We start from the raw sequence: 70,778 nt of genomic DNA on the forward strand, positions 1-70,778 counted from the left end.
TGAAAGTAAAACTTCACCAACACACTGGAGAAACCAAGTGGAAGATTGAGAATTTCCCAGACAAACTCCCTTTCTGGTTGGCAGCAGCACTCCAAGCCTGTCACATCCCTGCAATTTACATTCCCGCGACCTAAATTTTTATCCTGCAAACTCCAGTTCGGTGACATTTCCTCTGAATAACACCTGCATCCCTGCTTGTCTCTGGTTTGATCTGTCGGGTAAAGAATTACTTGGTTTTGTTCTGCTTGTGAGAAGGCATCAGCAGGGGTGCCGGTATGCTGATTACAACCTATGCAGCTTTTGGAAGGTCTGGATTCTCCTGGAAAAGGGAGGCACTAGGAACGGCCCTGGGCACGGGGCAGCCACGAGGTGGCACGCTGGGCTTTTCACTGCCGCGCCTCCCTCTTCCAGGAGCAAGTTATTCGGGAAAAGCAGGCAGGATCTTCAGTGGAGTTATGTAAAACACCATTCCTGTTAGCATCCATCCATCCTGCAAGAACAGGCTTTGATTTCCACATAAGTGGCTAGTCAGATTCAAAGTTATTGTCATATGACTGAAATAGATCTCTTATGTCAGTCAGTCAAAACAGAATGGAGGATGTGAGTCATGCTTTGCAAAAAGCAGGAAGTTTGGTTTTGTTGGCACAAATTTTTAATACTGAGAGAAAATTACAGAGCTGTATTGCCACGTTTGTCATAAGGATTCGAGAATAACGTTGTCCATCCCTTGGAGAAATGTTTCCAAAACAAGAGAAATAAGAGCTTTTACGTTCTGATTATTATTCATTATTCCTCAGTACCACGGAACCTAGGAGGAGTCTAGAAGATAACGTGTACCCTGGTGAAAACTGCCAGATCCTCCCCGAAATAAAAGGCTGCAATTGGAAGGCTGATAATCTGGGGCGGGGGGTGGGAAGGAACTCGAGAAAATGAGGTCATGCTCATGGGTGTGAGAGGGACACTTGCACGAGGTGGTTGTTTTGCCTTAAGGGTAATAAACCTTCACGAACCAGCACAAAGGTAAAAGCGCAAGACTAGTCGTGACACATCTCGATATTCTGGAACTTTCTGAGGTGTGTGGTTACTGTGTATCTGTCTCCGAGTCCCTCAAATAACTGGTGGGACAAGAGATAAGTTACTGTAAAAAGCGTGGTGAGGAATTAGCTTTTCTTCATAGTCTAGAAATATAACGGAGTTTTATAATTTAACTAAATTTTCCCTTCAACGTGACTGTTCAAAACATCACCATGCAAGAAAAATGAATTTTAATGGAGACAGGTGCAGGGGAGGGCAAGTTAGAGCAGACAGCCAAATATGTAAGGGAAGAATAAAAGCCTTTGGCTTGGTTTGCCTAGAGAAACAAGGAATTTGATTACTCTTTATAAACATATGAATGGGTAGACACTCAAGAGGGAGGAGTTATCTAAATAAAGAAAATAGTAGCACAAGACCATATGGGTACAGTAATAAAATGTCATTTAAGTTACTAAAAACGACATCCACCATTTGGCATGTGGCACAAGGTAAATTCTTTTGGACTTTGTTATAACGAAGGAAGTAAAAAAACCCAAACAAAGATCCCTGGATTGCAATTCAGTGGTTGGCTGGGGAGCAGTTCATGACCTGAGTTTGCATACATCTGTTGCTCTAAGAGAGCTGTATTTCCAACTCATCAGAAAATAAAGAGTGCAAGCAGGAAGAAAAAATATAGGTAGATGTCTAAAAATGACAATTATGAGCTCTTTTTAAAGAATTCATTGGGCGATCAAAGAGCAATAGCTTCAAAATCAAGAGAGAAAAAAACATTGACAACTCTTGTTTTATTAGTGGGCTGGAAAGTGTGAGTAAAATTTAAAAAGAAATAGCCAAAATGGATAAAGCAGGAAATAAGAAAGTGTTGGTATAAATGAGAAGCTGTGAGAAGCAGAGTAGTTATTGGAAGTGAAGCACATCAAAGGAAATCCATAGCTGGCAAGGCTAAATCCCAGAAAACCCTAGTAGTGAATGGTACAGGCCCATTACTAGATGGACATGATTAGAATGTCAATAACACTGCAGAAGTGTTCATTGAACATTTATGACCTATGTTTGTAAAGAAGCAGGAAGATATGTGGGGGGAAGGTCACTTAACAGTGATGTGATTAATTTCAGTGCATTAGTGACCGATGGAGCTCTTGTGTTCCAGGGGTGACTGTGGCCCAGGAGGTTGGAAACAGCTGACTGCAGAGACCCCTTGTGTGTTGGCATTCTTCTTCAGTGAACCTTGATAGACCAGGGCAATTCTAGGAGGCTAAAATAGTGCCAGGTTGGTGCCTGCCTTCAGGAAAGGCAGCTGCATGATATGTAGTAAGTGTAGATTTAATAACATTAGATCTATGGATAATGTTCTGGATAAATACCAAAAAAGGGCGTTATGTCACTCATTAAAGAATTAGTAACGCCAGTCAGAGGTCTAATAGAAATCTCATTTCATGCTTCTAAAAGACAACAAATAATTCAATTTCCTCCAAAAGGTGTAATAAACTTTTAAAAGCATTTTTACTTAGAACTGCACAATATTTTAATTAAACAGAATAATGAAGCCTTAGTGAAGAATACATTAAACACTGGTCACAGAGTTTATTTTTTTATAAGTGGTTATACATCACTGTTGAATAAGGCTACTTCTAACAGGACCCTTCAGGATCATGTGTGCTGCACTACACACATACGTAATCAATATTTTCATTAGTCATTTGGAAGTAAATATAAAATCAGCCCTAATCCAATTTGCAGATGACATCCTCCTCAGTTGGGTGGTACCATCAGGATGACAAGGACCGTTGCTCAAAATATGGTAAACCGGGTCTGGAAAAAACTGGCGAAAAACTAACCCTGAAGGGAGCAATGATATATCATATGTATCATTTATATAATATGTATCATTTATATCAAGTATACCATAAACAGAGACTCACAGAATGACTCGGGTTGGAAGGGACCTTAAAGACCATCTCGTTCCACCCGCTGCCTTGGGCAGGGACACCTTCCATTAGACCAGGTTGCTCAGGACCCCATCCAACCTGGCCTGGAACACTTCCAGGGACGGGACATTCACAATTGCCCTGGACAAATCCGCGAGTACATGGAGGGAATGAGTTTAATGTACCACAGATGGTTTCTGGGGCTGCCACGACACCTGGCCGAAGTGCTGGGGCTGCCGGTCATGGGGCTGTGTGTGCTGGGGTGGGTGGGCACAGGTGTGGGGTCACCTGGGGTGAGGTCCCTTGGGGTAAGCACCGGGCTGATTTTGGTATCAGGGGCTGGGTTACCTGTACCGCCTAAAACAGCCCGGGGGGCACCACCGAATGACAGAACCAATTCTGCTGGACAAGACCCCTGAGCTGAGTCCCCTCTCTGTCCGAACACCGCCAGGACACTCATCCCACGTCCACTCTTCCCTCACTGCCCCGGGCGCTCACTCCCTCACCGCCCGGTTCCCGCCCGACGAGCCCATTCCGCTCCGGGCTGGGGGGAGCCACTTCCCGCTCCCCTCCCCAGTGGTGCGCGCCCCTAGCCCCGCCCTGCCGGCGCCGAGGAACAGCCACGTCTCCAGCCTGGCCGAGGAAGGGGCGGGGCCGCACCACCCGCGCGCCAGCCGACAGCCAATCGGCGAGCGGCCCGGTGAATCATGCGCTCGGCGATTGGCCGGCGCGGCGGTAGAGGAGGGGGAGAGAGCGGCGTGGCTCCGATTGGCCCGGCGGGCTCTGTTGACAAACACCCGGCTCCTCCCCGCCCCTCGCCGCCGGGCGCGCCAATCAGAAGGAAGCGGCGGGCTGAGCGGCGTGGCGGCGAACCAATGGGATGCGTGTCCGCCTCGCAGGGGCGGGTGCGCGCGGGGTGCCGGTACGTGGCGGGCGGGCGTGGCGCGGCGGGCAGGGCTGCGCGCGCGGCGGGCGCCCATTCTGTGGCGGCGACAGCGGCGACAGCGACAGCGGCGTTCATGTCCTAACGGGTGGCGGCGGCGGGCGAGCCGGGCCCCTCCATGCGGGGGCCGCGGGGCCGCAGCGCTCTGGCCGCCTTCGCGTTTTTCGTGCTGCTGGGGGTGGTGGCGGGCGGCCCGGAGCCGCCGCCGAGCGATGCCGCGGCTGTGGAGGCCGCGTTCGGGCTGGGGGCGGCCGCCGCTCCCGCCGCTTTGCCCGCTGGTTCCGCGGACGTGACAGTGGAGGACGATGAGGGCGGTGTGGCCCCCGCGGCGCCCGGAGAGCAGGAGGCTGAGGGCAGCGGAGAGGCCCGGACCGGCAGCAGGTGAGCGGGGCAAGGCGGTGACTGGGGTGGGGATCAGTGCCTGGGTGAGAGGGGGGGGGGGTCGGTGTCTGGGGTGAGGGTCATGCCTGGGCTGGCTGGGGAGAGTGTCGGTGACTGGGATGGCTGTCGGGGACTGGCGCTCCTCAGGGGGGTCTGTGGCTGGGTGGGGGTCAGTGACTGATTGGGATGTCGGTGTGGGGCGGCTGAGGTGGGGTCAGCCCCTGGGGAGGCTGAGGGGTGTTGGGGATCAGCGTCTGGGTCTGGTTAGGGGGGAGTATCAGTGGTTGGGATGGGGGTCAGTGTCTGGGACTGTTGAAGGGTGTCCGTGACTGGGGTGGGGGTCAGTGGTCTGAGCGTGGAGATGCTGGGGAGGGGGCTGGAGTCCGGTGTGGGGGTGCTGGGCGAGGGTCAGTGCCTCAGGGGAGAAGGGTGCAGTGTCCAGGGTCGCTGTCTGGGGGTGCTGGGGGGGACACCACTGTGTCTAGGCTGGGAATCAGCAGCTGCGGGTGTTGGGGAGGGGGGCAGTGCGTGGGAAAAGGGCTGCAGGGTCCCGGGGGTCGTGTGTGGGGAAGGGACCGTGCGGGAGTGGGCTTGGACGGGAATAGCGCTGGGATGGGTCGGGAGTGTTGGAGTGGGAAGAGTGGAGAGGGGAGGAGGCAGAGTTGCGCTGTAGGGTTATCGTAGATAGACTGGTGCTTGGGAAAGGGGTGAAGTAAGGGTGTTGCAGGCTGGTGCTTGGGGCTGGACTGCGGGACACGCAGGGAAGTGTCCAGGACCGGAGCAGAGGTGCAGGGAGAAGGGGTGGAAGAGATGAGTCCCGTGATGGGGCTGGAGTAGCGCTACAGGGATGGACAGACTGGACCGAGGGGGAGGCAGTGACAATGAGGAAAGGGAACTTCGGGACCTCACCAGCGCTGAGGTGCTTGTTCTTTACGCGGTTGTTAGCAAGGAGAAAGGGCGTCTTAGTTCTTAGACAAACAAGCTGCCGGATGTCACGCTATGTGACATCTGGCCCGTCTGCTTACCCTGGTAATACCACGTCTCGATCCCTTCCCTGCCTTGGTCCCAGGTGGCAGTTCTGTGCCTGCGGGAAGGAGACCCTAAAGCACTGCATCTATAGTCTAAACTCTTCCCAACACCTGCAGTTCACAGTTGTTCAGAGCACTTTGTCCTTTCTGTCATCTTTTTGTTTTAAAGAAAATGCAGTTCCCCCGTGTACTTAACTGTCTGTTCAGCACAGACACTGGGGTGTGCCTGAGGGGAAGCCAAGCATGCAAGACAAATTGATGAACAAGTTTCAGAATATAACAAGGGGAAATAAAATACTTAATAACTGTGTGTGGCAAAAGGAAGACTTAGATGAATGACTCAAGTGCAGAAATGTTACTGAGCTGATTCCAGTCTGTTTCTGAATTGGCTGAGAATGATGAGGTGATAAACCACAGAGAGTTTAAAGGAAGAACAGCATGACTAAATGCCTGCTGTATTTGAAAACCTGAAAATGAATATCCCAAAGCTTGTTATTAGTATGCCCAAGCATTCACTTAAAACAAGAAACTGGCTGATAACTTGGCATCCTGTTTTCTTTGAAGGCAGTCTCACCAGTTAGCAACAGGATCATTCCTTTGTGTATCAGGTGATCAAAATACCACCTGGTTTATTGCAATTCTACTGTATTCAAATTTTAATAGGACCCTCATTTATTTAGCCTTCCAAATTTTTAAAAATACATTTTCTATTTGCATTCTAGAGCTAAGTAGAATACACTAAAGATGTTCAATGTAGTAAATTAAGCCTGAGATTAAATGTAGTTTCTCTGTAATTGATTAGTATGTAGGAACAGATTTGCTGTCATCAAATAAAAATAGAATGGCTGCCTGGCCATAGTGTTTGCCTGCATTTCTTTATTTTTTAATCTGTGTTTCTGAGAGCTCTACTCATTGCAGCTAATTGTTCTTCAGCAATACCCATGCAATATAGAGGTCAATATAATATGGAAAAAAAAGAACAAAACCAAAACCCCAACTGTCTTTGCTGTAGGCAAATGAATATAATCATCTTGGTTTGAAGTTTTTTTTTTGTTGTTTTCCTAGAAGAAAATAGGAGGGTTGGTGATTTACTGTGCTCTTTGCCTATAAACATGCAGGGTTTGCTGTTGGAATAGCTGCTTAGAGTTCAAGTTTAACAAACAGCTGTATTTGCAATATCCCAGGTGGCTTTTGAGGGTTGAAGGTATTAGTTTTGGTGGCTCTTTTAAACTAAAACAGGAATGGTGGTAAATGTTCAAAGATGATGATAAGTTCTGCTTTGTTTTTCTAACAAAAACAACATATTTAAATAAATGCAAAGTTTTGGTGCAGTGAAAGGGTGTAAAGACCTAAAGAAGTGTTCTTCCTCTGTCCTGTTTACAACTTCCCTTGCTGTCTTAGCCCTTTTGTTTGTAGGTAAATCATACCTTCACTTCTGTAAGGTGCAACAGAGCTATGCTCAGGCCTCTTGATCTCAGAAAGTGGGCTGTGTTCATTATGGGATACTAACAAAGGTTTTAAGGCCCAGGACTGGCCTTTTGTCAATGCATGTGGAAGTTTGCAGTAGATATTTTGCATAATTTCAAGGGGGAACATTATCACTGCCCTTGAATAACAAGTTCCTGTCTGTGAGCAAAAGAGGGTAGGAACTGGTAAGAAAACATTTTCATTCAGCCATAGAGACTGTTTGTAGGTGGTTGGGGTCAGGGAAGTGTGTCCAGATGTGTTTTTGTGGTGACAAAGTGCAAATAAAATCTGACTATACAACATTAGCTTGTTCTCTGCCAGCTGCTCTGATTACTGATGTCTGTGTATGCTCCATGAACTGGCCCCTTGCTTTAGTCCCGCTGTTGGCCACCTGTAAGGGCCCAGAAGGGATTTTCTTCTCCTCCATCCTTTGGTTCACAATATATTGTGGACCAGCAGCTCCAGGCAAGAAGTGCAGGTCTTTGTTTTACCAGTGTTCATTTCTCAGGTGCCTGGGTGATGGATCCTGGGATTTAAGTGACCGCCTAATTTTGAGTAATTTGTTTTTGTATCTTTTTTTTGTTCTGGTTCAGGCTAGTGGAGACTAACGAATTATGATTTTGTGGTGTTGATCGTTGAGGGTTTTTTTTTTCCTTCTTTAGTATCTCTGTGATGTGATTCACTCCCTAGTATAGTCTGTGGTTTACTGTCAACAGGTATTGACACAGCCTTTATGCTGTTTGTCTCTATCCTCCTCACTTCTTTGGTGTTATAGTTGTGACTTTTGACCTTGAGATGGGTAATATTTTGTGTTTTCCCTTCTCAGAGGGGAATCTGGTTTGGTAGTGTTCTCAGAAAACTTGTGTGTTCCTGGAGGCTGGCTTCTTCGGTTGACGTAGTCTTTCAGCTTTACCCCAATCAGGAAGGGATGTTGGTAAAACCAGTGAAAAGGTGTTGTTTTTCAGAGAATAAAAGAGTTTGTCAGGCCTAACCAAAACAGAAACTGAGTCAGGAATTCCGTTTTGTTTCGGTTCGTCAATCAGCTGGCCCAAAGATGCATCAAAAATATTGTTTTTTCAGTATAATGTGATGGAATCACAGGAATTGAAGCCCTGACATCTTGAGCCAGGAAAGGCTGGCAAACAGGTGGCAGAAAGGACTCTCTCTTTTCTAGAACCATGGCTGTATTCTCCTGGTGTTTCTAAGAATTTGATGTAAGAATGGCATAATACACTGCAGTAAACCCGCAGTGGCATTATGGGCTGACAAAAAGCAAGTCTCCTGTCTGTTTGTTTTTAAGCTCTGAAATATTTTCTTAAAGTAGTTGCCTAAATTGCCTTTATCCTAATGTGTTAATTTAGTGCTTGATTAGACTACCTGAGCAATGGAAAGATCTCTTGTCACCACTTCATGCTCTCAGTACACAAAGCTGCCAGCACTGGAATCTCACAGAGAAAGGGAGTGGAAAATCTGATGGTGGGAAAGTATAGCACTATTGAGGGTTTTGGGCACAAATTTCAGATCTTACACCAATTAGAGTTCAAGTGATGGGGTTTTAACTCACTGGAGTCCATCAGAGAAGAGGAGAACAGGTATTAAGATTTTAATTCACAGACAAACAGAGTAGGTAATGAAGGATTTTATCAGAAGAGTAAGGAATTTTAACTCTGTTTTTCTGGTGTGTGGTATTATTGCTGAAGAGCAAAATGAAGTTTGAACCATTAATGTGGCTATTTAGTTGAAAATTAATCACTTATTAAAAAAGCAGAGAGAAATGGATGTTTTTTGTACACCTGGTTCCAGTTCTAAAGGTAGCCACATGTAAGATTTAGATATAGCTGGGCTGGTCCTGTTCCTCTGTCTCATGGAAGTGTTTGCTCAGTGAGTGAAACAAAGTCCATTCTACAGCTGTGGATGAACCAAGGGGACAAACCCAGAGTGCCACTGCACCCAGGAAAAGCTAGGATTTTTACAGTGTGCAGAAGTGGCTGGTTAAACCAGCTTCTCCAAGTGTGTGCTGCCGGCACAAAGGTTCCCCACACTCCCCTCCTCTTTCCTAAGCAGCTGTACTTGAACCTGAAGTGCGGTTACAGCACGATTTGGGTGACTGGAGGTCAGGGTGCAGGTACAGATTCCAAAACCGCTGTCTTGAGTGGCAGTGGAGAGGCTTAAATAATGAGGTAACTCCTAAGGAAGACTGAGGTTTGCATCTGCTGGGGAAAGATAATACAGAAATGTAAGATACAGAGGCATGAAACGTTTGTTACTTGAGGGAGAAGTCAAACAGGAGGAATTAGATAAAGGAAAACAATGGGAGTACATGGGAAGAAAACATTTCACAGTGCGATTTTAGGATTTGTCTTCTCTGCAGTATTGCTGCCAAAATTCCCTTCATTCTAGCTGCATTTCTACCTCTTTTTATAACCTAGTTGTCAGGAGGATCAACATAAAATTTAAGTAGACCCACTTGGAATAATATTTTGTTATGCAATGCTAGAGGGTTTCAGATAAATTGCTTTACCATAAAGCAAACAGATTGTGTTAAATATGTGTCCAAGGCCTTTAGTGTGTGAGCACTTGTTTACAGTACTTGAGAATAGTCAATCTCCTGCAATCTGGTTTATTATTAACCCAGTCTTCATTTCTGTACAGTTGGAAAAAGTGTTTGTACTCAGCTTATAAAAACTTATGTCTTCTGCTGTGCAAATATTTGCACAATTGGTATTTTTCCAACAGTTTCTTAAACTTAGCTTTTGGAGGAGTGTGATGCTTGGCCACCTTCAGAAGCAGGAGCTGCTATGGCATTTTTGGAACAGGTTAAAGATATCTTTATTTTTCTTTTTATTAGTAGTGTAGTGCTATAAGCATTATAAAATCCTATAAATTGTGTGGGTTACTTTTACATGTAAAACTGCCATGTTTTACATGACCTTTGTTAGAGGTGATGTAATGAGCCACCCTCCCTCAACATGTTTTTAGATCGTGATTTCAGTTTTTCCCTCCTTAAAGCAAACTAATAACCCCATCCTTTCCTCCGTGTTACTACACTGTTAACTTTGGACAAGTGAATATATTTGCCTTGAGTTCTACACAATAATTTATTGTCCCTTATTATTTAAAGTAAATTAATATACATGTGTGTGTGTGCATTACCAGCCCCCTGCCCTTTCACCTTCACCTGAAACTGGTTAATCTCCCCATCAGTTTATTTGCACAGTTCCTTATTCTCATTGAAACCAGTCACTATAAAGGTCCTTCTGGGTCACTAGATTCAACCCCCCTCAGTGCAAGCAGCCTGTAAAGTGATTCAAGTTCTACTCCCTCTGCCTTTGAAGATTGGTGAGCTGCTGCAAGCCAAACTGACAACACAATCCCAGCTTTTTCAGGTCAGAGAGAAATAATCTTCAAGGAAAAAAAAAAGGCCCTTCAGAAATGCCTTGTCAGTGCTTTGTCTCTGATGTGTTGTTTATTTTATTTGTTTGTTTATTTTAATGCTGGAGCTCTAGCCCAACCAGAAATGTTTATTCTACTTGTACAGCTCTGTAAGAAACAAGATTTACTGAAATTGAGGCGCTTCAGGCACTGTAGAAATCAGCAGCCAGCTTGCCATGGCCCTGTGTCCCCAGACATCAGGCTACTTAAAGCCTAAGCTGCAAAACCCAGTTTCCTTGCTTTGTGGTCTGCAGGTGTTGGAGGTTGTTTCTAGTGCCCTGTGTATGCCTTTGGAGGGACTTGTTTTATTCAGAGACTTACAAAATATCCCAGGAGTTTCATCCAAAGTCATTGAAAACTTAGTTGCAACGTAATATTTCTTACGTCCCGATTGGCTGGGTTAATTGTTTCGGGTTTAGGTTGTTTTGAAGGGATGTATTAAAGATCAGTTTGGAGGGGACTGGAAGAAGTGGGATCCATACTGTTTGTATAAATATCTCAAAAAAGATTATCTCATTCAGTGTTGTAGTGGTAACATCTGCATGTGGGAGCAAAAAGTCAATTGCCTTCCCCTGAATCTGAACTCTGAAAGTGTCTTACAACATGGAAATCAGTTTATGACATCCAGCCAGAGACTTCAGGTCTTCTACTCTGTTGTTGGTCTGGGTAGAGCTACCCAGTTGAATTGCTGTTCTGCAGAATATAAGAGAGAGACTTAAGGGTTGGAGTTGTATTTTACTAAATATAAAAGGCAGCTAATAGGTGAAGTCCATCCTGCTGTACTTTTGACTGTGAATGTTTCCAACTTGCAGATCTCTGGTCATTATCAGCACTTTGGATGGACGAATTGCTGCTCTGGATCCAGAAAACAGTGGGAGAAAACAGTGGGATCTGGATGTGGGATCAGGTTCTCTTGTGTCATCCAGCCTCAGTAAACCAGAGGTAAGGCTTAATTTTTTTCCTGACTAAATCTTTAAAAATGGAGTTATCTGTAATAAAATGAATGCAGATTCCTCTGTGTTGGTAGATGTTCAGTAATGGAGCAAACACCTACAAAACTTCGTCAGTACTATTCTCAAACTTTTTTTTTTTTTTTTTTTTTTTTTTTTTTTTTTTTTTTTTGAGTGCTTACATCATGTTGCCATTTCAAACTGGAGTGTGTCAGCATTTTAGCCTTGGGATTGATGTATTTGATAACTATCAAACCAGATGATGTAACTGAGTTGGGGAATTGTATGTACTTGCTGATTGAAAACAAGTTACTTGTAATTTCAAGCAAATGAAAGGATCATCTGCTTTGTATTACTAGACTATGTCTTGGCAAGTACTGGCTTTTTTTTTTTTCCCTCAAGAAAAGCAAAAGTCCTTGTGACTTAATAAATGAACAAAGGATTGTTTTGGGTGTTTTATACTAGATAAGCAGGCTGCCTGTGAAACAGAATGTGTTAGCAATTAAACAGAGTGCTGAAGGTCACCCTGAAGTACTGAGTAGTAAAGGGTTGCATCACTTCTTGCTGATGAACTGTAAGAAGAAGAAAATCTCGAGTTCAAGTTCTTGTTTGGTGCTATTGGCCACCATCAGTTTCAATAAACCTGGGCTAAAAATTAGAATGAAGATTTTTTCCTTTTTTGTCTTTTCCTGCACTGGGGAGTTCTCCAACTCATTCTCTCTTAGGATTAGGAGGAATAAAAACACCGCCAAAGAGGTAATTTGTGGCGATAACACACCACAGAAGTACACCGTCCTTCCCTGTCAGGGATGGTTGGATTTGATGACCAGTCCTGCATCATGCTTTTGCACAATGAGCATCAGAGAATGAAAGTTGAGTTCGGGATTATTCAAACTGCATGACTTTCTTGCTTGTGGTTTGTTGTTGCTGTCTATGGACATAACCTCTGTTTTGGTGTAAAGAATTCTAAGGAAAGAGCTGGTTTGTTGCTGTGGTAGTGTGAGAGCTGCTAATGAGTATCTCAGGTTGCAGAAGTAATGTGAATGCTAACTCATGTTCCTTTGTTTCTGAGAGAGAATTTTATTTGTGGATGCAGCTTTTTGAGATTTGTTCAGGTGTATTTTTGTGGTTTAGAAGAAACACTGTAGGAAAGAAAAATTCCGCCCCCCCCCCCCCCCCCCCCAAATATATTTAAGAGCAGAATTGGAAAGAATACAGAAGCTATGGAGAGAACTGTAAACAGCTCTGTTAGGTGGAAGGTGTCAGTGATAGTGTGATCCTTCACAAAGGTTTCAATACTAGATACTTAAAATACTGGTCTGGTACCTGTTGCTGCAAATAGTTTCTGATGGCTAAATGAAAATAGAACCACCAGTTATGAAAAGCACACATTTGAATATAAACTTTTTATTTTCTTCATTACAAGTTTAGTCACAAGCCCAGATTTTTAAAGGTTTTGGGAATTAAAGCATTTCCAACTACAGAAGTTGTTTTTTTGCAGATGAAGATTTTGTCACTCAACTGGTCTGTCCAGAGTTTTGATATTTTTTCAATGTGGTATGACTGTAGAAATGAAAGGTTGGGGTTTAGACAACAAAAATTGTAGTTTGTCCATGTGATATTTAATTCCCTTCTGTGACAAGTCAGTAGGTTGTGGTGGTCACAACACCACACGTTTATTATGGATAGAAGAAGTTGGACTTTCAGATGGGCTTTCAAATGGTTTCATTTCTACAGGTGTGGCCAAAGACACTGAGGGTTTTTGGCAGTTAAGATGCAGAGCCTATGAGATAACTAATTTTGGAAGGAAAACGTCATTTTGGCCTTTTAGAAGCTGTTAAGCGTTATGAATATGGGCCTTTTTAGACTTACTGTCATGTAAACAAATGCTGTTAAGATAAGACAGAATTTAACAAGAAACATGATGAAAAGTGATGAACACTCTGAATAAACTGCATTTAAATATTTAAATGTTTAATCTGCTGTCAGTAATCAGCTGAAAGACTTCATGCAGTGAATCTAGATATTACTTAAGTGAGTAATTCACCTCATTAAAATTGCTGGGAAAATTCTGGTTTGGGTCAAAATGCTGATGTGGGCATGTGACCTGTTTTATTTTCTCAAACTAAGTCTTGAGGCTTTTCCTTTCTCTTCCAACATTTTTGAGGTAACAAAGGTTTCTGTGCTAGCAACCACAATATTCATTATAAAACAGTAACATTATGTAAGCTGTTAAATTACATCTTGTGAGAAATGGCAGATGAGAAACTTTCTGTGTTACACTTGCAGTGATAAAGATTTGTGTTCTTTCAGAGCAAGGCAAGTGTGTGCTGCTGGGTCTTAATTGTTTTGATGAGCGTTTTTTTAACTTTCTCAAGTGTGAGTATAATGAACTGTAGTTCCAGGTCCTGGTGCAAAAGCATGAATTTAATTTCCAAGTGCCTTTTAAGAATAGACATTAGATCTTCAAACTTTCAGTGTTTAACAGAACTGTAGTTAACTTCCATTGCCTAACTGTAAAATGTCAACCTGGCTGTCTGGAGCTCATGTGTTAATTAGGAAAGTGAGGCAGTGAAATTTCAAATGTTCCAGCAGCTCTGTCAAACACTTCAGATCTTGAAACTACTGCTTAAGACACTGACAAGTGAGATGTTCATCATTTGTCATGTGAACAGATCAATTAGAACGGAAAGGCTGCTGAAGTACTAATTGTGTGTCTGGGTAACTAAAATGCTAAAATTCTTTCCTTGGCTCTAAGCTCCAACATAAACAAATCATGGTCAGGGTGCCAATGCTGAAAAGTTGGCTCTGCAGTTTGGGCTTGTGCATGGGAATTTAAAAACTCTGTTTCCCCATCCATTGTTTTAAAATGGAAAACCCTTCTCTATAAAAGCTATATGGTTACAACTTCAAGTTTTCTTGTTACCTGCATGTAAAGATTGCCTGACGAAGTTCACAGTAAAGTCATTGAATCACAACTGTTCTAAAATGGAGCTTAATTTTAATAATAACACTTTGCTCTTTAAAATTTGGGTTTGTAATTAATGCGTTGTCCCTACTTAGAAAAGAATACTTTTGGGAGAATCAGCCTGTTGAAATAATGATGCTTAATTATACTGAAGGTGGAGAACTGTCTCTGAAGCAGTGGGAATGGTCCATAGCACATCATTTACTGATGAGGATGATGCATTCTTTTACCTGCATAGCGTTATACTAAATCACTTAATGGGCACCAGTCAGAGTTGTTTCAGTGCTCTGGGCAGAGGCTACACTGGGATGGACTCGATAAAAGTACCTGGTATGCTCGGGATTGGGCTGTTACAGACTAATCCCTAAGTAAGCATCTTATTTCCTTATTTGAGACATTGAAGATCATGGGACAAAATCAGTTTCAGCCCACAAGGCTGACATTTATAGCAGTCAGAGTAAACATACCACCGTATCCTGGAAAAATGGAATAATTGGATTATGCCATGTCACCAAATCTGTCAACATCCTTATTCCAATAAAGACTCTCATGACTTTTGTATTGTGTGTATGTGTATATATATAAAAATATATCTTAATCTTTTAACATGATAGCCACATAAAATTAACTTTTCTACAAACTTAGATACCTGCGTCATCTTTTTAATAGACATAGAACTGGAGTATTTTTATGGAATAGCCTAGTATTACCTTTTTTCTCAGAGAAATATGGAGAGGTGAAGAAGTTTTATACTGAAGTCACCTGAAAACTCACTGCATTGTTGGTGAAGCAAACCCATAGAGACTTTTAGCAGATTGTTCCTTTTTTGCTTAGAGCAGTGAGATGGGAAAGGATTTTGAAATCTCAGAAAACTCCACTGGTGACTGGATTTAATGCACAGTATGAATGTATCTTCTTTCTTTTTCCTTCCCTTTATCTGCATCATAAACCCTTCCAAATTTTCAGTGCTTTGCTTTCCCAAAAGACATACAGAATTCTGCTGTGAAGTGTCCAGACACCTGGGACTCACTTTGAGGTACTGACTTGCCTGCACTTTCCTGCACTTTGGATAAGGCAACTTCTGTACCCACACAAGCCAGAGCAGAGCCAAAATCTGCCTTGAGTTGCTTTGGGAACACAGGAAGGAGCTCAGTAATTCCCATCTTTTGACCTCTTACACTCTGGAATAGAAGAAAATGCAAAATCCACACTGAAATGGGTCAGGGGAAGGCAAGAGGTCAAAATGCCCTTTGAGGGGCTTGAATTGTGAATTCTGTTATGTGCCCTCCCAGAGGTTCAGAGAGGATAAATAATTTAACAGCCTCTTTGAAAGAAATAGGAAAGTCTCACCCACCACTTAGGGCACCCCTGCAGCAGCATTTTATTAGTTTGAATAAAAATTAGGTGTTTGTTTGGTTCATGGCTTTCTACTATGGTTATTTTTCAGGTGAGTCACTGTCTGTAAATATCATCCAAGGAAAAGCTGGTAGTGTTTGTCTTGGATATGGGTGGGGAACACTTAAGACCATCAAACACTTGAGTATTTTCACTTAAAAGGTTATTATAGCAGCTGTTAAATGCAGTGATGAATATTAGGAATTTATATTAATCCTGCATAAAACTGTTCTGACTCTGCTAACACTCACTGGCCAAGCAAAAAGGAGGTTTGTTTCAAACTACACAAACATTCCGAGAAAATGTCTTTGTTCTGAATTCTGCTTAAAAATGAATGGCTCTGTCTAGCTCGCTGTTGGTAATTTTCATCTTGTGTGCATCTTAAAACATCTGGAATGGGACATCCCAGCAACAGAAACAATCTTTCCTGCTTAGCACTTGGAATAGTCTGTGTGCTCCATCCAGGCAGCTCGCAGTAGGGTCAGACTTTCAAATCCAGAGAATAGCTAGTTGGTTCTCTGAGGCGTTTGAGTGTGTCCAAAGTTTTTTAAAGGACCGTTTAACTCAACAAAGAATAAAATTTTTTAAAAATCTATTCACATTGTAAAATTACTTTCCAGCTGTAATATGCTATGAGCAGACGTAAAGCACTGAATTGCCACTCTGTTCAAGCAGGCAGAGTGTAAATCAGTGGTCTGGTTATGGAGGTGACTAATCTGGGGAAAATATATTTCCTTGTAGGTAAACTGGTATAATTGTAGTTATCTGAAAGAGTTTTCTACTGTCCTGCAGTGACCTTTATTTTTGTGTACTACTGAGACATGTAGAACCACCAGATGCTTAGATAGTTGGAGGTGTCATTCCTGTAGAGAAAGACTGGCGCATCAGCTGATTCTCAGTTGTACAGGTTTTCTGTAATAGACATAAAATTAAACTGTGCTAAATGAAATACAAGATATGGGGATCGATAACAGTAGTTTTGCTGTTGAAGGTTGGAGATGACCAGTTTAAAACTGAGAAAACTGTGTACTAAGAGATCCCGTGACAGGTTATCAGCTGCCATCTCCATTCCACTGCAGGGGAAGGAAATGTGATTCTGTGTTGCCTGCGGGTAAAGAGAGAGAGATAGATTAGTGTCTTAAATGGTCCTGGAAAAGCTCATAATGAATAAGAAGTGAGTGTCCAGAATTGTACTTCAAAGGAAGATAAATTCTAATTGCAATTGAGGCAGAGAAGGCTTATTAGGGCTTTCAAGGGGAGCAGAGCCTGTGTTTTGTAGGAAGAGAATGGATGTGACTACTCTAACTACATGGATGTGTTAGGATTCCTCGTGGCACAAGTGGTTCTTTTCAATTCTGTTGCTGGAAACACACACATGTGGGCATGAAGAGGTGACAGCCTTGGGAAACTTCACTAGGGAGAGACCTGTGTATTTCTGAGTACAGATTTTTGCTGCTTTCTTGGTGAAACTAAAATATATAATTTACAATTCTCCTGAAAATAAACTTCTAATGTTGTTTAGTGGACAAAATGCCATCAGCAAAAGACTAATTGTTTTAAAGTACCCTGATAGCTGGAAGCTGTGCTTTTCTAGGAAACGCAACCAGTTCTTTTAGTGGGAAGTGGTGAACTTGAGGACAAGGGGAATTGCTGAGGGATGCCTGAGCTGAGCTGGTATTAGTGTGATGCAGCACCATCATACCATCATCACAAGTAGGGCTGTTGCTTAGGCGAGTGGTGTTACGTATTTATCGAAACTGCACATCTTCAGTCATCTTAGTTCAGTGTCTTGTTCAATTAAAAAACCCAAAAGACTTCCTGTAGCTGCAGCTCGGTGGCTGCCTTGCTGACACTTGTAGTTAGCACCGATAAAGCCCTGAGGAAGTGCTGACAGGTGTCCTTTCACTGTGCTTTAAGGATGTTTCAGGGATGACAACTTCTGTTAGGGGGCACATGGGCAGCTATAGAACAGGATATTGCGGCTTGTATGATACCAAAGCTCTCAGCACCAGTCCTCAGGTGATGCTCTGCCTTGAACAAAGCCAGGAAAGTTTCTCAGAGTCGCTTTGTTTATGACCAGCTTTCATCTCATGCTCACAGCCATAGCAAAATGCTCCAACTATTGGAAACGCTTTTTACCATCCCATTGTCTCTGTTTTTTAGTTCTCTTTATAGTAGAATAACAGAATGGTTTAGGTTGGGATAGACGTCTAAGATTACAGAGTCCAAGTGTTACCCCTACACTCCCAAGCCACCACTAAACCACATCCTTAAGTGGCACATCCACAAGGCTTTTACATCTGCCCAGGGATGGTGACTCCACCACTGCCCTGAGCAGCCTGTTCCAATGCCTGACCACCTTTTCAGTGAAGAAAGCTTTTCTTGTAGCCAATCTAAACCTTTCCTGATGGAGCTTGAGGCCATTCCTTCTTGTCCTATTGTTTGCTTCTTGGGTAAAGAGATTGACTCTTCCCACCTGGTTAAAACCAGTCAGGTAGTTGTAGAGAGCAATAAGGTCTTCCCTGAGCCTCCTTTATTTCCAGGCTACATAACCCCAGCTCCCTCAGCCATTTCTTGCAGGTTTTGTCTGGACCCTACACCTCCTGGGTCGAGATAAGGGCAGGCAGAGAGCTTGTAATCTAATTGCATATGGCCCACTGCATGTTTTGTATTGGCTGTTTAGCAGTTCTGATGTTTACAGATACTAAAATGGATCACCTCTAGTACCTAGGCAAATACCAGTTTCAGATAATGTATAACTTGTAGTTGGAGTTCAGTTGCCCAATACACAAAAAAGTAATTTATTCTGCTTTAGAGCCTTTTTAAACTTCCAGCCTATATCTTTATCTGTATAAAGGAGGGCCCATTTCAAGGGTTAAGCATTTTAGACAGTTTAGCAAATCATTCCTCTAGCAGCACAGCCACTGACATCTAATTTCCGAATTTCTTCTGGACTGTGTGCTCCATAAGGAGGTAACTGTTAATCTTTGTCAGACTCGCTGCATGTTTTGTGCACTCTTTCTTTGCACCCTTGAAAGAGGAGACTGTGATTTGCTGTGTTCTGTCCTCCTCCTGTATTGGGCTCTTTTCCTATAGGAGTTGCTCTGTAACTGTAATTTTTCATGTGGATTCTGTGTCCTTATCTGCAAAAGCATCCTGTCCATGCAGGGCCAGGGGAAGAAACACAGGGTCCAGCAGAGATCAGTTGGAATCCTGGTCTCCTGAAGTGCCACGAGCTTCTGCTATTGCCCATGCATGGATGCCAGGTGCCCACCAGAGCCACTCTGTGACTCCCCTCCTCATCTGGGCAGGGCGGAGAAAATATATTGAAAAGGCTCGTGGGTCAAGATGAGGGCAGGGAGAGGCACCATCACAGGCAAAGCAAACTCAAATCAGGGAAACCAGTTTTATTACAAATCAAACCAGAGTAGGATAAGGAGAAATAAAACCAAATCTGAAGAACACCTTCCTCCCACCCCTCCCTTCCTCCTGAACTTCACCCTGATTTTCTCTCCCTCCACCCCCAGAGTGGCGTAGGGGGATGGGGAGCAGGGACTGCAGTAAGTTTATCACACATTGTCACTTCTTCCTCCTCAGGGGAGGACTCCTCTCACTCTTCCCCTGCTTCAGTGTGGGGTTCTTCCTCTACAAGTACAAATTTTGCCATGGTGGCTGATGAGCTTCTGTGTAGGGTCTGTTTCTGGAGAGGCAAGGCTTTGGATAATTTTTTTTTTCCACTAATCCACTCCCTTATGTGCTGTTAGTTTCAAGGAGCTCAGTGATGGGCTCAGTAGCAGCAGCACCAGTTTGTCTCAGAAAGCACTGCTCTTAAGTTTCAGAAGACTTGCAGTCTTATTAATAAAACTTACCATGTAAAAGAGGGGGATGGAATAATGTCAAAATAAAGTCTTTCTTAAAGCACCGTGCAGTTGGGGTTTTTTATTATTATTAAGGAGAACAGTTTTTAAAAGTCTGTTACCATGGCAGCAGAGCAGGCTGGCATCTCTGTATCTCAAAACCCCAAGTCTTGTTTGACTATGATTAAAGTAATGGTGGTATTTCAGTTTGCTTGTCTTCGGAGGAAGGGTCTGTTTGATTGCACAGCAAACAGTATTGGGTTGGGTTCCTGATCTCTTTTGAAGCTGGGGTGGTCTAGTTAACACACTGCAGTTCCTCAGATTCCTTGTATGGCCCTTCAGGGGAGGGCAGAGTAGGAATAATTCTTTTAAGGGCAGACTCAAGCTGAACAAGGTACTGTGCCCCTGATGTTGGAGAGTCTAAGTCTGAAGCTGCTGTGCTGCTGTCATCTGTTGGTTTTTGACACTGTGTAAAAGACAGTTTTGTTGGGACCCTGGCACTTACACCCGATCAGATTTTAAGATCTGAAGTGTAGAATCATGAGAGAGATACCAGCTCTAGTCTTTTATTAAAAGTTGTCAGGAGGATGTTGCAGGTGTTGCTTTGAAGAGAGAGAAGAAAGGAGTTTTGAAATGAGTTGTCTAGTACTCATCCAGGCACAGGGTTATAGTATCACTTCACACACTCATACAGGCCCATGAAAGTTGAATTTATTACTTTTTTCCATGTATACTTGAAAAATGAAATAGAAACTACCAGCTTGTGGAGTATGGGGGATGGTGGAAGGAGAAGACTGTAACAAACTTGTGTCATAAGGTACTTAATGTAGGCAGGAGTCAGGGACCAGGTTTGGTCACTTGATAGATGCTGTGAACTGTTGCCGGGTGAGCCATACAGCTTGATGGTAAAAATCAGCTTGAGCTTTGAGAAACATCTCCGCTCACTGTTGCTGTGCAGACCTGGTGTGCTCTTTCAGGCTGTCACACCCCAGCTGAGATAAAACCTATTTCCATGGCTTCTCTGATGTGCCGCCCTGGCACAGGCTGGCTCTCACCTCTGCAGAGGAGGAAGGCCACCTAATCCCACTTTTGTAAACAGCGCAATAAAATACTGACTTATCAATGTCCAGGTGCAGCCTTTCCCACGGTCCTGGTCTTGAAAATGGTTTGGGCATGTTCAGACAGGCACAGGAGGTGGTCAGGACAGGTATGCACTTTGTAAACAAGTGTAGTGCTGAGATCAGAAGTAATGGTTCTCACAGGAAGGAAAATTTTCTAGACAATAACCTGTCTGTTGGTATTTCCTGCCTCAGCTTCCTCATTGCCCTTGAACATGTCTCAGGTTGTTTTACTGATGTAAATCATGGACTCCCCTTTTGCAGTCAGTTTTCTTTTTCCTGGCTGGTTGAACAGCACTGTATGTTTTGAAGAATATTTTGCTCTTTTAGCAGTGCTTTAGGCAGTAGAATATCTCAACAGCCTTTGTTTTTCAAAAGATTGTACTCATGTCTGGGTCTTTGTTCTCTTAAGGAAGTGGGGATGTTGTAGGCCTTGCAGAAGTTCGAACACTCTGGTTGGCCCCTTCATCCCAGTGTGCTGCTGTTTGATTAGGGTTTGCCTGTTCGTAACAGTACACTGTCATCCTTGTAGTGCCCTGTGCTTCAGGATTTCTGCAGGTAGCTGGAGGCAAAACAGATGAATCAGCATCCTGAAATCTAAGGTGAAGAGGAGAAATAACCTCTTCTATTGGAAGGTAGTCATAAACCCGTGGATCTGTGCAGATAACCTTCCTGCATGCATAGCAAAAAAGAGTAGACAATAAATCAGTTCCAGACCAGCCCAAACTAGGGACATCTCAAAAATTGTGTGTGCATGTATCTATATATATATCTATATCACCTGAAAAATCTGTAAACATTTACAGTAGGGAGATACCTGTGTTACTGTCTGTGGGTTTGTGTTTTTAATTTGTTTGGGTTTTTTTTAATGTGGAGCATACCAGCTTGCTTTTCTCTTTCCCAGATTTCTTTGTGCAGACTCTTGTTTCTATCCTTCAGAATAAAGCTGCCATATGTGACTTTTAATATGTTGCCTAGATTAATTTTAAAGAGGCTTAAAAGACATAGTTCTCAGTGAGAAGTAGCTTTATAAGAGCGTGCTTGATGTTGGCTTTGATCCTGTTTGTTACAGTGATCCTATTGTAGGGATAATTATAGAGAGAAAAAAACTGGTACCCTTATCATTTAAGATCATGTAGGTTGGTCTTAGTTAATTAGTAACTGGAATGAAGTTCTTGCATCTTATAGTAACAGTAAGGTTTGAAAACTACAAGCAGAAGTGTTAGAAAAACATAAAGACATAAAATCCTATTTTAAGAAAAATATTTCACTTGTGCTTGGTTATTTCCTTGGAGTTAGTAGATAGTCCAGCCCATCTGTAAACAATAATATTGACTGTTTTGGCACCAGACTTGGCTCAGATGTGTCTGCACGTGAGCAAGCTTGATTTTTGCTTTAGATGATAAAGAGTGTTAGGAACGGGGTAGAATGTCACACTTGCTGTTAAACAGCTCCTGGAAGCTTTAGTACTTCAGCTTGTTTTGATCTCTGTTTACACAATTTTTCCCTTTCTTTTTCTCTTCTCTCCACCACTATAAATCAGCGGCTTCCTGCGCCGATCAACCTGCCGTGGCACCTGCCGTACGGTGCCCTCCTTTCCAGTAAAGAGTCTAGACAGCAAATTCCCTGGAAGCGTATGCCATTCCGGATCGTTATGCCTTTTTGCTTTTTTGTGGAGGCTTTTTAGAAACTGCATTACCTCACCCGTCGGCCTGGAGATTGCGCAGCCCGCGCCGCTGATAGGGCTGCAGCACCCCGCGCAGAGCCAATGGAGAACTTGGGCTGCAAACTCTTAATGAGCAAAAGAGCAGCGGCTCGTTTAGGGCTCCATAGTTAATGTGGGGGCTTTTTTTAAGTGTTACTCCTGAAAGACGAGCCACTTAACAATTATGTGCCATATTGCTGACCAGTGAAGCCGAACAAATAGCTATTTACGTTGACAGATCAGAGGAATGTGTAAGTGCATCGTGGTAACCTACATTTTCTGTGCCAAGAGATTTGCAGCTGACTGCCTGGGTGACTCACTCCTTGGATTAGGAGATGAGGTAATGCTTTTGAGATACAGGGTGATGTCATTCCTTTACCTGAGCTGCATGCCGATGCTAGTTGCTAGTACTTTCAAGGAAAGTCCCTTTTCTGCTTCTGATGTACTAGAGAATGAGCTGCATAATTCAGACAGTTGTTGTTATTAATGACCTTCCTAAGCCTCTGGGTGAGCTGCTCTTTTGAAAACAGATGTCACCACAAGTGGCCACAAATGCCTTTTGTTACACATGTATGCGGGCACCTGCAAGGGGCACATTTGCATACCCGCCCCATTCTTCAAATACAGCTATTTTGTTAAAAGAAGACCTTCGTGGTAATCAGGTGCTGTCTCTTGTCAGCACCGTGTCATGTAATTCACTTATAGATAGAGTCATCTTAAAATAAGGTGATTTTTTTTCCTGTTCTGTTTCTCTAGTGAAATACCTCATTTGTGATGGTTAGTAACCCAAATGTCTCACTTGCACTTAGGGTCAGTTTAACCTTATGCACTCCTACTCTGGCATTGTCCTTCACTGCAGCAGCCCTTCCTGCTGCCTGTGCTCCCTTTCGTGATGTGTTCATGGACAGCAGTTGTGTCTTTTCTCAGCTTTCCCCTCCCAATGTCGCCTAGGACGTGCTGCTCCAGTGGATGCCCTCAAGGTTGGGAGCATGGACAGGTGATCAGCAGAGCTGACCAAGTGGCATCTGTCCTCTGCAGCTTATGGGGACTGAGGTTTTAACAGTCAAGCAGGCAGTGACCCACTGTCAGGGAATTTTCAAAGCCATGACCTGATTTGATCCATATATTGGGAGTATACAGGTCTGTGTTGCTGAGTCAGCTTCATGCATCTTGGAAATTTCGGTGTGGTTCTTAGAAATGGCCAATGTGTGTGTGTTGTTTTGCTGGTGGAAAATTTCCTACTCAGGCCCTGGAGCAAGAGCTTTGGGACAGGGCAGGCACTTAAGGTGATGTGTGTCATGCTGTTCCCAGAGCTTGCAGTTGCCCAGAGGGAGTCTTCCTTGCTCAGCAGCAATTCCTGGGCAGTTTACACCACTGTCTCTTTTCTTCACAAACCGTGGGTGGTCTCCAACCCTTGTAGCAGAACATCTCATACTGGCATGGGCCTTCACACTACTTGCATGTATATGGATCATGTGCAGATCCATTCAGAGGATTTGTTAATGCAAAGTAACAGCTGCACAGGTGAAAAGTTGTCATCAGAATTATTACGGGCTTCTGAAAGAATATATTACAGAAATATTCTGTGGTATTACTCCTCTGTGTTGAATGTTTTAACAAGGTACTTCCACCATGGTTACAGCTGCAACTTCGGCACTGGCATTTTGGTTTTAAAAAGTTCTTTTCCAAATCTTCCCAGCCTTTTGTTTCTCAAGACCACAAGGTTGCTCTTGAATATAAATGTTTATATAAACCTTATTTATTTGCTTTATTTGTCCACCGATCAGGTGATCTCTACAAATGACACCCCACACTGGAATATTTTCTTTTTTGTTGGTTTATTTCTCTGTGTGTGTTTATTTTTCCTCCCCAATAGGAGGCCATAATGCAACATTTGTGTATCACATGCAATGTCTTTTCCAGGATGTTTGGCCTTTATTGCCATAAGGTAAATATCTGAGAGGGAAAGAACACACCTAGTTTTGCTTTGTAAAGAGCTTCACAGCTAATCTCAGGGGTTTATTTTTATCATCTCTTCAATTACACATTGTGCTCCTGAGAGGAGTTTTTATTTTAATTGTCTGTCATCATGAGGCTTTTCAAAGCTGGAAAGCATTGGTATTGGATCCTTTAGGGATCTTAAATACCAGCATTGTTGGGTAACTCACTTGAATTTTCTGTTTGAATGAGGTCTGTCGAACAGTGTAAGAGGAGATATTAGTCATGACATGCACACATCTACAACATCTGTCTCTCCCTCCCTGTTTAGGTGAATCCCAACTTTGCTTAATGCTGTTTGCTTGACTGTGACCCAGTTAGAGGAATAAAAAGTCCCATGATGTATGGAATTTGAATCATGCAGAAGATGTGGTTTCAGATCCTCACAGTGGCTCCAGAAGTAAAAACAACCAGAAACCTTCTGCATGTTTTGTATTACTTTGTAATACACATCTGTGCCTTGCCTTGGAGTCTGAGCAGAAATATTTTTTTCAAAGTGACTAATACACATGTACCAGAAGCAGTCTTTAATTCCTAATGTGTCAAGTATCCAAATTTAATGTAATTACGTTGTAGGATACTGCCCAAATGGATAGGGGTTCTGAAAACGCGCTAAAATCTCCCATGTTAATCCATATCCTCAGAAGCTAAGATTATGTGGATTACAGTTTCTCACTGTTCTTGATGGGCACAGCCACTGTGGCTCCACAGCATTAGTTATGGTCCATCATGCTGATAATGAGTTTCTTAATAAGTCCCTTAGTACTCGTTGACAATGACTCATACTTCCGAACTAGGATCTCCGTGAAAATCTCAGTGTAATGGATGAAATATTGTATCCAGTGAAGATTTTTTTTTTTTACTTGTGTGTTTAGGGAAAAGCCAGGCAATTTTTAAAGGAACAGTGTGCTTAAAGATAAGAAATTCTGAGGAGAAGTCAGATTTAACTGTCTGGAGAGGCAGAGGTGAAATGTGAGCTTTGATCTCAGTGATAATTGCTCCCTCTGCTTTACAGAAAGTTGGATGTTGGATATTCTGGAATAGTCATTCATTGTGAAAACAGCCTCAGTTGTTCTTTTAAAATTCCACTATCTTGAAACTATCACAAGTAATCTGCAAAACTTTACTTTGCACTTTAACCAGTGCCTGTCTCTTTGAGAATGCTTCAACCCACATCATATTTTCTGCAGTTTTGGATGAAACCTGTCAAGTCATCGAGCTTTCAAATGTTTTGAAGAAGTGTCACACACTGAACTGTTTTTTAACTAAGAATAGTGAAATATGGATTTGATTTGAATGCCTGAAGTTTTCTGTCTTCAGTATAACTTTGAAAAATAGGACTCTGAAATACAGAACCATTAGGACACTGGAGGATAATGCACTGGACTTGCTTATACAGCATTTCTGTTTCCATTTGTGGTCTGTGTGTTTTGATAAAATTATGGTTAAATCATAGCTAACCTTCAATTATTTTAGGTGTTTGGAAATAAGATGATTATCCCTTCCTTGGATGGGGACCTCTTCCAGTGGGATCGGGATCGAGAGAGCATGGAAGCCGTTCCTTTCACGGTTGAATCTCTTCTTGAGTCATCCTACAAATTCGGCGAGGACGTTGTCTTAGTTGGGGGAAAGTCTTTGACCACCTATGGGCTGAGCTCCTATTCAGGGAAGGTAAGAACCTGAAAAGGTGCTTTGTGTCTGTGTGTTTCGAGCAAACATGTAGCTCCTGAGGTTTAAACTGTGCTGCAGCCTCAAGTGTACAACTGCAGGGCACCAAGGGGCAGAACCTGAGCTTCTTGGGCTGCAGATGCAGTGGGCTGGAGTGGGTGGCATGGATGAGCCCCTCACTGCAATCTCCTCCTGCCTAGGAGCTCCTGCTCTATCCCTTGTGCTGGCTTTAACCCTTGTCTCACCATTTGCTTGCCCAGAAGAGCACTGTTCACTTTTTATTGGATTAGTTTTGTGCTGGGTTAGCTGTAGCAAGGGGTTGGGGAGTGCCAGAGCCAGCACAAGGAACCGGCAGGGGGTTTGTCACCAGAGCTGAGTGAGAGGATAAGAAGGATGACCCCTTTCTGTAGGAGAGGAGTTCAGCTTTATCATCTGGCTCTGCTTGAAGTAGACTTTGCAGTTCAGCTCACTGTGTATCAATTAATGCTTTAGGTGACACTTTTTTTACAACTAATTTCAGATTTTTCAGAACTAATGAGAAAAGAAAAAATTCAACATATGCAAAAGTTAAGGACTTTCAGTTGTTGTCAGTGTGTTACTATCAGAAGAAGTTCTTCTATTTTAAAGTCATTTGTAAAAGTTCAGTTAAATGTCAGATAACATTGAAGTGTTTGTTGATACTTTGTGTAGTGACGAACAGACATTTACTGGTTCAGAAACGTTGTTGCATTTTAAAACAAGTTAAGAAATAGATTCAGTTAAAAACCTTTAAAGTTCCCAATGTTTGTTTTCAACAAAATCAGGGTGGGGTGTTTTTTTCATTTTCGCCATACATTTTAATGCAGAACACTTCTATGGTCTGGTGTAGTCATCACTAATGATAAAGAGCAAACCAGAGTTCATTAATTCCTTTTGATTTCCTGACTGGTAGCAGAGGGCTCTGTGCACCAATAGGCTCCTCCTCCTGCAGTGCTCAGAAGAGGAAATTTTCATTTCTGTTTTGATTCCTGGCTTATACTCACAGTAGCAAAGCTGCTTCTTAGAGGAAATAGTGCCTGACTCTTCCTTCTTAAAAGTTTGGGCAGTTTCATCTCTCTGTCATTGCCCATATAATGCAAATTCTGTTTGAGATTGGGACTGTTGGCAAGTCTGTGTGACTGTGAGAGTTCATTAAGGTTTTCTTTTCCTTTTAATAGCTGACAAGGCAAAGGGGAAAGGCTTTGTGATATTTTATATAAATCAATAGTACTTCATTTGAAGCTGATAGTTATGCTGAGGCAAATATGACATGAAAGCAGAATTATGCTGTGGGTCTTGTAGGAATGTTCTTTTGATGTCCATAGAAATAGTGGGAAAAGAGAGAGCTCAGATTTCTTTCTGTTAGAAGTACATGCAAAATATAGTCAAATGGTAGTTAAAATACCACAGTGTGTAAACTTTCTAGAATCCTTTGAAAGTTTTAGTTCTGAAAAGCCGTTATCTCTTAAACCAGGCTTTTCAACATCTCTCCAGTCAAACATCTAAAGTCACTTAGTTCCGAGTTGCCTTCGAGCCAAGAGCAGGCTGTGAGGATTGTTAGCTTTGAATATTGCTGTTGATTACATTTGTTTTGAAGTTGCACATGTTTTGAAGTTTCACATTGTCCGGCAGGTGAAGTACATCTGCTCAGCCGTGGGCTGCCGCCGCTGGGACGACGAGGAGACGGAGCAGGAGGAGACCCTCCTGCTGCATCGAACACAGAAAACCGTCCGAGCTGTGGGGCCACGCAGTGGCAATGAAAAGTGAGTCTGAGAACTGTTCAGGAATGGTCCCACAGAGATGGTGAGACAGAAAAGACAGAAATCAAATGACAGCCGCTTCCCTTGTCCTTGCTCACCTCAGAAGAGTTTGTCACTGCTCTAGTGCACAAGGCAAATGGCACTATAATGTTTGTTCTAGCTGTTGCTTTTGTACAAGAGGAGATAGTTCAAAAGTCTTCTTAAAACCTACTCACTTTTAAGTTCTTTACCTACTAATGGTAACTGTCACTGGGAGAGAGGGGGTTTATACTTGATGTCTTAAGCTTTCATTTTAAGTTGATCTTTTAAATCATTCCTAAATTTATGTTGTTCATTCCATAATGTAGATGGTCTGTTCTTTCCAAGCTGTAGAAACTGATTCAATCTGTGATTTTCCTAATGCTGTCACGTTGAAGTTTTAATACATCAAGATTTTTGTAAAATTACAGACATGTATTCTACTGGAAAAAAAGCCCCAAACACACTTCATAAAATACAGACTTAAAAAGCTGGGTTTTATACATAGATACAGTAACTGCCCAGCAACTTAATGGAGAACGAGTTATTCCCTGTTCCCCTGCTCCCTCTTCTGTTTGCAGCAGGATGTGACAGGTTGTGAATTTGTAGCCTATCAGAGAGAATCTAATGAGAACTCAGTAGATTAACAGATCAGATGTCTGAGAGGATAAATGTTGGATTCTGTGTTTCTTGGAGACAGATATTAGCCAGGAGAGGTATGTCAAAACCATAGAATTTAGTCTTGTGTACCAGAATCCTCCTGTCTTTGTGGTGAGAAACAGAGATGCTATCCTGGTGACATGGATTGGATAGGATACATCTGGGGTTTTAATCCAGAGAAAGAAACATTTTTAATAAATAGACTGAGTATATAAAATATGCCAAACTTTTACCATAAGGGTGTAAATTCTTTAAGGAGCCAGGTTGGGCTCCTGGTGGTTGCCAGACTGATAAGAAACTTTGGGTACCCAAATATATTGTTGAAGAAATATTTACCCTTTCATGCTGTCCAATACACAAACTTGCCGTGCTTTTCCTGTCTGTATCTTTGGTGGTTTACAAGAATTGAAGAGTTTTTTGCTGTGCAAGAAAGCTGTGCTGCTTACGCATTTCATTATACACTTGTCTTTTATTAGTGTTAACCTATGGGACATGAGCAGTCCTGGTTTCATGAAGTACCTGTCGAGGGATCTGTGTTACGTTATATGAAGGATTAAACAAAAGAAGCATTTTCCCTTTCTCAGTTTGAAAAATCTCATGTTTCCAATTAAATCCACTTTATTAGTGAAGAGAAATATATCTTAGAATGCTGCTTCCTAAAAGCTTTGTACTTACTGCTTTCATGAGCTACAGAATGTTTTCCTATTAAGCAGACTCAACTGTAGTACTTGATGATTTTAATTTCCCTCTTCATACACTAAACCTTTAGTGCCATTGGCCCTACTTCACCAGCTTTTTTCTCAGTTCACCCGTCATGTTGGGCAAGATTTCTCAGCTTGTTTGGTTTGTGTTCTGGATTAGCACTCCCCTCCTGGTACAGTTTTGTTCATTTGACAGTCTGAGAGTTTACTGTGAAAATATGAGCCAAATATAGGTAATTCACTTTAGAAATCTTCTGCACAGAGGACTTGGGACTACCTTGGAATATAAAAGTTGTTTCTGCAAAGGTTTTTTCTTTTTCTTTGAGGTGGAATTTCAGTGTTGGTCACTTTGAGCTGCGCTATGTCCCAGATATTGAAACTAGAGCCGGATACATTGAGAGCAATTTTAAATCAACTATGAACAAAGAAGAAACAAAAATTATTTCAGATGTGGAGGAGCAGGAAGCTATGATGAAAGACACAGTGATAAAGGTCTCGGTGGCTGATTGGAAGGTGATGGCTTTTAACAGACGAGGAGGACATCTGGAATGGGAATACCAGGTAAGGAAAAAGACAGAATATTAAATACCACAAAAGCAGAAGTTTTGAAGATGTCTTTCATCTTTGGTTTCAGGCACTGTCTTTGTAAAGGAGCACGCATCTGCTTGTAATTTTTAAACTAAAGTTCTGACTTTGAGCTGCTGCATCTGTTACAAAAATTTAAACAAGGAATTTAAGCACATTGTTTTCCATTTTTCTTATTTAATAGCTCGTTAATAAAACATTAATTTTCCAATTGTCTCTCTCCCCTTCAGTTTTGCACTCCAATTGCTTCTGCATGGCTACTTAAGGATGGCAAAGTAATTCCAATCAGTCTGTTTGATGACACGAGTTACACAGCAAATAATGAGGTGCTGGAAGATGAAGAAGATCTTGTGGAAGCTGCCAGAGGGGCCACAGAATCCAGTGTCTATTTGGGTGAGACACCAACTGCAGCATTTTCTGCAGTACACATTATTAATTCCTCTGTTGAGGTTGTACTAAAGCAGATCTTTTTGTACTGGTAGATTTCAAACCCATAAATCTTTTCCATTTTGGTTCTGAAATGTCCACTGCGTTATAGTTTCAGTACAGTGGAGATGACTGAAAGTCTTGAAACTGGAAAGGACAGGTTTACAGCTAACAAGGCAGTTTAATTGCCCATTAATTTGTACACTGATTGCAGTAACTTACTGTGAAGAAAATTCAGATAAGATTTTTCATGGCTTAGTTTTCATCCAGCTGTCAGAATTCATTGGATATGGTTTGTGACAATTTGAAATAGAGTGGCTCAAGGTCCTTCTCCTCAGCTGTCTGTCTCTGGGAGGCAAATGTGCTTTGGTTTTCTAAGACTAGGTTTGCCTTAGCCTTCTTCTCTAAGTCCTTACATCTTGTAACTTTCCAGTTAGTGGTTAGAGTAACAGATAGAGAATAACATCAGGAAGAAGCCAGGTTGTTCCAGCCTTCCTGGTAATGGCTGTTTTGTGCAGCATTAACCAGAGTAGGAAGCTTGGAAGAGGTCTTACCTATGCAAATCCCAAACTGCTTTGTAGCTCTTAAAAATTTCTGGCATTTTCCTGTAGCACCAGCACTCCAGCAGTAAAAATGAGATGTCCTGAACACTTGCTTTCCTAGAACAGAGGGAAGATATTACTTGAATTCATCCAGCTTAGCAATCAGAGTCAGTATCTCAAGTTCTCAGAATATGAAGGAATATTTTCAGAAATGCTTTTAACCATGTATTTTGACTAAGCAGTTTTTTTCCAGGGGTGAAGAGAACCAAATCTAAAGACTAATATGCTTCCTTGTTTATTACTTAGGTATGTTCAGGGGCCAGCTGTATCTTCAATCATCAGTCAGAATTTCTGAGAAATTCCCAACCAACCCAAAGGCTCTGGAATCCAGGAACGATAATGCAATTATTCCTCTTCCCAAAATCAAATGGAAACCTTTAATCCGTAAGTAACAATTCAGAGTTTCATTGATTACCTTAGCTCAGAAAAGACAGGACATCTTTCTGATTTCCAGTATGTTTCAAACTAGTCTAATGCCTCCAGCTGTAAACTACTTCAGGAGCTCTCTCTGTGCTTTATTAAGTGTTTATTTTTTTCTAATTAAATGCTTAATGTCTGTTTTCTTTTCTGATGGATTTGACAGGGTCTTTTTTCATCATGAAATGTTGGATCTTCTCAATCAAATTTTTCAACAAAAGGAGGAAGTTTTTTGCAGTGATGTGAATATTAGTGAATTGACTTGTCAAGGGGGGGAATTGTTAAGTAACTGTTACCTTAAAGTACCTTTCTTAATGTTTCCTTCTATGAAGTTTGCTTCTCATGGTCTGATCCAAGATGCATTTTGTAAGATGATGCAATTGGAGTTCTCTTTAAATTAATATGAGAACAGAATTTTACAGACAATTGAGCTTGGAAAATTGTGTCTTTTCTATGCTTAGATTCCCCTTCCAGGACTCCAGTGTTGGTGGGCTCTGATGAGTTTGATAAGTGTCTCAGCAATGACAAGTATTCTCATGAGGAATACAGCAATGGAGCACTGTCAGTGCTGCAGTACCCATATGGTAGGTGAAGTTCCAAACTTTGAAGTGTTTCAAATAGCCAGGTTTACCCATTTATTGCCTGTGAAATTCAGTAAATGACCATTTGTTTGACCTTAAATATGTGGAGTTTTCTAACATTCAATGAAATAGGAAATTATTGCCCAAACTAGGATTTCCAGATTGCAATGTAGGTACAATTATTGCCACATAATGCACAACAAAGTGCCAGGAGCTGCTACTGCAGAGCTGTTGTGTGTGCTGCCATTGCCACTGAGAGTTGTTTGGAGTGGAATTGGGAATTACTTTTTTCAGAATTTACTGACAGTGCTGGAGACTCAGGATGGTTATCAAAAGTTTTCCATATGGAATCTATTCTCGTTTAAAGCTAGGGAGACCTAGTTGCTGTTTGCAGCCTTGATTAACTGAATTTGCTTGTGTGCCATTTAAAGTCATGGGGTGTGGAAATAAAAACAGCCCATGTCTGTTGAGGAGACCTATTAATGAGAAGCCAGAATTGTTTTGTAGATACCTACAAACAAATCTGTGTTCTCTTTGTGTGTTTTATACACAGATAATGGTTATTACTTACCCTACTACAAGAGGGAGAGAAATAAACGTAGCAACCAGATCACGGTTCGATTTTTTGATGACACAAATTACAAGAACATTCGCAAAAAGGATCCTGTTCTTCTGCTTCACTGGTGGAAAGAAATTGTTGGCACCATTGTATTTTGTATTGTGGCCACAACTTTTATCGTACGCAAGCTCTTCCATCCCCACCCTTACAGCAGAGTAAGTATTTTTTTCTGAATACCAAATACAGAATATATTATTTTAGCTGTTTCTTTCAGTCTGGAGTCTGCAATGAGTAATATTAATAAGTTAATAACTAATGAGATCACAAAATCAAAAGCCTAAATTTATTGTTTAATCTGTGTGTGAAGGCTGCCAGCTGCCGCATACAATTTGCTTAACTGCTTCAGCAAGCAGATTAGACTGCTTCTGACGTGTCTGGAGATATTTATTTAATGCCATATCTGGGGTACAAACCAGTCTCAGACACTCAAGGAGCTGATTTTGTTTATTTGTTTGTTTTGTTCTTGTTTTGGAAACCCTTGTTAGCTGCGGAAGGAGTCTGAAACACAGTGTCAGACTGATTGTAAGTATGAGCCCACTGGTGGAGACATTAAAGACAACAGCTGGAGTGATGCCAAGAACTCTGGATATGTGTCAAGGTGAGGTCTGTTCAACACAACATAAACAGGGTGTTTAATCAGTGTGGCTACTAATAGTATCTGGAGATAGAAGGAGTAGGTGTTCACCTGTTCTTACCTAGGAACTCCCAGTCCTCTGACTTTGCAGGATAATCAGTAACTGGCACAAAGGACTCTGTGACCCCATTACTCACGGGTTATTGCAGTTATGATTAGTCTCAGAAATTCCAGAGAGTCAACAGACTATATGTGATCAAAAATATTGTTCTCATACTTCTTGCTGATATGCAAAATGGGAGATTGATCCTTGTAGGTCTTAATCAGTGTTTACTCCATCTGTTCCTGTGTTTATGGTGTAAGGCAGAAAAAGGCGGTTGCAGATGGAAACAGATGACATTTTATATACTCTGCAGAATAAGCAATCTATACTTGAAATAAAACCTTTATTAGTTTTACAGAGGAGTTGGTTAAGACAGAAGGCTTAATAGGGGTGTGTCATTATGCTCCAGAGTAAATGTGACCATTTCCTGTACATTTTTAACTCAATGAAAGTAAAAACTGGAGTGTTTAAAATGAGGAGGAGTAAGAAAAGCAATGATATTTAGGAACAGTGATGTTTTGGATGGGATGTTTAGAAGGACTGGTTGCAGAAACAGTTACTTGGGGTAGGGTTAAAGGCAAATCATGATTTCAAAAGTACTCAGCTATAGAAACGTGGGCTATATCCTCCTGATCCAGTAGGCAAGCAACCTGGTATTCTGAAAAGCCTCTTCAGTTGTTCAGTGCATGCAGAATGAATCCTGCTGGCCTGTGATAGACTCTGCATAAATACGTAATCAGCAACTGGCCATTTCATAGATAGGGAGCCATCTGACTGCCGCAGTGGGTGAGAGGGAAAAATAAGAAAATCTTCAAGTCCTTCAACATGTTTTGCCTGCACAGAACTACTTCAGTCATGGTCATAAATGGCTTTATTTTTCTATCTATACTAATTCATTTCCCCCCTCCATCCTCTGTCCCTTCTTCTATCCCTCCCTTACATCCCTCTGTTCCCAGATATCTGACAGATTTTGAACCAATTCAGTGTCTGGGTCGAGGAGGTTTTGGAGTGGTTTTTGAAGCCAGAAATAAAGTAGATGACTGCAACTATGCCATCAAAAGGATCCGACTGCCCAACAGGTGATAAATGGGTTTGCTGGGACACAGAAGTAATGAATGAATGATGGGATCTCATCCTACACGGAACCATCTGCTCCTGAACTGATTTCCCAGATACTTCATTAGGATGAATGACATACTTTTTAATTGGGGGGCTGTCTGAGTTTTGGCACAGAGAATTTGGCATATGCAATCCCAGCAGAGGTGACCTGCTTGGCTAAAACACTTGCATAGCAGATCTTGTGAGGATGCTGCTCCGTGGGGATTCCCTTGATTTCCTTGATGAATAGAGCCTTTGCTAGCAGGACCAGTTATTGTAGTGCTGTTAATGTGCTTCTCTCCTTCCTTTCCTTGCCTTTCCTATTCCACCTCCTCTTTCTTTTCTCTCTCCTTCACCTACTTTCTTGACTCCATTTGCCCCTTTGTTTAATTTTCTGGTCCCACAACCCCTACCTTTTCTCTCAGTCATAGGTGGTCAAGCCATGCTGCTGAATTGCCCTACCCAGAGCTTGCAGCACTTCCTTTTAGTGGGAGATGGGAGACACTGCTTCTGGAAATCTCAAGTTAGAACAGCAAGAGGGAGGGGGTAAAGCTATGAAATCTAGAATTACTGTTTTTTTGAATGTGTTAAATAAGCATGACTATTTAAGATTAAAGGTTTTGTTCAGAAATTTAAGGTAGCCTAAATTCTATTTCCAAGCATATTCAAAGCCATAAATAAAACCTTCAGACTTTATTTGATCCAGTTACAGTCTTATAAAGAGAGATAAATTCCTTCAGTAAGACAGGAGGCTGCCTGCTTTCCTGTCCACAGAACAGAACTAGTCCTTATGCAATCTCCTTACCTATTGGCAATTAAAAAACAAAAAAACAAAAAAAAAACAAAAAATAAAAAAACTCTGGTGTTGCTGTCTTTTGTGTCAGTGTCTTCTACATCCCTGTAGAATACTGCTGTTTAGTAATCTTTTTTTCTATCCTTGAGAACAGTTGAGAGGAAGATGAACTTTTTCTTCTTGTTTTTGCTGCATATAATTATGTGAAAAAGGGAAGACTAAATACTGACCCATTATGAGCACATACTGCTCCTCCACACTTCTGAGATAAAGGAGTTACTCTGGGGAATTTAAGACATATTTTTGGTTTTACGTGAAAAGCAATGCTGCTGGCCTGGTGTATACTGGGCCAGCTTTGATTAAATTCCTTTGCAGAAATTTTTGTGTTGTGCTGTTGCTTTTTGTGACTGTGTTTCTTGTTCTCCTCACCCCAAACCATAGAGAGCTGGCTCGTGAAAAGGTGATGAGGGAAGTCAAGGCTTTGGCTAAGCTTGAGCATCCAGGAATTGTTCGGTATTTCAACGCATGGCTGGAAGCTCCCCCTGAGAGATGGCAGGAGAAGATGGATGAGCAGTGGTTAAAAGATGAAAGGTAACTCGTGGGGGTCTTTTTAACAATTGAATTTGAGATTGTATGTCAAGAGAGCTGGAACACTGGTAGAGGATCCAGGAAGATGGAGAGACTATGTAGGAAAGAGATGGTTGTTAACTTGGCCTGTCAAATTTTCAATTGAACAAAGTACAAATAAATCACCCTTCTGCACAGTGTCTCTCAGTTTATGTGGGCTCTCTTGTTTTAAGGTCCTTCTTTCAGCTTAGGAGACATCACGTGGTTCTTAGTTGAACTTGTGTAACTGAATCTTTCGGTGGTTAGAAAGTTGGAGCATTGCTGCTGTGATTCAGTTTCAAACTTCGGCATCTCTGCCTTCTTTGTTCCTTTCTACTGCTTTCTTCCTCTTCATTGTCTTGGGTTAGATGGACCTGATACAGTACTCCAAGGCTTCAATGAATTTATTTCAGCAGAAATGCATGAGGGATAGTCAGTGACGATTTGTGAAGCTTGGTAGAAGTAGGTTAAAAATGGAAAATTAGATGAAGGAGTTAGAGAATGTGAAGAGAGAGGAAAAAGTGGGTGTATGTTGGCATTTATAGAATAAGGCCTAATACAAGGCTGTTGGGTGGTTTCATAATAACCTCTTAACATGCCTCGCAGTTTTTAGAATACAGCAACCTTTATATTTCAGGCATCAAATTAACATTTCACAGCTGTAATTCTTCCAAGGCACTTTAAATAGTCCTTGCAATGCGTGTTCCAAAGGGCTGGATTTTTTCAAACTGAAGATGAGCCTGATTGCACATTGGGAATCCAGGCAGTAGAGCTTGTTAAATATTCCTTTATCAACGCTTTTGTCTCAATGAGAAAACATCCTTGCTAAGACATAGATGCTAAATGCTGGTTATTAGTGATTCCCACACTTGGGCAGTCATTCCCTGTTGTGGTATGACACAGGTCTCAGGGGTAGCAGTTATTAAAATCTGGGTGCATTTCTAGTGAAATGATTGGAATTTACTACAATTTCTCTAGTTCTGATCTCTCAACTTTGTCTTCCAGCACTGATTGGCCACTCAGTTCTCCCAGCCCAATGGATGTCCCATCATTTAAGATCAGAACAGAGCCATTTTCAACAGAGGAACACATTGAAGTTACTGCAGCTTCATCAGAGAGGGTGAGGTCTGTGGGGATACCCTGTGGTCAGTCAGATTCATCTGGAAGTCAGTTTTCTCCTCTGGAATTTTCTGACACAGACAACAGGGACTTGCAGCATTCAGAAGATCCACTGTTAAACCTTCAGGACAGTGTCCTTACGGGCTGTGATGTAGAAGACAGTACTATCAACAGTAATGAGCTGGGACACTCCTTGGAAATTTGTTCTTCAGCTGTTCCTGTTGTACATCTGAAGGAAGGGACCTCCTCCTCTATTGTGTTTGAGGATTCTGGCTGTGGAAATGCTTCTAGTAAGGAAGATAAAGTTGATGCTTCACATAATGAGAGTCCTTCTGAGGATAAAGGGAAGAGTACAAAGGAATCTGATAACAAGAAATCTGCTTCAGGAAGTCCCCTCTCGGTTTCTCCTCCAAGGCCAACAAGTTTAAGCCTGGACCTTTCTAAAAACACTGCAGAAAAAGTCAAACCCACCTCTCCAAAGGTGTATCTGTACATCCAGATGCAGCTCTGCCGGAAAGAGAACCTGAAAGACTGGATGAGCAGAAGATGTGCCATAGAGGAGAGGGAAAGGACAGAGTGCCTGCAGATCTTTCTGCAGATTGCTGAAGCTGTTGAGTTTCTGCATAGCAAAGGATTAATGCACAGGGATCTCAAGGTTTGTATCCATAGGTTGCTGTGTGTGAGAGGAATGTGGCACTGGAGACAAAGCCTGCTAAAATAGCTGACTCCTCTCAGTAACCTAAGCACGGGTGTTAGAAAAGCTGAATTAATGTCTGTACAATAATCTGGAGGTGCAGTGCTCCAGGAAATAAACATTCATCACTTGTTATTGCAATTAAAGTCTTTCTTACAGCAAGACTTCTTGTACCTGGCACAGATCAGTGGCATTTGTTCTTTGGTATTTTTAATTCATGTTCTTTGTACAGGGTTATTCAGTGCTGAGCTGTGTGACAAAGCTATTTTGGATCCTGTTCTACTATTTCAAGTGAAGCAGATAATTGGCAGTGTGGAGCTTGCACTTGGACTTGATCTTAAAAGTCTTTTCCAACCTAAATAATTCTGTGATTCTAATTCTGGTATTTTCATTCTTTCTAAAGCAATACAGCCTAAAAGGAGCAGTGTTACTCTTGGTCAGAGAAAGTAAAAATTAAGTGTTACTGCTCTGGGATTGAAATGTAAAGTGTCCTGCAGCTGAATTCTGAGTCAGTGCCAGCTATCACAGTGCAGCTTTCTGAAGGATTCACAGTACTTTTAATGTCTGATAGCATCCACACAGTGAGGACTGGGAAAGGTGGTTTGAACCTCTGGTATTTAGTGTAACTGAAGTCAGGAGTAACTTGCACCTTTTCTTTCATTCTGTTCGTGATCCTCCTATGATAGTGCCTAATTTTGCTGTGATTCAAAGCACTGGCTGGAAGTGTCAGTATGTGTTACCAAATACACAAATTTAATTGAAGAGCCCAACTGAAGTTAGTTTTATTAGGCCAAGCTCTGAGAAATGGATCCCTTTTGCCAAATGTGGAGAGGCAGTTCTGTTTCTATTTGCTGACTTGAGGAGGCATTAATACCTACCTTCAGTGGTGTAATTACTCAAATGACTGTAATGGTAATTTGGTATACGCAGAAGGAAAAGCTAAAAAATGTCATCTCAGATGTGGCAGTAAAAGGTTCAAATTCAATAATCCTGAAAGGATATGTCAGAGTTAGAAAAACTCATGAACCCTTCCAAGTATTTTCTTTTCCCATCAGCCCTGGCAATTACCTTGAACCAGTTATCTGACAAATCTTTAGTGCTTGAGAAACTGACCATAAAAGTAATTAAATCCCTGTACTAATATGTTTCTAGGCATGTTAATTAATAACCTTTCTTAAGAATACTGTCAGCTGTAGCCCTCTGCAGTCTTCACTGAGCTCGCTGTTCAGTAAACCTTATGTAGATCTTCACTTAAAACTGTATTAGTCTTAATCAGCAGGTGTGGAGTGTTTTGTTGGAACATCTTAAAAGTTCAATGCTGGCAGCAGTTTGAACAAGAGATTTAATTTTGTTTACTTGGTATAACCAGCTTGGAAACATTCTCCTTGGATGAACAACTTCTTCCTTCAGGAAACTTTCTATGCTTGTATAGATGTTATTCTTGGATCCCAAAGTTTATTTATTTGTCTGTTATGTGTTAATTTGGTCAAAACAACAGCCAGTGTATTTAATTATTTTCTATACTTTTCAGAAGCTCCTAGGAAGAGATCTCATCTATTGTTCTAATTTGTCCAAGAGATTGGTCATGCAGCCCTGAGCTGGTGCCAGCACTAACAAGTGAAAAACCTGCAAAGCTGCTTTGGCTTAGCTACAGGCAGAGCTCAGTGACAGCAGAGGCCAGTTCTTGCTCCCATTGGCACCAACAAAAGCTGGTAGATCTGTGTGAAAATAAATTTCTATGTGGGCATATTAAAAGATCCAAGAAGTAATCTAAATATTTAAATTAAAAGTGCACATTAAAATGCATTAATTAGGCTCCTGCTAATCAGAGATACTGTAATGACAAGATGGCAGGAATTTATGTGGGCAAGTGAAGAGGTCAGAGTTCAAATTCTTTTGAAGAAAATGAAGTGCAGAAACAAAAGTCTGTCTGTCAAGTGAATTTACTGTTATTCCCAGGATAAGCTGTCGGTCATGCTTGGCAGCTCAAGAGAAATTATCAGTTTCACAGAACTGCAAGAACAGTCTTGGATACATTTTACAGCATTAATTGAATTAAACAGAGCCTTTCATATGTGTGAGAAGCTTATTCATGTCTGTGAAAAAAAGAGAATTCTTACTGTGACTGAAGAATATGGAGAGAAATCTCTTTGTGCAGGTGGCAAGATAACTAAACTAGAGGGTGGTTATATTTGATTGTACTCTTCTGATGATTTAAATCAAAACTGTGTGCATCTGCCTTAGGCTTCTTCCCTAATGTGATCTTGATGGTTTATTTTTGCTGGTATTTTGCAATAACAGAAAGTCCATTCCTCTTACTTGTAGAAACTATGTGCCAGCCTGTTCAGAGACAGTCTGTGTCTGGCCAGAGAAGAATTGAAATAAACTTTCTGTTACGAAGAGTTTTTCCCCAGGAAGCAAGACAAATCTTGACTTGTATGTTTGGTGGAGCAGGAGAATGGAGATCAAGGCAATGGGATACAAACTCCTAGTGGAGATGTTTGTTCCCTGAACATTAAAATTCTGACATCAAGTCTTTTGAACATGTGGGTGTGCACTGAGGGGGTGGGTACTCTGTAAATGCTTCAGCAAGAGCCTGGAGATGCTGTGGGTTTACAGGGCAGTGGCTTTTGTGCCCTGAATGCCCTGTGACTCCAAAGGTTTGGACATTCATTACAGGGAAATACAGTGGGAGCTAAGACCTGGCTCAGGAAACAGTTTCAGAGGCAGGATGTGGGCACTGTGGAACTGTTTCTGTTGTGCTTATCTCAGAGCTGGACATTGCCTAAAAAAAAAAAAACAAGAAGCCTTTTCTCTGTCTGGTTTCTTGTGGGTGCAGTGGGTTTGTCTTTAACTGAGGAAGTCAGATGGACTTTGAAATAGGTCAGCTTTGTAGTCCTTTATCTTGTGGGAAAATATTGCCTTCTATCTGCCTGCCTACTCGTTGCAGGGTTTATGTCAGCAAAGCATAGACCATGTTCTCCCAGCCTCAAAGGTCCAGGAGCTCTGAGAGGAGCTTACCCAGCACCACCTTCCCCTTCACCACAGCTTGGCCCTGTACAGCATCCCGCTGCTTCCTTCCCCTTGCAGGATCAGGCTGTTCTTCCCCCAAAACTCTGTGTCTGTATTTGTAACCCAGCTGGAGTGGTTATATTTCAAATAAATAATCATCCTTTTGGTGGGTGCTCTTCTGTCAGCCAGGAAGCAAATTTCTTGAAGAACTAACTGGGATGTGCACCATGAGCAAAGGCACATCTCTGTTCCATCTCTTTTATCAATAGGCTAAGCAAGGATGGTGGTGTGTGGCAAACAGGCTAAAGGAGAGTTATGCCACATCATCACTGTTGCTGCCTTTATGAATTGCAAAGTTCTTAAGCTTCTATCAAAAATAAACTTTTAATTCTGTTGTGCAAACAGCTGTTCCCACGTTAAACTGCGCAGTTACACCGAAAAGCAGACCTTGTTCCCATCGTATCTATAATTTAACACTAAGATGATGCCCTATGTGCTGGTTAATAATACAGCAAACTACTTTAGCACTTAGAGATTAAAATAAAAAAGCCCAGGAGTTGGAACTGCAGCATGTGGTGTGAAAATGCCATGTGATGGGGAGCTGGATAACTTATCTGTGCTGTTCCCAGCAGTGTCAACTCTGTGTATGTTCAAACCTGTGTGCTGCTGGTAAACCTCTTCTGAATGACGAGAAATGAGCAGTCTGAGTTTCAGGAAGAGACAGTGGTTAATGTAGAAGTAATTCCTTTTTTCTGAGTAGTTACAATTTCTAACTGTTATCCTTCAGCAGTGCACTGAGTGTTTTTAACCCTGACAGCTTCTGAGTGTTGTAATGACCGAAACACAGACAACTTGTTTGTTACTTATTTTTTCTTTTCTTTTCACCTCTTTGTTTTCTCAGCCTTCCAATATATTTTTCACAATGGATGACATAGTAAAGGTTGGGGATTTTGGACTGGTGACTGCTATGGACCAAGATGAGGAGGAGGAATCAGTACTGACCCCAATGCCGGCTTATGCCAGGCACACAGGACAAGTAGGGACCAAACTCTACATGAGCCCGGAACAGGTTTGTGCTCTCTTCTCCAAAGCTGTGTTTGGCAGTGCCTGGAAGAGCCCTGAATTCCTGGGAACTCTAAGATCAGGCACTCCTAGTAAACTGTTGCAATCAAGTTACTTAAATTCTTTCTCATCAAAATAGAGTTTTGAGCTAAATTGAATTCCAAAATGAGTATTTAAATATATATATTTGTTATAGCAAAAACAAAGTGGCTGATTATTCAGACTGGATGCATTAATTTTTCTTGCTTTTAATGCAGTATAGGAGGGTAAAAGATTCCACTTAACTGAGGAAGGACACACTGTTGTGCATGAGATTTAAGTAAGGTGAAACATTCTGCTTTGCAGCGCAGAGGCGCTGAGGATCAGGACCTCACTCCCTGGTGCTCACTGGAATTTGCCAAGGTGCCTGTGCTGTAGCTTTCAGCTCTGCACAGGGCTGGTCACTTCCACAGGTGGATTTGCAAGGGTTGTTTACTTTGTAGGTCGTTGCATCCAGTGAGTAGCTTGATTGCCCTGACCCTGATTTTTGCCTTCTCAGATCTGTGGCAACACCTATTCGCACAAGGTGGATATCTTTTCTTTGGGACTGATTCTCTTTGAGCTGCTGTACCCTTTCAGCACACAGATGGAGAGGGTCAAGGTATGTATGGTGGTGGGTTATCCTCAGTTTGAGTATTTGTTTAAAGTAGCTATTTGCTTGGTGAACACTGGCAAGAGGTTCCTGTCCTGTTTCCTTTGGAGAAAAGCTTTGCAGCTTGGAGTACAACTTCTTTATCAGCCTTGTACAGACCCCCTGAATCACTGAAAATAAACTGCAGTCTTCCTAATGTGTGCAGTTGAATTGAGGCTTTAATTTCTTTACAAAGCTTCTCTGTTGCCAAGCCAAGTAAGAGAAACTATTGAACTCCGATATCCAAGAACTCAAGCAACAAATGTAGCTTGTGACTTTAAGCCTACCAGCTTGGTTTTCATTCAAGAATTAGAACCATGCTGTGCATTTTTATTATTTCTTCCTTTGTTTGCATCTGCAGTACTTTTTCACCCAGAGCACTTGGTGAAAAATAGCCATTCCTTTTCCTATAGTGAGTCTTAGCTGGGAGTCTTGCTCGGCTTCAAGCACCATCTTCCTATAAACTGATGACCTTCATTGCACCAGATGTGAATTTGGGATGTTTGATGGTGCATTACAGCTCTTGCTGTTAAAATGTGTGAGATCCATCTTGCTCAGGAACAAGTTCGTGGAGAACAGGGGCTGTAGCCAGAAAGGTCTGTCCTCTGTGGCAAGCTGTGCAGGAAAGAGAGAGTCGTTAAAGCTTGTATTTATCATTTAAATGTGCTTGTGGTGGTTATATTCTCAGGTGAAGATGGAGTGGGTTTAGCAGAGACAAAGAAACAACTTGAACAGGAGCCTGACCAAGTGCTTCACCTGCTGCATTCTGTTGATTAAAATATTGTGGCTCTTAATGGCACAAAATGGCAGTCAAGAGGAGGAACTAGTGTTTAATTTGAACCCCTTGCACTGAAACCAATTTCAATTTCCCTGAATGAGATTTACTGAAACAAAATACCCAGGAAAGAGCCATCCTGGATTCTCAGATCTCTCACAGCAGTGACTACAGGCTTTGCCCTTCCAGTTTCTCTCCTAAGAATAGAAGCAAAGCAAGTAGTCAGAATGAAACCTAAATTCCATCTGATTTTAGTGTTGTACTTCAAAAGAGTGTTAAAAGAGTGCCCTGACTTTCCAGGATTTTCACTGGCATTTCACTCTTTTTTTCCTAAAAAGAAACTCCTGCCCTTTCATTGCCAAGTTCTGGAGTTTGGCTACTTCAGTAGTTATTTCTGAGTTGTTGCACTGAGGTTTTCATTGGCATTAGCCAAGCATTAGCACTGCTTGCTGAAGCAAAACATGCTCTGCCTGACCAAGTAACCCAGCAAATTCTAGGAATTAGTGACAACTGGCTGGAAAAATCCCCAGAGGTGGAGCATGAGAGCTGCTCCTGTCTCAAGCTGTGAGCAGTTAGTCAGTAGCAGTGCAATTTATTTCCAAATCAGATGCTGGAAAACAGATCACTAAATGCAGACTGAACTGGCAGAAAAGGAGAAAAGTTTTCTGAAGCATTTTAACGTCATCAAACTCAGTTCTCTTGAAGAGGAGTTTGACTGTTGTCCATCATTATTAACTGGTCACTTTATACTTTCAGGGGAATAGTAGTGAAATGAATTTTGATTTAACTTTAGAACTCTTGTATTTTGTGCTCAAACTTTTGTAAAAGAGGAGATCCTTCCAAAAAAAACGAAGTGCTAAATACTGTGCTTCTGGCTGAACATGGGAAAAATACTGTCACTAGATGGAGCCAGTGGCCTTTGTATGGAAGAAACACAGAAATACCCAACACAACTGTTTTCCAAACTGCTGATAAATCTGCTCGTTCCTCCTTAAATGTTAAACAAAGACTGGTGCTTACGTTGTTAAGGCAGAGACAGTCATTTCATGGGTCTTAATACTGGTGTAGGCCATCGTGGGGGTTTATGGGTGGTGCACAGATTTGTTGGTTTTGTTGAGCTAAAGTGAGGAAGTACAAGTTTATCTATCTGGCTGATACAAAACTGCAGAGATCACAGTTCTTGTAGCACAGTTCCTGTTGCAGGCTCTATTCCTAGGGAAGCAGCAACTTACCTGTTCAACTGTTGTGATTTTTAACCACTAAAGCAACACTTTAATACAAAGGGGGTTATTCCAGCAGGCTGATTTGTTTGCATAATTTGCATATTTTTGAAGGATAGGGTAATATTACTGAAGAATTGGAAAAGTTACATGTTGTTCTTCATATTTTTGCAGACCTTAAGTGATGTTAGAAATTTGAACTTTCCACCATTGTTCACTCAGAAGTATGCCCAAGAGGTGGGTACATCTGATGCTATTACTTGTAGCCTTTTCATTAATAATTGTAGCTTTTTTCTTTGTTTTTCAGTTGCTTTGCAGGTAAAAATGGAGAAACCAGGTTGCTTTCATGTTATTAAGATGCATTTCTCTATCCCTGTACTTCTCTACGTTTGAAAGCTATAACATTGAAGTAATGGGCACCATGACACTTTTGTCAGTTTTCCTCCAGGAATACATTTCTGCCTGGCTTCCCTTTATCACTTGCAGTCATCCATTTCACATACATCCTGTCATGATTTCCTGCAACAAACCCATATCCCCAAAGAGAAAGTGCAGATTTCCTGACAGGTAAAGGGAAGGCTCTAAGTAGCACCATGACTGTATGGGATCCCCTCCAGAACTGGACCTCCCAAGAGGGAAATCACATGAGCAAATTGTGCTGTGTTCTCATTAGTCAGGTGTGTAAAGTGATGTGGCTGCAGGTAAAGAGGAGGTGATGTACAAAACCTCCCCAGCAGAAAGCTGAGGTGCTCTCAGGTGTTCAAGGTAGCTTCAGACCAGTGGCCAAATGAGACCAGCCTTTCCTGCTCTACAGCTCAAGGTTGCCTGGGAGAAGGGGCTGTGCTGTGCTCAGCTGGAGCAGGACACTAATTCTGATCAAATTTGAACCAGATATTCAAACTACCTGTACATTTAAAGAAAAATTCTAATTTGCCACAAGGAAAATTCGGTGTGGCTTAATATGTGATGGCTTAAGCATGAAGCTAAAAATTACTTATAAATTATGTATCATATATTTAATTTTGATTGCAAATAATGTGAAGTTTTATAGCTATTCAACCTTGAGTCAGAGTTGGTTTGCCAAATTGTTTTTTAGTTCTTGACAGTAAAGACACTTTAACAGATGCACAGTGATACATTTTAAAATATTTAATGCACTTCTAACTACTGAGCCAAAGCACTAGTACCCAAATAACTCAGAAAGCAGCTGGGGGTATTTTCCACTTATTCACACAGCCACAGTTGAAGCCAGGACATTAAATAAGGAAGAATTTATGGCTTGGTTCATGTGATACATGTTGTGTTTTCTTCCAGTACACCATGGTGAAGGACATGCTCTCTCCAAGTCCCACTGAACGACCAGAGGCTGCAGCAATCATAGAAAATCCTGTCTTTGAAGACTTGGAGCTCCCACCCAAACCCGTGCTCAGGCAGAGGTCACGGACAATGAGTCTATCAGGAAATAAACATTCCAGACAACCAAGCAAATAACTATCCTCAGGATCACTTCTTCTACTCGGCAGGTTTCACAGGGATTGTTCAGCAGAAGGATCCTATGATGCAGAATGTTTATCTTGGGAATAGTTTACTTCAGCTTTTTTTGCCATGTTTAATGTATAAGACGTGTTGGACAGATTTTCGTTTACTTTGAAGCCCAGTAACCAAACCTTTCACATTCCATTTTCCTTACCTTTGCTCTCCTAGATGGACGGGTCCAGCTGCTGTGCTTGCCAATGTTGTGCTCCATTATCCTTTTTTGGGGGGTTTATTGGGTTTTTTGAAGCTTGTAAATGTCAGCTTGCTGGGTGAGTGAGAGATCTGTAACATGTAAATAGAATTAAAATACTGTATTTTTATAGAGCAAATTACAGTCTCTAAGCCTAGTGAGTGTCTATCTGGATCACTTGCTCTTTGGTGAAATGAAGATGATTTTGAAATGAACTTTGACTCAATTTTTGTCCCTGGTGGGTAAACTGGGAATCTGCACTATTTTTAAAGCAAAAAAGTACCACAGTTGTACATATTGTCACTGTCCATAGCCTGTCATTAGAGAAAATCATTTCATACTTCTGCACTACTGTAGATCTTAGGGAATGCATCTTATACAGATGAAGCTGTAGAGAAGGAAAAGGAGCTTTTTGCCATTAAATGGGGGGGTTTATAGGCAGTGGTTGGAAGAGCCATAGTCAAAATTATGTACAAAAATGTTGTGATTCTGAAAATTTAAACCTAATGAAGTCATACGTGTCGTATGTAATCTTGTAGATTTGTACTTTTTAAAAAAAAATCAACTGGTAGGCATTTGTGTAATCTGCTACTTTAACTGCCTAATGCCATGCTTTTATTTCTCACTGTAAATATGTTAATTTTTATTTATAAAATACAGAATCAATCCATTTGGGTTGGTGGTGTACAGGATGCACTTGCTGTAATTGTTGAGTGCATTGATTATTGTGACTTCTTTCAAGTCTGAATGATTTAATAAACTTTTTTTATTTATAAGACAAAATAGTAGTTGCTTCTGTTGGAAGCCTGCATCTGTGTGTGCTGCAGATGGCAGCCCTGTGCAGTGGGAACAGGATGGGCTCTGCATTCCTGAAACTTCCTTAGCTTCCCTGTCTCACACTGGCCACCACGTGTGTGATGACGCAAAACTGGACGTGCTGCTTGGAAGTGAGATAGGATCTGGAGAAAGAAAGGAACTGAGCTCTAAACTGGGTGGATTATGGGGGCAGTCGCTCACCAGAGAGGGGAGAAGGGATAATTCTTACGCTGTTAGAACTGTTCTTGTACAATGGCATTTTTCTCTTTTACAGACTCAAATTTGTTAAAGTCTCTGAAATCAGTTTCCTAAAAGAGTACTGGATTCAAATCCTTCTGGGGATCACTGCACTGTGGTGTGACAATGTGACCAGCAGTTAAACCAGCTGACACCCTGCAGCTTTATGATAAGGCAAAAGTAGATTACAATGATTGTCTTTCTTTTGCTCTTGGATGACTCTTCTAGATACTGGCTTGTCCAGGTGAAGCCAGAATGCTGCAGTGAATATCTGATCAGGAGCAGAATTTGTGTTTAGCTGGGTTAGAGCAGGAGAATTAAGCGTGTCCTCTTGCCTTGGATTTCCCTGTTTGCATCAGCTACGAGTGCACAGTGAAATGGCCACACATGGAGCCTCTTTGCCTTCCCTGCCAGCTCAGTGATTACAGGTGGAGCACAGGAAATGAGGAAAAAGGTATTTTTAACTTGCTGTATATCTGCATGTGGGTAGCAACCTATTCCAAGGGCCCTGCAGCATTTCAGTACCAAAACTGGCATATGTGTTCACACCACGTGTGTCTGCATATTCTGGGATGTCACACTTGCCCCCAAAGGCGTGGACAAATCCTCCCCTGTGTGGGAGGTCCCTGCCCAGCCACAGTAGTATCTGGCCACGTTCAGCTCTGATCAGTCTTTGCTTCTCTAAGCACTGGAGTGTGTTGTCCCTGTCTTTGCCCCTTGCCCCTCCTCCAAGGTTTGACTGAGAAAGGCTGTTCTCTAAGGAGAGAGATTTTCCTCTGAATGGTGTGTGCTTCCCTGCCAGCTGTTTTGTGGAAAAACACCCAAAGTGGAATAGCTGTGAGCTCACAGCCCTGCAAAAGGGGCTTTGGCCTGGGGCTCTGCTGTGCTGTGCAGTATCGGGGTCCTGTCCCATTCTTGCACAGGATGTTGTCTATCCCTCAGCTCCCTTCCTCCCCCATAGCTCTTGGGAATGAAACTGCATTCCTTGTCCTGTTTTATCAAAATGACCTGGGTGGCAGCAGCAGGATTCCTGCCCTGCCCACCTTTGTGCCCATGGGATGCTTCCCCCAGAATAAGGTGTAGTACTTACCACTTCCATGTTGTTACTGGAGTCATAGGATCTGGGACACGGGACCCTTTCCATGGAGAGTCATTTGACAGGAGAACCAGTGCTGAACCCCAGGGCAGGGCTGGTTTTTCTACCAGGCTCTTGAGAGAGAACTCCTGACCCTTGTGCTGGTGTCTTCAGTGGCTGAGCTGCTCCAGGCAGGTCCTACTGCATTTTGCTACCTCTGAGGACAGTCCCCTGGTACGTTTTCAGAGTAACCCTTCAGTGAGGCGCTTTTGTCTTTCCTGCAGGGAGCCAGTGCTGTTGGAAATCCAGACAAGCACTTGGAAGTGGTAAAAATAATCATTCCCATTTATCTTTATGTCTCTCTGGTAGATACCACAGTGTACACACAGTAATTCCTATTCACATCCCATCTTTAGATGGTGTTGGCCGCCTGTAGCTCCCTTTGAAACCCTTGGGCACTCCGTGCTCCTGTTGGTGCAGCAAATCTTTCTCATCTCCTGGGGTCTGCCACATGGGAATTCCCCTTCCAGAATTAACAAGGAAACTCACAGATAATTCACAGAAAGCCATGGAAAGCTCTGAATATCCAGATGTTGCAGAAGCCAGTGAGCTGAACCCTAAGCACAGCCCAGGCTGCAGAGTGGTGCCTCTTTAAGAAGTGAGCTCTGCTCTTCGGCCACATCCCTCCCCTAATTCCCAGACACGGACTGACACACATGGAGTTATCAAAACTGGTCAAATCTGTAATGAAGCTGCAAGATGAGAGCTACAGTGGCTTGATTGATAAGAAACAGTGTCCCACCTGACACAGATCACCAGTAATATGCACGAAGATAAGGTCACATTATGTCATGCTGGTTTTTTCTTTTACCCAATGCAAAGGCTGGATTTGTCTTAGGAAATGCTCGTTAGAAAAATAGTTATCCAGGAATGAATTAGCTCCATTAATGTAACAAATTGCCCCTAAAATTTCCAAGTTCCTCATTATTGAAACTGTGGAAGGTGAAGAAATGCGTCTTTGTTGTATTGTCCCCAGCTGTAATATTCCAGCCCCTTCTTCCCCTATTTTCCTACTCCTTGTTTTCCCATTCGGATGTGCTCCAGCACTTTCTGTATCACCACCTCCAGTGACTGATCCTGAATCCCTATGACTTGGGTTTGCCCTTCAGGGCACCGTTGGGCACTGTCACGCTGTATTCCAGGTCTGGAGCAGTCTTGGAAAACGTGGCTATGGAAACCATGTCTTCCCCAACGTCCACCTGAGACCTGTGCCTGCAAATGATCAGCTTCTTCAGAGCACGCTGGAAGTCCCTGTTGAGGAAGGCGTAGAGCAGGGGGTTGATGGTGGAGTTGCAGTACCCCAGCCAGGTGATGATCTTGAAGGTGCCGACCAGCACCGTGCTGGTGGAGTCGGTGCCTCTGGCCGCCAGCCAAACGTTCAGCACGAAGTAGGGCAGCCAGCAGAGCACGAACACAGAGATGATGATGCTGATGGTCCTCGTGGCCTTGTTCTCCAGCTGCAGGTGGTTCTGCCTCTTGCTGTTGGGGTGGTAGTGGATCTCCAGCGTCTGGGACATGATGCGGGTGGCCTTGAGGCGGGAGGCGCGGTAGATGAAGAAATACATGCTGCACATGACCATGAAGGGAAGGAAAAACGCCAGGGCGGAGGCCACGATGGCAAAAACCCAGTTGGTGACGAAGATGCATTCTCTGCCCGCATCAAAGTCCACCCCGGGGATCTCATTCCAGCCTTGCATGACGGGAAGGAAGGAAATGAGGGAAGAATATACCCAGACCATGCAGGTCATCACAATGCATCTGCAAAAGGAGAGAGATGCGGAGGGGAGAGAGGGTCTGAGTAATTTTGAGTTGAGAACATCCAGTACGATTCAATCCCCATGGTAACCTGTGTGGGATATTGCTGCTGAGCAGTCCAGCAGGGCTTGGAGAAGGGAAAAAGCTGGGGTGTAGCAAGTCCAGATGTGAATATCTCTAACAATTAGGTAATTGGTTTGTAGTTGACAGAATTGGGGCCACTGTAAGGAGTGCTCAGAGCTGGCTGAGAAAAGATGAGGAAAGGTTTTGCAGAAGATGTTTGTTAGCATTTGAAACTACAGCGTCTAGATTTTTTTGGTTTCAGCTTTACTAGCTGTCCATTCTCTCACCCTCTGGGGTGTGATGGTGGAGCTGAGGGACACCAGATCACAGAATCTGTGACAGGGGGGCCACAGAGCCCCCTCCTCACTTTGCCTGTGATCCACAAATCAGACACAGCAAGAGTGACAGTGGGAAAAACGTGCCTAGAAGAGCCTGAACCCACCCTCTAAAGCACCCCACTGCTGCATTGTCCTCTCTGCCCACCCTCATGACTTTCCCCACCCTGCAGTCCTCATTTCAGCCTTTTGCATGAAACCCTCATAGGAGCTTAGAAACTCTCCCTGTTTTCCCTGAATATCACTTCAGAAAAGATGGTGAGTTTAAGAGAGGGAAGACTACTGCTACATGCATCCTTCTGGGTCCCCTTTCACCTAGTCCTTAGAAGTTCTTCAAAGTCCTTCCCCATTCCTGAAAGTGTTAAGGCCAGGGCTTGAGCAACCCGGTCTAGTGGAAGGTGTCCCTGCTCACAGCAGGGGGATAAACAAGATGATCTTTAAGGTCCCTTCCAACCCAAGCCTTTCTGTGATTCTGTGAAATGCCCATGAAATGACTTCAGAGAGAAAAGGCTGTAGGTCCAACTCGGCCCATATCACTGGTTTCTACCCTGCTTTGCAACCCATCCATAGCTCAAAAAATACTCTCCCAGGAGCACCATCCATCCCCTCAGCTGCATCTTCCTTGTCCTCTCCTGCACCACATTAAGCATTTTCTGCAGTTTTAAATGGTGCAAAGTTCCTTTCACGACATGACGCTGCTTCTGGGTAGCACCTGTCAACAGCTCTTTAAGCCCCAGGTCAATGTAGGCCATGGCCAAGTGACAACCTGAAGGGACCCAAAGTGAGGAGCAACTGCACTCACCTGCCACGGGACATCCTTCTGGAGTAGTGGTAGGGGGTGACCACGGAGCAGTACCTGTCCAGGCTGATGAAGCACAGCGTGACAATGGATGCGGTGCAGAACATGACATCGAAGGAGATCCAGACTTTGCAGAACAGCTTCCCAAACAGCCACACCCCCGTCACCTCGTAAATGATGCTGCCAGAAAAAACGGGGGGAAGTCAGAGCTGGAAGGGCTGAGTTTGTGCAGTCCCTGGAGGTGTTTATGGCCAGGCTGGATGAGGCTCTGAGCAACCTGGTCTAGTGGAAGGTGCTCCTGCCCAGGGCTGAACAAGATGATCTTTAAGGTGCCTTCCAACCCAAACCATTCTGTGACTGTTTCTTTATGACTGCGCTGAGGTAATGCCATATTTTATCACACAGGTGCTAAAGATGGGCACACAGCTCAGCCAGCAGGGATTCATTCTCAAACCACAACCCAAGAAAGGAGCACCCCACGGCTGGAGCATGGCTGAAGAACAGCAAACCTGTGCTTCTTGTAGCCTAAATGCCTTGAGAGAGCTGCTTTGCCCCACAAAGCTCCCCAGATTTACATCTGCACAGCTTCGTTTATCACAGCATTTTCCCAGTGCCCTACTCAGCACAGACTTTTATGATTTCTCCCCAGTTCCTGGGGCATGGGAGATCTCCAAGAAACTCACTTCACATCTGATCTTATGCTTCAAAACCAGAAAGGACTTCCACTTTGGTTAAAAAAAAAAAAAACAAAACAACATCCTAGGAGGAAGCCTATGCAGATTGTACATTACGTAGCTCATAAATGCCTCAGCAAGGTAAACACACCAGCAAAAAGCAGACATGGTCCCAAAAATATTTCTAACAAAATCAAGAGGGCCCTGTGAGAAGTGAGCAGTGAAGGAAGGAACATATGGCAGCTGTAGGAAGGCTGATGCATGTTTCTATAGCATTCAATGAGATGCCATTTGCTTCTCCTTCCTTTCGCCAGCTTTCTGCAGCTCCTGGGGTGCTGCTGAAATCACCATTGTGAGTGAATTTGATGAGTAACTCCCTAGCCCTGCAAAGCTTTAATTATCCTGTAACTTCCCAGCTTGCTGGTTAAATACGGTGAGATCAGGGCTGCTGAGCTGCAGTGCTCAGGTGTCCAGCAAGAGCAGAAAGATTCAACTTGGTGTCAGAAAGCAATGCCTGATCTACATCTCATTAGCACCAATTCATTAAAACGACTTATGAAGGTTGTTCCAGAGCACAGCAACTGCTGTAGGTGGGTGCAGCGCTGCTGAAGGGTCCCAGCCCTTGGCAGCTCTTTGTTATGTGGGATTCCACGCAAAAACCCAAGCAAACATTAACCTACAGCAGAGCCCGTCCTTCCACTGTGGTGGCCTCCACACGGGCAGCATGGAGGATCCCACAGCACACACATGGAAAAGTTACATGGCTCTTTTACAGAGGGGAAATGAGGCATTAGAATTGAAGCACAGCTTCAGTACTGGACTTGGGTGCCATTTTGCCTTTCCTCAGAGTCCTCCTTATCCCCAGAGATGCTGCAGAGCCTGTGGTGTGCCCTGGTCTCCCAGAAGGAGTCATGCTGCTGTCAGGGCACCCTTGCACACAGCTGCCAGCTGAGCAGGTGCCCAGCTCTCACCTGCACACATCTGGTGGGATGCAGACACCTGACCCCTCTTCTCTGAGGTAAAAGATCTCTGCAGCTTGGCAATGATGCTGATAAGAAGGCGTAGTAGAAGCCCAAAGAAACACATGATGAAGTCACCCCTGCCATGCACTTTTGCTAGCAGAGGAAAAGAATAGCTGGAGCTATTCAGCCTGGAAATGACAGACTGGCTGGAGTACTCAGACAACGAGCTAAGCTCAGCTGAACTGCTCCTGCAAACCAGCCAAGCCAGGGACAAAACACAAGTCTTACTCTTATGAAATTAAGACACCAAGTGACAAATTTGTCATTCCTTTCTGTCACATTTTCTTGAGCCAAACTGCCTCCTAAGATCATTTCTTTTCTTTCCCTTTGGCACATGATAACCTGCCAACTGAGGAGCAAACTGAAATCCAAAAGAGCAGCAGAGATGTGAAGCCAGAACAGTGGGAAGGTGTGAAACAACAGCCACTGTGTTGGCAGGGCTGGACAATGCTGATGGAGCCAACAGGGTCCATTCCCCACCACATGGCCACCAAGAGCTGGTAGGTCTCCCCACCAGGCAACACCAGGAGAGGCACAAAGGACCATCCATGCTCTGATCTTTGCTCCCCTTTATAGTTTTTGTTGTTTAAGTAAAACATCACTAAAAGCAGATACAAAATAGAGAGGAGGAAGAAATTTTTTGAGGTTGTGAGAGAAGTGAGGTTGCCCAGGGAAGCTGTGGCTGCCCCATCCCTGAAGAGTTCAAAGCCAGGTTGGATGGGGCTCTGAACAACCTGGCCCAGGTGCCTGTGTCCCTGCTCACTGCAGAGGTTGGACTAGATAATCCCTAAAGGTCCCTGCCTACCCAAATCAGTCTATGGTTCTATGATAATTTCAGAACCTGAATTTAAAGTTCACCGAGATTAATGTTGAAATTAGCAATAATATTTTTTTTAAGAGTATCATTAACTGCTTTTTTTTACCTGATACCATGAACTTTTAACTCAGTCTGTAATTTCTTGTTGGGACAATATTTTTCAGTGCCAAATTCAAAGGAATAGACAGCCCCATGAGAACTGAAGCATAGAACCTGAAAAGAGTTCAGCTTCCTCATATTGCCCCAGGAACTCAAAATAGGGTGCAGCTCCCTGATTTACCCAAACCTAGGGCTGCTTTGCAGGACAAGACAGCCAGGACAAGTCAGCTGCTTTCTGTGTTGGTTTCACTGTTTTAGCCAGGTGAAGCTCTCCTAAACATAAACCTCATGCAGGGACACCTGCCCTCTCCAGTGCCCCTTCCACCAAGAAATATAGGGGAAGCCTAAACTACTCTGCTTACACTGAATAAATTCCTTACATTCCATACTCAGGGCTAGTCCTGGAAGAGGGGGCTCAACAACTGGAGCCCCACGTGCAAAGCTGGAAATCAAATTCAGATCAGTAGCCAGGGGCCCTATGTGGCCAACAGGAAAAATACCCTTGGGAATTGTGTCTCCTTGCATTATAAGGGGATCCATAACACAGAGCAGAGCCGGGGAAGCACATACAGCCACCAACCCACGGTTCAGCCCAGCCCTGAGCCCAGCGGGTGAATCCCAGCCCTGCTCCAAGAGCAGATGCAGAAAGGACACTTGTACTTCTCTGCTCCTGCCCCACGGATGCTCCTCACCTGAAGGGCATCACCAGACAGGCCACGAGGAAGTCTGCCATGGCCAAGGACATGATGAACATGTAGGTGACAGTGCGCAGCCTCCTCTCCACCACCGGGCAGAGGAACACGGTGGTGTTTCCCAGGAGTGTGACCACGTCGATGAGGGTGAGGATGAGCCCAACGAGCGCTTCCTGGAGCCCGACCCCTCCCCTCGCAAAGGAGGAGGCAGCAGAGGAGAAATTAGAGAGCCAAGTTTCATTCCTGTCCATCAGCATCTTCCCACCGTTAAAATCTGAGCGAGACAAAAGGGGAGAACCAGAATTACTTTAATGCACGACTTGTAGGTGTGTGAAAGGAAGGACAGAAGTAGTGTTTTTGTTTCATTTATTCCAGGAAAAATCCACACACCCTGCTGTGCCTGTGCCATCACTGTCCTGGGGTTAGCAGCCCATTAGAAGTGCCTGAAATCCTGCGGGTGAGGATAAATGTGCAGCATTGACTGAAGTCCTTCACAGCAATTAAAAGACCTCCTGTGAATGAAAATGCATCATCAGATGAAGCATGAAACCAGAAAAAAAAAAAAGAAAAATAGAAATGTACTGAGAGCAGAGAGAGGACAAGAAAACAACTGAAATGAAAAATTAAAGCAGCTGGGCTAAATCCCACTGAACAGCATGCCAAGTCCACAAAATGTGGGGGCTGGAAGTAGATGATCTTTAAGGTCCCTTCCAACCTAAACCATTCTGTGGTTCTATATTCTCATTATTGTCTTTGCCACCCCCAGAGCAGCTGAGGCTGCTTGCCCAGGCTGGCTGCTTCCATAACCCCACTGCTCAGTCCGTGCTCCTGCTGCTTTTTCAAGCTCTGAAGTCAAGAGTTTTTTTACTACCACAGTGGGCAGCTCAATCCTCCAGTCTGAATGGCCAAGCAGGGCTGCCAGCAGCTACACAGGGAGCAGAATCATGGAATCATGGAACCACAGAGAGATTTGGGTTGGAAGGGACCTTAAAGATCATCAGATTGAGGTGTCTCAGGGGCAGTCGTGACCCCAGACCCATGTTCCCTCTGTGCCCAGATGGGAGATGATGCTCCCAACTCTGTAATGGGGGATTTTTCCATTGAGGAAATCCACGTGCTTGTGTCCCCAGCTCAGTTCCCAGACTTTGGCCAAGTGGTGTCACAGGTACCTGGGAAGGTGGGAATGATGCCCTGGATAAACTCCAGCAGTTCAAAGCTCACTGGTGTAGCTGAGGGAACACGAAGACAAAACTTGTGGGGAAAAGAGAATTATAGAAATATTTCCAGATGTGAAATGGTTGTATTTAAATATCAGCACTTCTACTGTGACCAGGATCTGCTTCCATAGTGCCTTCAGGTCAATCCCACATCTCCAGGGCATCCTACTGAGCGCAGCGTGAGGATGGGCCTGGATAACAGCCCTGTAGCCCAACATGCCTCATCTCACAGGGACCAAACTTTGCCTCAGGAGGAGTGTAAGAACAAAGCAGCAAAATGTTCCCAACATCTCTTTGTCCTTCCTGCAGCCTATGATCCACAATTACATCGAAAGATGGCTTCAGTGACTTGTGAATCATGAAGTTGTCTTGCTTCCCTTCTGGCCCAGAAAGCTTTTAGCATTCATGACCTCCTGTAGCAACAACTTCACAGCTCAGCCCTGTACCTCTTTTTGCTTGTTCTGATCCTGCCACCAGCCAGCTTCATTCGCTGCCCTCCGGTCCTTGCATTGGAAGAGACGTCACAAAACCCATCCCCGTCCGCTCCCTCAGTGCCACTGGTGGGCTCTTTAACCTCTCTCACACCCCCCCAGCCCCCTCCTCATCTGCCAACTTGCTCATTCCTCACAGGCAAGCAATGGAGGATTCCTGGCCATCCCTTCTGCTCTTCTGAGCCTCTGAGAGGGACCAAACCTCCAAACAATTTCCTAGAGGTAAATGCTCTGTGGATTTACCTAAGGGCGTGATCTCTCTTTTGTCCTGCTCCCCTTTCACAACCATCCCTGACACGGTTTGCAGTGGCACTGAGCACTGAGCTGGCCTTTCCACTGGGCTGTGGCCATCCAAAGGCTTGTTCCTGGGCAGCAACAAGAGCTCAGAGCCTGATGCTTTAGATGAGAAAATAGGATGAAATTAGGAAATTAAATTCTCTCCATCTTCTCCAAACTCCATCACTTCACAGATGAATTCTTTCTTCTATTTTAATGCTCAGCGAGCCTCACAAAACCTTTTTTTTCAGTTCATTAAGTCAGACATTATCCTTCATGCCCTGATTAAACTTTCTTTCGCCTGCAAATATCACCACTTCATGATTCACAATTTTTCCAGTTGGAGATGGATAGAATCCCACGTATCCCAGCCCCTATCCCTGTAAAGAGCATCACTGACCTCTCTGTAACTCACCATCCACTTCCCCCCTGCATTTCACCTTCCAGACAAGTGTTTATTCACACAAGGAACTTCCTTCTTAACTCAGGGCTACTTCATTTCCTTAAAAGCCCCCACCATGAGGGACCATATTGAAAACCTCTCAGAATTCCAAGCAGACTACACCACCTAGATGCTTCTTTTCCACCTGCTGACTTCTTCCAAGCATTCCAATACAACTCTGAAGCTGCTTTTTTCTAAAAGCAGTAGTGACCTTGTCTTTAGGTGTAATTGTGTATTCATGCACCTACTCATCCTTCAAGATCCTCAGCTCCGTCCCCTGACTTCTGTTTATTTGCTGGATTTAGTGGTTTCCTTTCTTTCAAGTTAAAAATTAGAAGTGAAAAACAAAATCAAGAAATAGCTCAAGCTGTCTAGGAAAAAAAATAAAGAAGCAAAGCTCTTCCTCACTGGAGCTGGGAGTTACTGACTGAGACCTGAAGCTCTCCTACTCCTCCAGCACTGAGAACAAGCAGGTTTTTTGGGCATCATCTCAGGCAGCCCCCAAGCCAGCACTGCAAAAAGTCTGCAGGGTGTCTTAAGTACCTCAGTCCTAATGAAAATATTCCTTGGACAACATTCCACATCCTAGTAACACCCCATAAAAATAAAATAAAAAAATACAGTCTCCAGCTCTCCCATACTTGTCAGAAAAGAGGATAATCTGTGCCATTCTTTCTAACAGCTCCACTGAGGATGTCATCAGACTGGATGAGCTCCTGTGGAACAGTTGGATTTCAATGCAGCCACATTTCCTGGCAGAAAAAAATTTTTCAGCCTGTTCTCCTCCCTGCATATTCCACACAGACAGCTCAGGGACAGCCGGCTGGGGAAACCACATGGACGCAGCACACGGCCACATGGGAGCCAGGCTGAGAACCTGCCTCTGCAAGGGCCATTCCAGGCTCCACAGCCATCTCCCAGCTCATCTCCCACACCTGCTGGTGTCCTCACACCGCTGGTACCTCTACAAGATCTGAAAGCTGCTCTCTGATCCACACCTCAAGCTGACCCCTAACCAGTTTAAACGCTTGAGCACCACCCAGTGAGCCCCAGGTTCTCCTGGGAGAGCACACAGCATTGGGAAAGTCTCCTAAGACATGAACAGCAAAAAATCAGGTTTGATGAAAAATCGATGGTTTAAAAAAAAATCCAACACCAAATTGTAAAGTTTAAAACATCAGGTCTTAAGGTTTTAAAAAATCACTGTCAAATTTCTTTTCATAAGTAGATGAGAATGATAGAGGAAAATTCTGAATTAATTATTTGGTTTTTTAGATGTAACACTGAGACAAGAAGGTTTTGAAGTCACACCTTCCTGCAAACAATGACTGTTCCCACACAGCCATTAAGTTTGTGTCAGTGTTAGAACAACTCTAATTAAAGCAGATCATTACTTTCACTGCTCTGCGAACAAACACTCAAACTTTGAGCAGAATTAGGACACGGTTATTAGAATTCCTCTTTGCAAGCTGTCTGTGCTCCTCAAGTACCATCTCAGCCACCAGCCTGGGTTAAAAGGTCTCAACTGAAAAACTCACAGCAGGCTCCTTAATGCAGGATACATCCAGGAGTATGGCAGCACACAAAAACAGCAGACAGATGTGCCCACACTCACAAAACACTAGAGAAGCACTCTTTTGTCTCTTTGGTTTCTTTAATCAACACAAAGGCTGAGGGACTGGAAATAAGGCTGTCTTTATTTGACATCCAGTACTCCAACAAGAACAAGGGATGATGGATGTTTGAAACTTCAGGTTTGAACCTTGAACTCTAATTCAGGGTGCAGACTACAGGATCCTGCTGCTCTTGATCCCTTTTAAGGATCCCCAGGCAGAGACCCTGGAAGCTCATCCACAGTCCCTGCCACAGCCAAGCAGATCAGGGTGGATGTCTGGATCCCTTTATGCCTTTGGCTGAGAAGCCAATCCTTACCCTAAGTGTGCTAAATCAAGTAACTTAACTAAGAAGTGCTGCTCTCAAACCACCTGGAGAATTGCTGACACAGAAAAGCAGGGGGATGACACCATTTTAACTTCTCTGTGGAAATTATTGGGACAAAGCAGGCTATGCCATCCTTCCCAGGGATGCACTTCCTCAGCTTAAAATACTGGAGCTTTTAAATTCCCCCGTGACCCACAGCAACCGATGTGGTTATGCTGCTGACATAGCTCAGAGTCTTTTTACAGCATCAGTCTCTCAGTCTTTCCTGTAAAATCAAAGGGAAAAATGCCCCATTGCACCATGATGTGGGATCTTCCCAAGTTTCCTGGGGATCGCAGATGCCTTAAGGTTTGCATTGTTCTTATTTGGACATTATAGTTCTGCTTCTCTTCAAGAAACTGATGGGTTGGATTCTGCTTTAAGGCTCTCTGAGCAAGGCAACTCCACCATTTCAGTTCCCCTTTAATATCCAGAAAGTTTGACCTAATTTATTCAGCAGACAAATCTCAAGCTAAAGGTTAATTTCATCGGTAAAAGGCATATTTTGATGGCAAGGGAGGAAAAAAAACACTCTTCAATCTCAAGGCTGACTGCACTTTAAAATCTTAGAGGAATGATGAAAACTGGAAATATATTCCTGGGAATACATTTGCTGCCAGGCTCTGCTCCTCTGCTGAATCAGGTAGAAACCAGCACATGGCAGCAGAGGACAACACCTGCCCCAGGACCTCACACACCTTTCCCTCCTCCTCCCCATGAGAAAACTGCAACAGATCAGTAATTGTTGAACAGTGCAAGCAATCTGTTGAACCGTGCAAGGCTGTGGGTGGTGATAAAGGAGGGGGAGAATCTCTAGGGATGCTCCCACCGGCACAGCAGGCACCCAAGGAGGCCATGCAGCGAGTGAGCCTCTGCACTGACTTTCCTTCTCTCTCTCTCTTCCTCTATCCAACTTTCCCATTGGAAGGGCAGCATTTCTCAGGGCACGATTTCTTTCCACCCCCAAATCAGAACAGAAGAATTCCTACAGCCTCTCTGACAGCCCCGGGGCTGGAAACACAGCAAAACACAACATCCTTACCTTCGAAAGTGACGGCTGAAGCAGCTCAGCAGCGTCCCTGAGCCCGGAGCGCGGTGCTTTCCCACCTGCAGGGTGCCAGGGACTCGGGCCAGCTCTCAGGGATCCTGGATCCCTCCCCACGGAGCTGCTCCCAGCCTGGCTGCGTGAAGCTGATGGTTCAGGACACGCAATCCTCATTCATAGCGGGCACAGCGCTTTGGGATCGCCTCTCGGCAGACGAGGAGGCTCCTCCGCAGCCAGAGCAAGTCTCTGGCAGCCACTGCCTGCTCCGGGAAGAGAGGAGAGAGCGGAGAGACATCCCAGCAGTGAAACTCAAGGCAAAGTTACACCCGCGCTGCGAGTACTGGGGTGCTCATTGGCATTAGGAGCTGAGCCGGGGTGCCAACCAAACCCTGGGGAGGCAAAACCCTCACCCTCTGGGGAGCAAAAACCCCAAAACCTGGAGAGCAAAAACCCCAGCTCCTGGGCTGCAAAAGCACCAAACCCTCGAGTACAAAGACACTCCCCCTGGGGTGCGAATCCACAGCCTCGGGGTGCCAAATCCACCCTTCCTGGGGTCAAACACGCCAAACCTCTTGGGGCAAAAGCGCCAACCCCCAGGACAGCAAAACCACCACCCCAGGCAGGGCAAAAGGCCGAGGATGCAGTGGAGCACATCTGCCCCTGCATCAGCCCGGGGAGGGGCTGGGGGTCCTGCCCGCGGAGGGGATCTGTCTTGGAGGTGGGGAAGAGCGGGGGGAGCCCTTCCCGCGGGGCAGACAGTGTTTGAAGGGGGTGTCCTTCGGGCAGAGGGTACAGGACGTGCCTGGGGGAGCCTGCGATAGAGGGGGTCCCACCCGGAGCGGGGAGCAGCAGCGGCAGCCGCGCCCGCGGGGAGCCCTGCCCGGGAAGGGGTGTCAGGATCCGCCCGGGGATGGGGATGGGGATGGGGATTCCGCTGGGAGCACTTACCGAGGCAGGCGGGGGAGCCGCCCGGCTCGCTCCTCCGCCCCGCTCCTCCCCGCTCCAGCCGGGAAACCTTCCTCCCCTCCGGGAAACGAGGCTCCCCGTGGAAACGGAGCTCTTTATTTTTTTCTGCTTTCGAACCAACCCTTCCCACTCCCCCTCGGCAACTACAGGGACACGGCGACCTGACGCGTGAAAACAACAATAAAAAATAAGAGGCGTGCCGTGGGTTTGGCTCCCCTGTTGCCAAACAGGGTGTTTTATTCAATAACTAAACGGAAACGCCGAAAAATCCCGGGCTGGAAGAGGAACGTGTGGCATGAGGTTGGTGGGATGCCACCTGCCCAGCCCCTCTCTGCCTTGTCCCCGAGTGTGGGTGGGCTGGGAGGGATGGGATGGGATGGTGGGTGACGGATTTTGGAAACTGGGCAGCGGGTTCTTTAGGCGTGTCCCCCGGGAAGCCTGGCTACATCGGCTGCCTGGAAAGGACAGCTCCTCTTCCCAGCTGCAGGTCCGGGCTTCAGGGGGTGCCTGGCACCTCTCGGGCTTCTGGGGGAGCTGACTCAGCTGGCAGAAAAAGAGCAAGGCAAGAAAAGGTGTAAAAATCTGGTTCTTTGAATGCTTGGGCGAGGGTCACACACGGAGATGGGCGTGTGTAATCCTCGTCCATAGCTCCTGTCCTAAAACAAACCCCAAATCACACTCAAATGCGTCAGCTTTTCACACTGAATTGCTCTCATCGGCATGTCAGTCTCCTTTCCCACTTGTTTTCCGAAGGCTGCTGCAGAGGTTTTGAACTGTGGCTTCACCCAGCTCCAAAAATGACCCTGGAGAATTTTCTCAGTGAGTCCATAGAGGAAATCTCTTGATCAGGGTCGGTGGGAAATAAAGAACCCAAACGTACTGATCTCTGCCTGGAATAGCCCAGCTCATTGGCCCCGGGTTTGTCTTTGACACTAACAACCAAACTGTGATGGAAGAGCATGTTTGGATCATTTTGTGTCGTATTTGTTGCTTCAGAAATAGTAGATTGCCCTTTGAACACAATACAATCTACTTTAAATTATGGATTTTCACTGCAGGGAAGGAAGGGAGAGAGAAAGAAAGAGAGAAAGAGAGAAAGAAAATGACATCACACCCAAACACAACCTCATCTCTGTATTTCCTTTGATAAGAATAAAATGTTTTCTATAAAGCTGGAGAAATAAGTAATGCATGGATCAGATTGGTTCCATTACTTTAGTCAACATAAACTTCTGTGTGTTTCTGAAAAAATCAGCTTTGACAACTTCAATGTAAAATACTTTAAATTATTGTGTTTAAAGTTATCTTCTAATTAACATTTAATTTTTAAAAGTTTTTATAAAACTTGAAATTTGAGCAAAATATTTTATTTCTGATCAAAAAGAACAATTTTCAAACCTGAAGGAAAGGTTCACCAGCCTCTTTGCTAGCTGAGCTCTTGAAGCCACCTTCTGATCTCCTTCATCACTCCATTAATGCCACAGAACCAAACAGGAGCATTTGACCAGGGAGAATAAACAAAAGGGTAGAAGTTTTTTTTTAAAAGCTTGTACCAAGCTCTTTTATTTCTCCATTTGCTGACAAATGAACATCAATAAATAGAATTAAATTATATATATACTTTACACATACTATATGAATTATATTTAGTAACATACTAATATATTAAAAGCATAATAAATATATTAAATTGCAGAAACAAGAAAAATCTTGTAATTTTAAACAATGGCTAGTTTATGGTGGTTTGTTTGTTTTGGCAGAACCTTCCAAAAACTTACTTTTTCATAGACTCATAGAATCTCATAATGGATTGGGTTGGAAGGCACCTTTCAAGGTCATGCAGTTCCAATCCCCCTGCCATGGAGAGGGGCCCCCAAATTCTTCTTGTCAGGGCTGCTCTCGGTCTGTTCATCCCCCAGCCTGGGCTGATAATGGGATTGCACCCACCCAGGTTCAGCACTCAGCCTTACCAAACCCCCTTCTCCTCCTCCATCTCCCTTGAATTCATAGTGCAAAAATAGTAAAAAGGAAGCTGCCTCTTTCCCTAATTAGCGTTAATTACCCCATCCTGGGGGGTGGGAGGGGCCTGTGCCACTGTCTGCGGTACCAGAGGGTCGCACAGCTGGGTCCTGGCTTTCCTTTTGCTGGGCCCTTCTTTATCGTCCTGGATTCCAGGCAGGCTGTCAGACTCCAGTAATTGAGTTTTTATGGAGTAGAGAATAATAGCAAAGGTCTGCAGCTCTTCCAAAGCACCAATCTCAAAAGAAATGACAAAGGAGAGAGATAACAGCAAGAAGAAGTAGTCTGGACAGTGTGCTGCAAATGCTGTGTCAGCCGCTCATATTAATGTCATCTGTGATCAATCCACCTGTCAGCACATCACAAACCATCCAAAAAACCATGACACAATTTAAAATTTACTGGAAATTCAAGCAGGAATTCCTGGGATGTCGTCTCATGGGTTGCTGGGGTTCTGGTTTTACCTCATATTTTCAGAGCTACCTGGAAAGGGAGGAATGAGGGGAAAATAGAGTTTATTTAGCTTTCTGATCTTTACAACAAGGAGAGTAATAGGAAATGTACATTTCAGAGCCTTTTGCATATCAGAAGCAGCTTGATCTCAAAAAATTTGAGATGTAGTAGAGCTGCTTATGCAGACACCGAGGTACAGCTCCTTAAACTGGCAAATAAGATGGTGCGGGGGCTGGAATACCCAGCAATGGTTTGAGGCCTCATTTACACTTGGTAGCCACTTGGAAAGCATTGTTAAATCCCTTGGGAAGGAGGGAAGGAGCTCAGACCAATGTGTTGTGTTGCTAAGTGCAAGATACAAGGAAACTTGGTGGGTTTTAGACCTCATGGTTCAGCAGTGGGGACGTTGCTGTGGCAAATGATAACCCCACCACACCCGGAGATTTACGAAACGCACACAGAAAAATGAATAAAAAAGGCCTGTAAATCACATGGCATGGGGCAAACAGGCCTGTAGGAGTGGCAGGTTTGTTTTGGAGTTTGCCTCTTGCGAGGGAGCCTGTCCTGATAGCACTGCCTCTTCTCCAGCCCCTTCTTAAGAAAGAAGAAAGGAGCACTTGCTTTCCTGTCTGTCTTGATTTACCCAGGTGTGCAACTGTACAAACAGCTGTCTGGGCTGTTAAACAACTCTTTACTAACCCTGCTGATTGACAGGGTTTCTGAGCAGAAGCCTCTGGAGGTGCTTCTAACCCCTTTTGTGGCAGCCCCACGGCCCGGAGGCAGCTGCCTTCGAGCTGTGCTCTGTGCCAGGCTGCACTGGCACGCTGCACTTGATCCCTGTGGAAGTGCTTTAGTCATCAGCCCAGGCATTGGAGTTCCTGTGACACACGATCCCTGCTGTGATCCCTGATAGTGCTTTTCCAGTATCTCATGTGCTGGAGCGTCTGAGGCATTTCTTGTGCTTGATGAATCCTACCTGTTAATTTCTCTCTCAATTTTCCCTCATCAGGCCCTGTATATTTGTATTTTCTGTTTCATGTGGGATTTGTAATCTTTCTTCTTCGACATAATCCCTCCTAAAATGAGGGATTGCTCCTGTTGCCTGTGGCAGGTACTCAGCTGTTCTGTGCTGCTTTCACTTGCCCCTCAGACCCCAAAAGTGGTCTCCCTTCTTTCCAACAGATATGTAGGGCATGTACACTGATAATTTTTTCTGTCTTAAGTGTATGCAATTTATATTCTGGAAATAAATAGTACAGGTGTTCCCACTACCTTCCAGCAATGTTTCTGCTGATACACTTTTAACCCTGCAAATACCTCCATGTCTCTGGGTGTGCCTCAGCTGAACTGCAGCCTGTGTCACTGTTGAAAAACCAGGATCCTCCCCATTTTCAAGAGAACTAGAGAGACCCAAAATATTCTTGGTAAAATCCATGGGCATTACTGGAGCCTGAAATAGCTTATTAGACATTTATTATCACATCACCCATTAATTCAAGGTAGTAAGGTGGATATACAGTTATGGAATTACAGAAAAAATAAAAGAAAAACAATCCTCAAATTTTATCCTGGCCATGAGAGCTGGTGTTTGCAAATATCAGGAATTTTGTATGAATATGCTCAATGGTTCTGGATTTAAGGGCAATTTGGGGTCGTTGGATAAATCCCACTTGAAGAGGAAGAAGAGCAATCACACTTCAAATCTTCAAAACCTAAACCCTAAAATGCTGTAGGCATCTCCCATCCAAGTGTGGATTCAGCCCAGACTTTCCTGGTGTTCAGGATGCAGATGTGATCTCTGGCACAGAGCAGGGCTGGCCAGATGTGACAGAGATCAGGGCCATGCACAGGGCTGGTCTGCACGGCACTGCTGAGGAACAGTCTGTGACTCCTTTGAAGCTGCTTGATGATGAAATGAGTTTCAAAATCTTTTTTCTGTCATTCTCCATGAGTTTCCTGTTGGTACAAACCAGCCATGTGTGTTTACCAGAGGGAGCTCTGGTCACTGTCCCCAGAAATCTGCGCACAACCCTTCAACTGCAAGGCTGTAGGTACTGAACTTAATTAGTTAATTAGTATGTGAAGTTTTGGGTGCAAATTCTGCTCTTTTATGGATTTTCCCTTACGCTAGAGAAGAGTTTGAGGCTCATAAATCTGTAAAAGCACGTTCAGACAAAGAAATAGCCCAGCTCTACCCTGTGGCTTGCAACGGCAACAGATCCTGAGGGTTCCTGAATGTTCGAGTTGTTCATTGTGTCTTCACTTCAGCCACACTCTGGTGTCACTCCACACAAGAGAGAGCAATTCCAGCTGAACCTTCCTCGCTGCTTGGGGAGACCTTGGGCATTTCATCCCACAGAGGGATAATAGATCTGATACTGCCAGATCACCATCCTCTCACACTGGCTGATAATCCAACAGAGAGAAATCCTGAATTCAGGTAGAGGCATCCAAGGCTGGCAGGGAACTGTCCCTGAGTTACTTGAAAGCAATAATGATTTTTACAGTAGGATCAGCTGTTAGACATCAGGAGGCCCTCTGGGAACTTTGGATAGCTTGCACTGAGCTGTGCACACATCTGCTACGTGTTCTCATGGAATTGCTTGCTCACATCTCTGAAGTGGCTTGTTTATCTCCCTGTAGCTGCTGGGCAGATGACTTTTATTTGTGTGGGAGATCTCCCCAGAAATTTGATGGCACTTCTAAGCAAAATGTTTTTCCCTGCACAGGGCATGTCCCAGTTATCAGATGGTCAGGGTTTCAGGATGGGCACGCTCCTTGCCCGTGTTTACACTGCGGCACTTTCACCTGAGGATTGCTGTGTTGTGCAAACAGAAGCCCTTTGTCCAGAAGGAACCTTGGTGTTTTTACCCTTAAACTGAAACCCAGTGAGTAACATTCCCCAGAGTGCTCTCTAATTAGGGGCTTCTCCATTCCTAAGCATCCAGATTGGGCTGGGTTTGCAGCAGGGTTGTACAACTCAGCTTGGTGTGTGCTTTGAGTTCTCAAAGACCATCAGAAAATTCAAGCCCAAGAGGTACGAAGACACTCAAACTGAGTCACCAGACATGAGTGGACATTTTCTAATCCTTCACTGCCTGCCAAAAGCTGCACAATGACTCAACGTCGTGGTCGGAAGCAAAACCCCTGGTTCTGTGTGTTATCTATCAGATGTGTTGGATGTGAGGGATGGAAAAAATTATAAATCTAGTCAGAAATCCCACTGTGTAAACACCAGAGATCTGTTTCAGAGACCACCAAGGGGAGTTGCAAAGGCTTTTGTTGATCTTGGAAGGAAAGACACCAATGATACACAAAACAATGTCCGTCAGGAGAGCACTAAACACCCACAGACAAAACCACTGGAGGAAAAAATTCAGGATATCCTACACACTGTATCAGGACACAGAATCTATTTGAATAGCTGCCATATTTTAATTGCTTCCAACAATGCTGTTCCTTGGCTCTGTTGTGTATTTCTAGCAACTAAAATAATTGTATAACTCTGAGGAAAAAAAAAATAAACTTATCATTGAAACCACTTGTCAGGCTGAAAAAAGTTGCCAAAGAAAATTTTCTTTTCCCTTTTTATTGTTCTCCTGACAAGCTGGACAGGGGCTGTTTTCTCTTGTGCTGCAAAATCTAATTATATACATACATAAAAAATAGACAGCACTAGCCATTTGTCTCGCATGACTCACCACTGCCTTTCCAAATGTCATAAATGCTGGCAAGCAAACTACAATCACAGAACACATTAGTGTCTCACAAGGCTGCTTGGCTTGATTACAGGCTGGCAAGGATTAGGCTGAGTAATTGGGAGAAGATGGGAGGAAGATTTCACTGGACATCTGGGATTGTTGTGCACTGGAAGCATCACAAGAGACAAACCACTAAAAGACAATCCAGTGCCTTCAGTGGCAATCCCCGTGGCAGGGTGATACCGTTTGTACAGCCCAGAAGAGATGAAGAAACAGAACCTTCATTTTAAACCAAGGGCTGTGAAACCCTGTATTCATTTATCACTTGGGCCTCCTGCTTTAATGAAAGAAAGGGGATCCCTCTCTGGAATACATCTTCATGGCCACCTCCTGTGCAGGAGCAAGGCTGGTGCCTGAAAGCCCTGGACCAGGTGGTGGGAGGAGCGTTTCTACTACACCAGGGTGAGACCCTGGACCCCTTCACCAAGGGGCACAGCAAATGTATTTTACTTCCTCACAAACCTCACTGGAAGACCAGGGTCCTTCTGGGTGCTACGGCACCTCTTCCTCTCTGCCCTGGGGCTACACCAGGTCTTGAGACCCCACCTGTAGTGCTGTGTCCAGCTCTGGGACATCCAGCAGGGCATGGACCTGTTGGAGCGAGTCCAGAGGAGGCCAGGAAGATGCTCAGAGGGCTAGAGCACCTCTGCTATGGAGTCAGGCTGGGAGAGCTGGGCATGGTCAGCCTGGAGAGGAGAAGGCTCCAGGAAGACCTCAGAACCTCTTCCAGTACCTAAAGGGCTACAAGAGAGCTGGAGAGGGAGTTTTGACAAGACACGGAGTGACAGGACAAGGGAAAATGGCTTGAAACTGACAGAGGGTGGGGTTAGACTGGATATCAGGAAGAAATTTTTTATTGTGAGGGCAGTGAGGCCATGACACAGGTTTACTGGAGAAGCTGTGGCTGCCCCAACACTGGAAGTGTTCAAGACCAGGCTGGGTGGGGCTCTGAGCAAGCTGGTTTAGTGGAAGGTGTCCCTGCCCATGGCAGGAAGTTGGCACTGGCTGATCTTTAAGGTCCCTTGCAACCCAAACCATTTTATGGTTCTGTGATTCTAAGCATGTCAGGGCAGACCAGAGCTACAGAGGAGTGCCCTGGGCTGAGCAGAAGGTGGGATGACAAGAGTAAGTCTCAGTCTCAGAACATCAGACATGGAGAACTCTGAAGAAGCTCATCCTTTCACAGTGAGATGGGCAGGCTATTTCTGAAACACTGGCGTTTCTTAAACGCTCTTCCTCAACTTCCATGGCAGCAATGCCAGGACCTGTCCCAACAAGAGCCAGTCGCTTTTCGATTTTACAATCCCGTTTGGAAATGCATCCCCTCGCTGTTTAATCCCTGAAGCACAGGACTCAGTCCCACTCACCTGCATGGCATTTCCTGGAGTGGCTGGGCCAGGGACAGCTCCTGAGCTGTGAAATGTTTGAAATATGTGAAATGTGTGAAATGTGTGAAGTGTGTGAAATGAACTGTGTGCACGTCCCAGCTAGATGTGCCTGGAGCACAGATTTTCTCTCGCTAGGTGATATCAGGACAGTGCTGCCTGATCTCTGGAGAAGTTTCACAGCAGAAAATGACAAATCATGAAGAAATACTCGTGTGGACAGGGAGATTTTGGACAGGAAAAGAACTAGGCTCTGGCTGTTTAAACCTGAGACCGTCCTACATTGTGCTGCGAAATTACGCTCTTCTCCACAAAAAGCTGCGCTGTGTTTTTGTCATTTGACAAATATATCTGTGGTTTATTTTTAGCTTTAATTAAGTGTGTCCTTTCAAATCTTATCACTACTCACCCAGAGCAAGTGGAGTGGCATGAATACAAATACAACATAGACTGCCTTATGCTGAAGAGCACAGCAACAGAAAATTAATAATCTTTTCTTTTTCCCAGGCATCTCATCTTGAATCCAGGAGAGACTTGTTCACTGATGTGATTCATTAGTTGAAGAATAAAATGTTGTATTGTATGGCAAGGTTAATATTTCATGTTTTAATATGGATTTTCACTTGAGGATCTAAAAATTATTTACAAGCCTTAAAGTTTGAACTAAACACAATTTTTTTGCAGCAAACTGTGGCTGCCGCATCCCTAGCAGTGCTCAAGGCCAGGTTGGATGGGGCCTTGTGCAACCTGGTCTAGTGGAAGATGTTTTGTTTTTTTTAAGAAGATGATTTCCCCTCTCCATCCCCATTAGTTTAGCAATCAAAAATTTTACATATAAAATCATAATTACAGTTACAAAATATTTTAGAGCTGTATAACAAAACATCCCCTGCCACTGTACTTTTACCAATGTGAGCAATGTGCATTTGCATGTAAAAAACATCCCATCACTTGTCTTTTTAAGCTTAACTAAAGCTGCAAAATACTTCACAGCTCCATGGGTGGAAAGTTGATCAGAGCAGCCAAAACCTTGCTGTTCCACCGGGAATGGTGGGATAATTGCCCATGGTTGTGCTGAGTACACGCCTGATCTGAATGTCTATGGAAGTGTTTGTAGAAACGAGGATGTGTTTGAACCAGCAGGATGAGGAACATGCTGCTCCTCTGTGATGGGAAATCACTCTCTGGAAATGGTGCTTTGCTCCGAAGATAAGTAAACCCCAGGGAGATTAAAGAAGCATGTGTTGGAAATTAGGTGTTATTCTCCAAGGATTTTTCTTTTTGCATGATGTGTGACTATTACTTGGTCATTAAATCTGGATGGCAAGAGAAGGGGTGGAATATAAATGGAAGGTGGGGGAAGGCAGATGAATAACTGGAACTGTTTGGGGGGCAGCAAAAATCACTGCTCATGTTGGCAGCTTGCTAAGGGCACGTGTTCATGCTGGCAGCTCTGCTGGGGATGCCCAGCTGTGTCTTCTGCCACCCCAAAATTGCATCTGCTGGGTCTCAGAAGGAGCAGGAGAGAGGGAAGCTCATTTGGTAAGTTATGATATAGAAGAGGCTGAATAGAGGAAAATACATCTTGTCTGCTAAGATGATGAACTACTTTGAGCTGGATTACACAGCTCTCCAGGTGAAGGACAAAAATCCTTCTTGCCAAAACCTGATCTTTTCCAGGAACTGTTATGAAGAAAGTGGGGAAGGGAATGAAAATCCTCATCATTGATGAGGACAACAGAAATTGGGGTGGGGGGTGAGAGGGTGTGCACATTGCTCTGCCAGGCAACCATGCCCACCCAGCAGATCTCTGTATCATCTCACTGCTTTCTCATATTTACTTTTTCCCCTTTTCCCCTGATCTCCCAGCTCAGTAACTCTTTCCCAAGAATTCACATAAAACAGTGCACCAGGTGCTGTCCCTAGCCAACAGCTTAGGAACAAAATCCAAAAGTGTATTTCTGCTGACAGCTGTGTCAGACTGACTCCTAAGGACCCCCAAAACCCTCCTTTCCCAATAATAATCTGTCTGCTTTCCACTGCCTACTCTGTAAAACTAAAACTCATTTTTGATTGTTCTGTTTTTCATGTCTGGCCTCATACAAGCCTGGCTGTGTTTGTTTATTGGACACTGACTTGTGCTAGATAAATATGACCTATGCCAGCTAAATATAGGTTGCACTGAAAGAATTGCTATCCAGGCTGTTTATGTTAGCAGCTTGACTGAGTCAGTTTTAACCAAGGTAAAGGAATAAAACCTGAATATAGAAAAGGAACCAGGTATAAACAAGAACACAGGTTGTAAGTTGCTTTCATATATTTTCTTCTCTTTGCAAAACTGTATTTTTCTGACCTTTATGATGAAGTTGGCACACACTCCCTTTAGATCTGACACCATCCATGGCCACAAAGCTGGCATTTCCCAAATCAAGGACATCCACAAAAACAGATGAAGGTCAGAGTGACCTTCAGGCTCACCATGACCCCGTGGGGAGGCACTTTCATGTTTGGGCCTGACTGTGAGCAGCACCTGGAGCAAAGCTTTGCTCACTGCTTCAGATCACTCAGGTTGTGCTGCTCTCCCCTT

The 70,778-nt window shown here is 43.7% G+C and overlaps 2 protein-coding genes across 4 annotated transcripts; one reads left to right on the plus strand and one right to left on the minus strand.

The window, feature by feature from the left end:
- The first annotated feature begins 3,937 nt into the window (after positions 1-3,937).
- On the plus strand, positions 3,938-46,490 carry EIF2AK3 (eukaryotic translation initiation factor 2 alpha kinase 3). Its single transcript, XM_048304127.1, has 17 exons — positions 3,938-4,287; positions 11,027-11,156; positions 25,682-25,876; positions 27,524-27,654; positions 29,357-29,591; positions 29,846-30,008; positions 30,890-31,027; positions 31,522-31,644; positions 32,195-32,415; positions 32,746-32,858; positions 33,894-34,016; positions 35,270-35,419; positions 36,440-37,208; positions 41,161-41,328; positions 41,860-41,961; positions 44,161-44,223; positions 45,301-46,490. The coding sequence occupies exons 1-17, from the start codon at positions 4,025-4,027 to the stop codon at positions 45,475-45,477; spliced, it is 3,264 nt and encodes a 1,087-aa protein (XP_048160084.1). The 5' UTR covers positions 3,938-4,024; the 3' UTR covers positions 45,478-46,490.
- Positions 45,717-60,693, minus strand: LOC125326159 (octopamine receptor-like). Of its 3 annotated transcripts, XM_048304128.1 has the most exons (7): positions 60,556-60,693; positions 59,605-59,867; positions 54,547-54,668; positions 54,157-54,430; positions 50,856-51,032; positions 47,856-49,658; positions 45,717-45,804 (listed from the first exon to the last, which is right to left on the minus strand). In XM_048304128.1, the coding sequence occupies exons 3-6, from the start codon at positions 54,563-54,565 to the stop codon at positions 48,986-48,988; spliced, it is 1,143 nt and encodes a 380-aa protein (XP_048160085.1). In that variant the 5' UTR covers positions 54,566-54,668; positions 59,605-59,867; positions 60,556-60,693; the 3' UTR covers positions 45,717-45,804; positions 47,856-48,985. The 3 variants fall into 3 exon arrangements, with proteins under 3 accessions (XP_048160085.1, XP_048160087.1, XP_048160086.1); XM_048304130.1 differs by lacking the exon at positions 54,547-54,668; XM_048304129.1 differs by lacking the exon at positions 60,556-60,693 and having other exon boundaries at positions 59,605-60,076.
- Between the last annotated feature and the right edge of the window lie 10,085 nt (positions 60,694-70,778).

Source organism: Corvus hawaiiensis, chromosome 5, assembly GCF_020740725.1.
Source record: "Corvus hawaiiensis isolate bCorHaw1 chromosome 5, bCorHaw1.pri.cur, whole genome shotgun sequence".
NCBI lineage: Eukaryota > Metazoa > Chordata > Aves > Passeriformes > Corvidae > Corvus > Corvus hawaiiensis.

What these genes read in the sequence shown, in the direction of transcription:
- EIF2AK3 (XM_048304127.1), top strand. Translation starts at nt 4,025, where the DNA reads ATGCGGGGGCCGCGGGGCCGCAGCGCTCTGGCCGCCTTCGCGTTTTTC. An exon ending in CCAGCCTCAGTAAACCAGAG is followed by an intron (nt 11,157 to 25,681) that starts GTAAGGCTTAAT and finishes CAATTATTTTAG; the next exon opens with GTGTTTGGAAATAAGATGAT. An exon ending in AGGATCCGACTGCCCAACAG is followed by an intron (nt 34,017 to 35,269) that starts GTGATAAATGGG and finishes CCCAAACCATAG; the next exon opens with AGAGCTGGCTCGTGAAAAGG.
- LOC125326159 (XM_048304128.1), bottom strand. An exon ending in TGTCTGGTGATGCCCTTCAG is followed by an intron (nt 51,033 to 54,156) that starts GTGAGGAGCATC and finishes TTTTTCTGGCAG; the next exon opens with CATCATTTACGAGGTGACGG. An exon ending in AGAAGGATGTCCCGTGGCAG is followed by an intron (nt 49,659 to 50,855) that starts GTGAGTGCAGTT and finishes CTCCTTTTGCAG; the next exon opens with ATGCATTGTGATGACCTGCA.